The sequence below is a fragment of the Monodon monoceros genome, unplaced genomic scaffold (assembly GCF_005190385.1).
Source record: "Monodon monoceros isolate NGI ecotype Baffin Bay Population unplaced genomic scaffold, NGI_Narwhal_1 Super_Scaffold_3, whole genome shotgun sequence".
Classification (NCBI taxonomy): Eukaryota; Metazoa; Chordata; class Mammalia; order Artiodactyla; family Monodontidae; genus Monodon; species Monodon monoceros.
In genome coordinates, this window is record NW_021703780.1 from 23,891,384 (window position 1) to 23,961,315 (window position 69,932).

General features: G+C 48.6%; 5 protein-coding genes, 1 non-coding gene and 1 pseudogene across 7 annotated transcripts in view; 1 reads left to right on the plus strand and 6 right to left on the minus strand.

The window, feature by feature from the left end:
- Positions 1-3,538, minus strand: part of POU5F1 (POU class 5 homeobox 1) — a 5,050-nt gene extending 1,512 nt beyond the window's left edge. The window contains exons 1-2 of the mRNA XM_029242584.1: positions 3,068-3,538; positions 1-113 (exon numbers count right to left, since the gene is read on the minus strand). The exon at positions 1-113 is cut by the window's left edge and continues 8 nt beyond it. Of these exons, the coding sequence (XP_029098417.1) occupies positions 1-113; positions 3,068-3,472 (518 nt within the window). The 5' untranslated portion in view covers positions 3,473-3,538. The remainder of the gene's footprint in view (positions 114-3,067) is intronic.
- Positions 3,539-15,920: 12,382 nt separating this feature from the next.
- On the minus strand, positions 15,921-18,272 carry LOC114907533 (annotated as a pseudogene).
- Positions 18,273-32,645: 14,373 nt separating this feature from the next.
- On the minus strand, positions 32,646-36,097 carry LOC114907534 (MHC class I polypeptide-related sequence B-like; the record flags this gene model as incomplete). The annotated part of the gene is made up of 3 exons (XM_029243268.1): positions 32,646-34,059; positions 35,274-35,538; positions 35,788-36,097. Coding segments are annotated over 3 exons (699 nt in total), but the record flags the coding sequence as incomplete, so codon positions are not given.
- Positions 36,098-46,266: 10,169 nt separating this feature from the next.
- Positions 46,267-49,923, minus strand: LOC114907196 (BOLA class I histocompatibility antigen, alpha chain BL3-7-like). The gene is made up of 8 exons (XM_029242589.1): positions 49,711-49,923; positions 49,094-49,363; positions 48,617-48,892; positions 47,721-47,996; positions 47,492-47,602; positions 47,027-47,059; positions 46,839-46,886; positions 46,267-46,675 (listed from the first exon to the last, which is right to left on the minus strand). The coding sequence occupies exons 1-8, from the start codon at positions 49,772-49,774 to the stop codon at positions 46,671-46,673; spliced, it is 1,083 nt and encodes a 360-aa protein (XP_029098422.1). The 5' UTR covers positions 49,775-49,923; the 3' UTR covers positions 46,267-46,670.
- Positions 49,924-61,307: 11,384 nt separating this feature from the next.
- On the plus strand, positions 61,308-64,047 carry MCCD1 (mitochondrial coiled-coil domain 1). Its single transcript, XM_029241963.1, has 2 exons — positions 61,308-63,200; positions 63,744-64,047. Exons 1-2 carry the CDS (start codon positions 62,877-62,879, stop codon positions 63,930-63,932), a joined length of 513 nt encoding a protein of 170 aa, XP_029097796.1. The 5' UTR covers positions 61,308-62,876; the 3' UTR covers positions 63,933-64,047.
- Positions 64,048-64,248: 201 nt separating this feature from the next.
- DDX39B (DExD-box helicase 39B) overlaps positions 64,249-69,932 on the minus strand; it is a 10,744-nt gene continuing 5,060 nt past the window's right edge. For both annotated transcript variants that reach the window (XM_029241959.1, XM_029241960.1), the window contains exons 5-11: positions 69,686-69,869; positions 68,470-68,588; positions 66,266-66,397; positions 65,379-65,488; positions 65,136-65,280; positions 64,844-64,991; positions 64,249-64,489 (exon numbers count right to left, since the gene is read on the minus strand). In XM_029241959.1, the coding sequence (XP_029097792.1) occupies positions 64,473-64,489; positions 64,844-64,991; positions 65,136-65,280; positions 65,379-65,488; positions 66,266-66,397; positions 68,470-68,588; positions 69,686-69,869 (855 nt within the window). In that variant the 3' untranslated portion in view covers positions 64,249-64,472. The remainder of the gene's footprint in view (positions 64,490-64,843; positions 64,992-65,135; positions 65,281-65,378; positions 65,489-66,265; positions 66,398-68,469; positions 68,589-69,685; positions 69,870-69,932) is intronic.
- LOC114908180 lies at positions 69,558-69,634 on the minus strand. Its single transcript, XR_003796877.1, has one exon. It is a non-coding gene; the product is annotated as a small nucleolar RNA SNORD83 (small nucleolar RNA).

Here is a 69,932-nt window from a genome sequence, read left to right on the forward strand (position 1 = left end):
ACCCCCAGGGTGAGCCCCACATCGGCCTGGGTATATCCCAGGGTGATCCTCTTCTGCTTTAGGACCTTGGCAAATTGTTCGAGGTCTTTCTGAAGAGCTTTGATGTCCTGGGACTGCATTTTAAAAGGCAGAGGACATGTAAGAACATAAACATACCAGTTACCCACCCCACCCCCCCTTCAATTTGGGCCCCAAGGAATAAATAGTCTATGAGAGTATCTCTGCTTCCAGGCTGCCCACCTAACAAGTAGAAATAAACTATATACAAATGTCATTTACCCCAGAAAGTGACACATCCATCAGATGCAGAACATCATTTGATAATGGAAAGAAAAGCCCAGGCCTCAATGAGAACATCTATCGGGTTATGAAGGGGGCTCCTGCCCTTTAGTTCTTTAACACTCACAAAAGCTTTTTGACTCTAGTATTACCTCAGTTTGAGGAAGTTTTGAGTGTAGAGATACACAGCACCATGTCTCTGGTTCTCTTTCCAAATATACTCTCTCCAGCTTACTTTGAGGGTCCCACAAACTATGACAAAGCATGCACATTCACAAACACACTACAAAAGAGTCGTCATACGAGGTATGAATAACATGCTTTGTATATAGTTAGTGCCCAGTTTTTAAAAATCTGATTATCCCTTATTTTTAACTGTATCTTTTTGCAATATAAAAGCATCCTCATTGACTAATTCAACATATTTATTGAGCACCTTCTGCAAACCAGTGGCTACACAAAGTAGACCAAAAACCCTGGCCCCAGGGACTTCCCTGGTGGTCCAGCTGTTGAGACCCCACACTCCCAGTGCAGGGGGGGCCCGGGTCCCATTCCTGGTCAGGGAACTAGATCCCACACGCCACAGCTAAAAGCCTGCATGCCGCAACTAAAAGACTCCACGTGCCACAACTAAGACCTGGCGGCGCAGCCAAATAGTTAGATAAATTTTTTTTAATAAAAAAAAGAAAAGAAAGAAACCTAGCCCCAAGGGGCTTTCATGTGACGAAATAATTATTATCCAGTATGTTAGAAGTGCTATGGAAAAAAGTAAAGCAGAGTAAGGAATTATGGGGAAGGTGACAGTCTTAAATAAGACAGTCAGAGGTGATGTTTGAGCAAAAGGAAGGAGCAAAGTGGAAAGGCCCTGAGGTGTGTGGGCCCTGGTAGTAGCAAAGCCAGCAGCAAGGCCAGCAGCAAAGCTAGCATGGCCGGAGCAGGGTGAGAGGACTGAGGAAAGGGAAGAAGAGGAGCTGATGAGGTCACAGAGGTGAGCAGAGCAGATCCTGGAGCTGCCGCCGTAACTTTGGTTTACTCAGAGAAATGGAAAGCCGCCGAAGGGTTTTGTGCAGTGAAATGATCTGACTCTCACATTTTAAAATGTTCACTCCAGTTGATGTATTGACCATAGACTAAAGAGGCAACTGCAGTAATCCCAGCATAATGGTGGCTGGGACCAGGATGGCTCTAAGTGATTGATTCAGGATGTATATCCAAGGTAAAGATAGCAGCGTGTCCAAAGGATTGGATGTAAGGATGTGAAAGGAATGAGGATGACTGGTTTGGGCCTTGAGCTACTGGGAGATGGACAGGGTGGGGCAGTGCAGGGAGCCATCCCAGCAGGAGACAGAAAATGCGGTGGTCATGTCTAGAAGATATTTGAGTCTTGAGGGTGGATGAGAGGTGGATGAAAGGTAGACAGAGCAGAGGTTGATAGATGGAGCCCTGAAGCTCTCCAATGAAGGCCAGTGGCCAGAAGATGGAGAAGAGCAGCCAGGCCTCTATGCAGTCCTGAAAACCTAAGGGAAGTATTTCAAGGGTCATCAATCACATCAAACTCAAATAAGGTAACTTCCATTCCCAACTTCTGCTCAACCAATGTCGCAAACCTATAAACGTCAGCTGTCCCCATCTCGGCTTTTCCAAATCATATTTTGGGGATTTGAAATAAGGTAAACCCCAGTTCAAATCCGAGCTTTACCATTTAGCAGTTAAGACCCGTGAAATAGGCTAATAATACCTCCCTAGGAGATTCTGTGCAGGTTAATGAGATAATGATGTAGAAACTGAGCCCACAGCCAGGCATTTAGGAAATGGACCACAATTGGCAGCCATTATCATTCAAGGCTCAGCCGTCGCCTCGAGCAAAGAGTCTAGGGCTACTCGGTCAGCTGCAACCAATCACACCTCCTTCGAAGAGGTCTAAAGGTTTAGTACTTGATCTCTAATTGCTTGCACTTGTCTCTTCCTCGGACTAGAAGATATATCCTTAATAGTCCCCAGCAGGGCTGGATGCGGACGTCTTCAATTCCCTCAGCAAACCCTACGTTTGGGGAATGGCCTGGAGATGACTTCTTCCCCTTTTCTCCCCCTGTTCACTACTTATGGAATTACGGCCGAAATTGGTGTTTCCAGCTCTCTACAAGGGGGTGTCAGGGTGTGCACTCTGCCTGACGGTGACTCACTGGGCCCAAGGCAGAGGTCAAGGGAAGACAAGCCCTAAACTTGATGGAGGGTAAACCCAAACTCCACACATCCACGCAGCCCAAACAGTAGCTTCTATCAGAAACCAGTCACACCCTAGACTTTCAGGAACAATAACCCTGGGATAAGCACTGTTTTCACCCTCGGGCCACACTTAACCCTAAGGCGGAGATCCTGGATCTGATCAAGCTCAAATTTTCAAGAAGGGATCCGGGTAGAAGAAGGGGCTCCAACCCCAAGCTGGGTCTGGTGCTGGGCTGGTAATGAGTGACCCGACCCAGGTCAGATCTAGGAAGTGGAAGTACCTACTTGACAAGGGCCGAGGGGGGAAGCAAGGCCAACTTCCGACTGCCCCAGGCCGCCCTGCCCTCACCTGCGGTTCTCTCTAAATTCCAGCCCCTAGTTCCCACCTGGCCCCTGCTCAGGGCGGCCTGCAGCCGCCACAAACGCGTCCCGGGGCGCCGCCCTCGCCCGCTCCCCTCCTGGGTCGGCGACCCGGGCAGCTGCAGGCGACCACCTCCCTTCGCGTGGCCGCCCCCGGCCGGCGCGGTCGGCCCCCGCCGCCCGCCCCCAGCAGCTCACTCGCCTCCTCGGGGTTCGGCTCCAGCTTCTCCTTGTCCAGCTTCACGGCGCCCGCGGGGGCGGCGCAGGGCTCCGGGGAGGCCCCCCCGGAGCTGCTCTCCACCCCGGCTCCCGCCTCGCCCTCGGGCTGAGGGGTCTCCAGGCCGCCTTGGGGCACCAACCCCACTCCAACCTGAGGTGCACAGTAGGCCATCCCTCCGCACAAGTCGTAGGGCGGAGGGCACGCGGGAAGACCCCACACCTCGGCGCCGGGCCCAACCCCCGGCCCGATCCCTGACCCACCGGGAGGCCCCTGGAAGCTCATCCAGGTCCGAGGATCAACCCAGCCCGGCTCTGGCCCTCCCGGCCCATCGCCTCCACCGCCCGGCGGGGGGGAGAAGGCGAAGTCGGAAGCCAGGTGTCCCGCCATGGGGAAGGAAGGCGCCCCAAGCCGGGGGCCTAGGAAAACGAGGGCTCTCCAAGGGACTGCTCGACACCTCTCTCCCTCCCCAATCCCACCCACTAGCCTTGACCTCTGGCCCCGCCCCCTGGATGGGTGGGGGAGGGGACGGTGGGGGTGGGAGAAACTGAGGCGGAGGGTGTTTGCCGGCTGGTGGCGGTGGTGTCTGGAAGCCGAAACCCAGGCAGCTCCAGCCGGGCGCCTCTCCAGGCCCCAGATCCCGAGGCTCTTGGTGCAGGTCCCCCATGCGGGCCTTCACTCCCAGCTCCCAGCAGGCCGCCCGGCCCTCCCGACGCTCCGCACACATCAGAGCTGCCTGGGATCGCTTCCACACCTCCTGCCCGTTCTTCAGGAGCCCGGCTGCTGGACCCCTCTCCAAACACCCTGGCACCGTCCCCTCACCCGAGCCCAGCCACCCTCTCGGCTCCTCAAACATTAATTGTCTATGTGTCAAGTCCTGATGGGGCTACCCCTCAATTCCTTAGCAGCCTCCCTCCCCGTTGTCCTCCTGCACCCCCGATCCAGGAGCCTAGGTGTTCCCATTTAGACTACTGGCCAGATTCAGTTACCCCAAAGCTGCGATGCCCAGCAGCCATCTATCTGCCTAGCGTTCTAAGTTCCACCCCATCACCAGGGGCAGACTGCCAGACAGGCTTCCATTCCATCCCCGACTTTCCCGGCCTCAGAGCCCCCTCACCTACCGGAGTCAGGGATGGAACCCCTTTCTCTTCTAGGGGCCAGGCTCTGGACTGACTGGTCCTGAGTCTCCCAACCTTTGTCCAGACAGAAGAATCGGACGCCCCCTCATGGGTGCCCCACTGTGGGTCACGCACAGCAAGTTCCATGCCCCCCTCTTCAGAGACCCACATTATCTAGTCCGTAGTAGACTGTTCTCCCTCCCCCACCTCCCAGCCCAGGCCTCCGGCCCTAGGCCCTGGGTGGGGAAAGCCCAGGAGGGAGGGGGGAAGAAAAAAATATCTGACTTCAGGTTCAAAGAGGCTTGGGAGGGACGGGGGGAAGGGGGCCGGACAATGGCCTTGGCTGGACAATCCTGGTCCCCAGAGGGGGCAACTCTAACCCTAAACAAGTGCTCAACCCTTGAATGGGCCTGGATGGCTCCCCTGGGGACAGCTTCCTGCCCCACAACCCCCCAGCCCCAATCCCCTCACACGGAATCCCCCTCAGAGCAGCTAAAGAGCTCCAGCAATAACCCCCCCATCCCCTCAAAGACTGAGCCTCAGACAGGGACCCCCACTGGGACCTAGGTCTCCTGTCCCCCTCTAGAGGACTCAGGCGTCCAGCCTCATCATCTACCCCTCCCCCAGCCCCCCAGGCCTCTTTGTGGGGGGCTGGTGAAAAGATGAGGAGAGGGTGGAGAGCGGTTTGGGGGGGTGCGCAGGAAGCCTGCCCTGAGCTCTCCCACAGGGTCTGTTTTTCTGGGCCTGTCCTGAAGGCTCACACCGCAGGCATAGTGCTTGATTCTGTTTGCAAGAGAATAGCTTTCAGACTGCCTGTCTGCTTGGGATGAGGTTTGTCTGTCTGCTCCCCAAACTTGCCCTAAATGAAGGCCCCGAGGTGAACTGGGAAAGGCTGTAGGCCAGAGCTCCCTACAGCTCAGAAGGCCAGAATCCTGAGCCTGGGACATGGACCTCTGCCGACTTAGACATCTCTTCATCTCAGCCCCGTCTGAGGTTGTTTGCTCAGCATCTGCCTTCTGAGGGCTTGGGGGTCCTGCTGGGGGTCCTCTTGACTGTGGCCAACCGTCTTCAACTTGGTGGTATCTGGGAGTCCTCTGAGCCTGTTTTTTGGGGTTTTGTTTTTTTTTCCCTCTGAATCTATATCACACAGCCCCTGCTCCAGCCCATCGCTAAGTACTTTTTGGGCAACTAATTGTATGCATGCATTTCAATACTTCCCGTAGGTCTGTTGGAAGATCTACAGGGCAGCGAAACTGGAGCTGTATTCACCGCTAAACCACTAACTGCCCAAAAGGCAGATAGATTAAGGGGCCCGGTGGGGGTGGAGAGGTGTGCTTTGGACCAGGAGGGGCCCCTCCCCAGCCATCTCCCCAACCCCCAGGACAGAGCCATCACAGCCCCTTTGTCATGCATCTATCTGCTGTCTGCCAAGAAGACGGCCTCCCGGAGGAGGGGGATGGGCGGACCTGGGAAATCTCCTACAGCAGTGCTTCTTGGCTCGCCGCCCTCTAGGCTCCCAGAAACCCCTTCCCCCATGTGGTCCAGAGAGCCCCTGTACCCCTGTCTTCCCAGCGGCCCCTAAAACACCTTCCCCTTTCCCCGCACTCAACAGCATCCTCTGTTTTTTAGATTTCAATCAATAGTTGCTCTAGGTGGTATGTTTCTGGCCTGGGCAAGAGTCCCATTCCAGAGGGAGAGACAGAGGAGGGGAGGGTGCCCAGCTGCCTGGCTGGCTTGTAGCCAGAGATCTGAGCCAGATCAGTCAGGTGTTGCCTGGAGCCTGACCCAGAACCTTAATGGAAAGTTAAGTTTGTCTGCAGTCCTAGCCAGCCCCTGCCCAGGCCAGCTCTGTGCAGGCCCAGAGGAGACTGGAAGCGGGGTTAAGTCATCAGACCTGGCTCCTCCACTCTCCTGGGTCTTAGGGAGTCACTAAACAGCTTCAAGTCCCCGAAACCAATTTAGGACTGGTCTCACAAACTCTCCACATACACCTTTATTATAGGTCCTACATAAAGACAAACGCAAGTATCTGGTTGTAGAGCATGACCCAGGGAGGGCAGGTGAGGGCCACCACTCCCTGCCAGGTGTGGCTGGCCTGGCATGGTTGCTAGGAGGTGCGATGGTGGCCTTGCTGCTGTCGGCCCAGCCATCCCCTCGCTGTTCTGTTGGGAAAACCAGCTGAAATGGCTCATGGGAACCAACGGAGACTTGCTCTAGACCAGGGTAGCAAACCCCTTATTTTGGCTTCTGGCTGTTGTCAATCTGAAGGCAGAAGAAAGGGAAAGAATGCAAGGCTGAGGAGAGAAGGATTCAGGCTTTGCCCACTTTGGGAGAATATCTCCCTTAATCTCAATTTACACATTTTCCACTGCTCCCCGTAAACCACACCGCTTCTTCTCAACAACTGACCCTATGATCTCTCCTGCGAGGTCTGCAAACTGAAATCTTCTTTTCCCAAATCCAGGTACTGTTACCTCAAATCTAGGAGTCAGCTCTCTGCTTGTAGTCTGTAGGGGGATAGAGAGGTGAAAGCAAGAGGGAGGGCAAGCCAGGAGAAGAGGTCAGGAATAAACCAAGGGTCTGCAGACCAGGGTCCTGGGCCCTGGCTCTGACACCCCGGAGGACGGCGCCTCGCTTTCTGTGCCTTGGTTTCCTCATCTAATAAAGAGGAATTGGACCAAATGAGCCCTAAATTTCCTTCCAGCTCAGACATAAAAGTGCTGCCCCTCTCCCATACACCCTCCTCTCTATCCTCGCCATTTAGTTGTCATGGGACTAGCAATCTCTCTCTGCACGCCTGTGAAGAGAAATTGGGGTTGGAGGGGTGGGAGAGAAGGGACTCAGTGAGATGCTGGCACAGGCTTTCCCTCCCTGCACCCCCATCTCCCAGCAGCCTTCCTGGGAAATCTAGCAGAGTTTCCCCTCAAGTTTGATCAAGATTTGTTTGATGAGTTTGGGAGGCCAGTTTTGATTTGGTTTTGGTGTTTGGGAACTTATAAGAAACATACTTCAGGAAGTAAAACTTTGTGTGTGTGTGTGTACAAAGGCTAGAGAGGAAATGGAAATCCTAACCTACTCCTTCTTCTTTTCGTATTTTTCATATTCCCTCCTCAGTTGCTTTTCTCTAAATCACTGCTCTTGGACCTCAGCCTCCCAGAGAGAGGGAAACCAGATGATCCTTAAGGTCGCTTCCAGCTCTAAAATTCTAAAAAAAAAAAAAAGAAAAAGAAAAAGAAAGCAAAACCTGTCGGGACTTCCCTGGTTGTACAATGGGTAAGACTCTGCGCTCCCAATGCAGGGGGCCTGGGTTCAAGCCCTGGTCAGGGAACTAGATCCCACATGCATGCCGCAACTAAAAAAAGAAAAAGAAACACAGTTCTAAAATTCTGAGCATACCTGCTGCCCTGCCCTTCTGCCACTTCTTCCAGAGGAAGGTGCCTACAGCTCCCACAGTGACCACTCCAGAGGCCAGGAGCCCAAAGAAGATCCAGACAGGGGTGGGTGTGTGTTGCTTAGAACCAGGAGGCTCTGAAAGGTGTGGGCATGTGAGGCACTGACAGACGAGCCTGGCTCCCTGACCCTTTCCCTGGGCTACCCTGTCTGCTCATCTGAGGTCCTGCAGAGACCCAGCATTGGACTGGGATGCCACCAGACAGGAAACCTCTGCTGTGTCAAAGGGCATCTCAGTGGACTGCTGGCTCTAAGCAGTCCCATCCCACTGGGATCAGATGGCTTGAGGTCCCAAAGACCCAGGCTTCAGGGACAGCTGGACACCAGAGGACAGAAGCCACGGGCCCTGCATGTTGGGATGAGCTCTCTTCTAGGGGGCTTTGTAGAGAGGCACACGCACTGAGAGGGCCAGTGGGACAGGGAGGAGTGGTGGCAAAGGAGACCTAGAGACTCCTAGACCAGGGGGGACTTGCCACCTCTGGTCTTGCCACACTGCCATGCATCCTCCACAACAGGGCCTGGGCTGCCACCCAGGCACCATACACACCACATTCCATGGTGACTGTCGGTCACGCCCCGCCCTGAGTACCCTGGGGTGCTAAGCCCTGGGCCAGAACTTGAACACCAAGTGGAGAATGGATTGACCAAATATGTGTGAGAGAAGGCAAGGCCAGTGGCTAGGCTGGTTAGCAACAGAACTGTGCTCATGTAGGACAAAGATAATGCACGGACTTCCCCGCTGGTACAGCGGTTAAGACTCCACACTTCAAATGCAGGGGGCACGGGTTCGATCCCTGGTCTGGGAAGATCTTACATGCCACGTGGTGTGGCCAAACAAACAAACAAAAAACTGTGCTCACGAAGGACACATTTAATGCAATAGAGGTCTGCTCCCTCATCCCTCCCCGCCATGCCCTCAGCTCCTTCACCTTCCACACTGCTCAGTCCCCACCTATCATTCCTATCATAGGCTGCAGGCTGGGGCCCCACCCCAGCTTCCAGGTATTTCCTGAAATGGTGGAGGCAGCTCTTGGTCAAGAAGGATTACTCTTTTCACTTCTCTCCATCTGTAGTTCTGTTTTTTCCTAGCTTGCTTTTGCTGGAATTGAAAGACTCAAGTGTACTGAGAAGGGAGTCCTGGCCATCAGAGTTGTATTGCCAGTGTCCCCAGGTGCTCTGATTCCCAAGCAAGTCGTGTGACTCTGAAATGCCAAAGTCCCAGAACTCCAAAGGAGAAGAAAACATTAGTTTTCTCTACCTCCACTCCCACCACTTCCCAAAATGCCTGGAATTCCCTTCCTCGGCTGATAAACCTTCACTCATTCTCCAAGACATATCTTCCCGGTCATGCACATCCCCACCAAAGTCATGCTGCACCCCACCCTTCATGCCCTGCGGCAAGTGGCTCCCTCCTTTGCTCCCATCATGCCCTGCTCATGCCACAGTCATGGTACTGACCACACTGAGTCCTCCTGAATGCAGGGACCCATGCCCTGTGCCCAGCATCATGGGGTTTTGTTTGTTTCTTTGCTTTTGGCCGCACCTTGCCCATGCAGGACGTCCCTGACCAGGGATAGAACCCTCGCAGTGGAAGCGCAGAGTCTTAACTGCTGGACCACCAGGGGAGCCTCACCAAGCTTTTTTAATTGAAGTATAGTTCACATACAGTATTATATTAGTTTCAAGTGTACTACATGGTGATTTGACATTTGTGTACATTATGAAATGATCATCACGAAAAGTAGTATCCACCTGTCTCCAAAAGTGTTACTACTGGGGATTTCCCTGCTGGTCAAGTGGGTAAGACTCCACGCTCCCAGTGCAGGGGGCCCAGGTTCGATCCCTGGTCGGGGAACTAGATCTCGCATGCGTGATACAACTAAGAGTTCACATGCCACAACTAAGAAGTCCACGTGCCACAGCTATGAATGAGCCCGCATGCCGCAACGAAGATCCCCCATGCCGTAACTAAGATCCAGCACAGCCTAAAATAAATAAATATTTTTTAAAAAATGTTACTACCGGGGCTTCCCTGGTGGCGCAGTGGTTCAGAGTCCGCCTGCTGATGCAGGGCACACGGGTTCGTGACCCGGTCCGGGAAGATCCCACATGCCGCGGAGCGGCTGGGCCCGTGAGCCATGGTCGCCGGGCCTGCGCGTCCGGAGCCTGTGCTCCGCAACGGGAGAGGCCACAACAGTGAGAGGCCCGCGTACTGCAAAAAAAAAAAAAAAAAACTATGCAAAAAAAATGTTACTACCATATTATTAACCATATTAACCGTATGCCTTACACAGCAACATGTTTAAATCCCAGATCTAAATGCCACTATTAGATATATTGTCCATAGCAAATGTAACTGGACCTCTCTAAGCCTCAATTTCCTCATCTGGGAGTTGGAGATAACAATAGTGATCAAATGATATAATGCATGCCAGTGTTAATGTCATACCTGCCCATAAGAATTCAAGAAATTCAAGAACTAGTAGCTGCTATTTATTTTTTTAATATTTATTTACTTATTTGGCCACGCTGGGTCTTAGTTGTGGCACTCAGGATATTCTATCTTCATTGTGGCATGCAGATCTTTTTTAGTTGTGGCATGCAGGGTCTTTTACTTGTGGCATGTGGGATCAAGCTCCCTGATGAGGGATCGAACCTGGGCCCCCTGCATTGGGAGCTCCGAGTCTTAGCCATTGGACCACCAGGGAAGTCCCAGTAGCTGCTATTGTAATGTTTATTATTGGTAAAGCACCATGAACAGCATTTACTAGACCCTCAGATATTGCTAGATGAAAAAAAAAAAAAAATGATGTAGGTTAGAAATATACTTATCTTGGGACCCTGACCCAGTTTCCAGGGTTCCTATAAATACTGGTGGAGATGGGGAGGTGGCTACGTCAGAAAGGCCATTTATTTCCCAGACCCTGGATTTGAAAAAGTTGGATACAATTTTTTTTTTTCACCTGAAGGGAAGTCATGGGGTTCTTGAGACAATGGAGAACTCTCTAGCCCTGTTCCCTGACTGGAGAAAGGTAGGAGTCTTATACTTAAGTTCTACCCTTTCCAATACCCAATACTCAATATCCAATCTTTTGGGCACCATCAGGTACACACTAGGGTCTGGAGTCAGGGATGAAACCCCCCAGGAGGAGGCAGCATCAGTGAAGGGTGCTGTATCCAGGGTGCTCAGCAGGGTGCCTGGCTTCGAGTTTAATAAATATTAGTTTAACGATAATGAATGAACAACTCCATATCTTTAGGACTGCTTTGAGCTCTTCCCTTCACTCCCCATCACCTTGGCTCTGATTCTTCTGCTCCACGATGCTTCTTAGTTGATAACAGGGTACTGGGCTTTGGCCTTCATTTTGAGAATCAGCTTTTCCCAAACCCTTAGGTCCCTGGCTTCAGACCAGGATGCCTGGAACTCTGCCCACCTGCCCTCCTTGCAGCACCATTAGAAAGACTGGTCATCCAAGAGCTTGAGAATTCATAATGGGCTTGCTCAGGGCTAGGCTGGGAAGCAGTGATGAAGCTGTAGTGCAGAGAATAGGCTGCTGAGGGGAAAAGAAATGGTGGGAATGGGCTATCTCTAGTGGGCACTTTTTTGGGGAGATGATTCCACCTGTAAGAAGGTGAGGAAGTAGGACTATCATTAGGACAGCAAAAGAGTGAGTAAGGGGCATGGGGAGTGAACAATGGGAAGAGAAACTCTTGCTGCCCTGCAGGATCTCATCCAGGCTCATAGTTTTAGATAGTAATGACTCCACTGTCCAAATCCTTGCACTTCACACCAGTGTACCCAACCACCTATTGGCCGTCTTGACAGAATGTCCTACATCACCTTAAATTCAACATATCTAAACTAAGGATATCCTCTTAGCCCCCACCAGGGAATAATCTGGCCCTCATCCTACATTCCTGGTAGGTAGGTGGCATCACCATCCGACCTATCTGCTTGCTTAAGTCAGAACTGGGTTGTAGTGTGGGAAATTAACTTATGTCACAGTGGCCTCCTGGTACAGTACCATGAAGCTATCCAGAAGTCGTGGAACAAAAAGGCTCACAGACCAAACTAAGATGCTTGAACCACGTGGTTTATTAAATAAAGGTAAAACACACCATGAGGAGCAAGGGAAAGTGATGAGGGGAGGTTAACACATTTAAGATCAGGTTCCTATTGGGTGGAAGGCTCTTGCAGCCTGAATTCTGGGTTATGCATACTGATAGCCTCAGATGCTCTGTGGCATGTGGGATCTTCCTGGACCAGGGCTTGAACCTATGTCCCCTACATTGGCAGGCGGATTCTTAACCACCGCGCCACCAGGGAAGCCCTCTTTTTCTTTCTTTTTTTGGCCCCATGGCATGTGGGATCTTAGTTCCCCAGCGACTGAACCCACGGCCCCTGCACTGGAAGCACAGTCTTCACCACTAGACCTCCAGGGAAGTCCCCCTCCCTCTCTTTCTACCTCAGTTCACACATGCGTGTTCTATTGATACATACTTATGGACGTCTAACGTGTCTCACAGATTTCCAATGTGCTTACTTTTATAAATTCCATCTGTCCCATTTGTCTTCTTGTCTTCTATAGCAGAACTGGCTATTCCCAAACAATAGGCAGGTGTGCTTTACATGGGCACTTATACTGGACTGCTGCCTACCTCAACACCTTCCAGTTTCAAACCATTACCAAGCTCTGCCCATTTTTAACTTCCCATTCCTCAAATCTGGACATTCCTCTCTATCCTCATCAAACCAACCCATAGCATTGCTTGTTTGGTTTATAGCCAGAGTCTTTCCAATTGGCCTCCTTCCCTCCCGTCTTAACCATTTAAAATCCGTCTTCCTTGATATAATCAGGGTAATCAATCTGGAAATATGTGTCTGACTGCATAGCTCTCTGCTGCTCCGTCAAGGATTCCCTTTCATTCTCAGGATGACTTCCAAGCTCCTTAGCAGACTAAACAAGGCCCCTCAAAGGCTTACTTCACCCTCATCTCCCACCACTCCCTGCCTTCACTCTGGGACCAGGAATGCTTGAGCATCTCTACTCCTGCTGCTGTTCCACATCCCAGTGTCTTCCTGAGACTGTTCGCTCTCAAGGGAAGACTCGCAACCCTTCTGCTCCATACACCAGTGGCACTGAAGCCTTACCCTGGCCTCAAACCGTCTGCGCTCTACTGCACCCCTTTATTTCAGAGATGACCTCTGACTCTTACTCAGAGAATGGTGGGCTAATCCACAACGCACACACACACCCTGCACACTCATCTATGGGCTGTGCTGCCCTAACGGGGCCATCCCTTTTCTTCTTCAAAGCTTCTTCCTTGGCCTCCCTTTGACCCTCTGGTTATTCCCTTCTATCTAGCAGGGGAATAGAGAGGTAGGAGGTTTGAGGACAGTGCTCCTCAAGCTTGCCAGAGCCTAAGAATCGCCTGGGCTGTCTGTTTCCTAGGCCTTTCCTCTCTAGAGCCTGACTCAGGAGGTTTGGGTGGGACCCAATAATCTATTTTTAACAAGCACCTCATTGGTGATTCTTATGAGATATAATGCCTTGGTTTTAAGTCTCTGAGCTTTACTTTTCTCATGTATAAAATGAGGAAATAGTGCCTATCTTAGAGGACTAAAGGTAATACCTCTCCCCCTAAAAAAAAGAAAAGAAAAGAAAAGAAAACTGTAGATTTTTTAAAACACATTGCTAGTTAGACATAACTCCTGTTATCATTGGCTCCTTTTCCAGAAATTTCTCCCTTTAGACTCACTCCTTCTCTTCCCAAAATAGGCTCCGAGAATAAATTGTCCTTCTCTACTCCTTAGCCCCTCACTGTTTTCCTCTAATTTTTTTTATTGAAGTATAGTTGACTTATAATATTATATTAGTTTCAGGTGTAAAACATAGTGATTCAATATTTTATAGAATATATTCCATTTAAAGTTGTTATAAAATATTGGCTATATTCCCTGTGCTGTACAGTACATCCTTATATACTCCTTTTTTTTAGCCCTTGCCGCATGGTACCTGGGATCTTATTTCCCCCACCAGGGATCGAACTTCTGCCCCCTGCATAGGGAGCACGGAGTCTTAACCACTGGACCACCAGGGAAGTCCCTATATTATTTATTTTATACCTAGTAGTTTGTAGCTCTTAATCCTGTGCCCCTATCTTGCCCCTCCCTCTACTCCTCTCCCCACTGGTAACCACTAGTTTGTTCTCTGTATCTATGAGTCTCTTTCTGTTTTCTGTTGTTATAGTCATTTGTTTGTTTTATTTTTCAGGTTCCACATATAAGTTAAAAAAACAGTATTTGTCTTTCTTTGTCTGGTTTATTTATTTATTTATTTATTTTGTGGTTTGCAGCAGGCCTCTCACTGTTGTGGCCTCTCCCGTTGCAGAGCACAGGCTCCGGACGCACAGGCTCAACGGCCATGGCTCACGGACCCAGCCGCTCCACGGCATGTGGGATCTTCCCAGACCAGGGCACGAACCCGTGTCCCCTGCATCGGCAGGCGGACTCTCAACCACTGCGCCACCAGGGAAGCCCTGTCTGGTTTATTTCATTAAGCATAGTACCCTCCAGGTCCATCCATGTTGTTGCAAATGGCAAACTTTCATTCTTTTTATGGCTGAATAATATTCCATTGTAGATATACATCACATCTTCTTTATCCGTTCATCTGTTGATGGATACCTAGATTACTTCCATATCTTGGTTATTATAAATAATGCTGCTATGAACATTGGGGCACATATATCTTTTCAAATTAGTGTTTTTGTTTTCTTCAGATATATACCCAGGCGTGGAATTGCTGGATCATATAGTTGTTCTATTTTTAGTTTCTTTAGGAACCTCTACACTGTTTTCCACAGTAGCTGTACCAATTTACATTCCTACCAACGGTGCACGAGGGCTACCTTTTCTCCATATCTGCACCAATAAAATTTGTTGTTTGTTGTCTTATTCATGATAGCCATTCTGACAGTGTGAGGTGATATCTCATTGTGGTTTTGTTTGCACTTCCCTGATGATTAATGACATTGAGCATGTTCTCATGTGCCTGTTAGACATCTGTATGTCTTCTTTGGAAAAATGACTATTCGTGTCTTCTGTCCATTTTTAAAATCAGGATGTTTGATTTTTTGGATATTGAGTTACATGAGCTGTTTATATCTTTTGGATATCAACCCCTTATGAGACATATCATTTGCAAATATCTTCTCCCATCCAGGATGTTGTCTTTTTGTTTTGTTGATAATTTTCTTCGCCGTGCAAAAGCTTTTAAGTTTGATTACTTCTCATTTGTTTAGTTCTGCTTTTGTTTCCCTTGCCTAAGGAGACAGATCCAAAAGAATATTGCTAAGACTTATGTCAAAGTGTGTACTGCTTATATTTTCTCCTAGAATATTTATGGTTTCCAGTCTTACATTTAGGTCTTTAATCCATTTTAAGTTTATTTTTGTATAAGGTGTGAGAAAATGTTCTAATTTCATTCCTTTACATGTAGCTGTCCCGTTGTCCCAATGTCACTTACTGGAGAGACTGTCTTTTCCCCACTGTATATTTTTGCCTCCTTTGTCATAGATTAATTAACCGTATGTGCATGGGTTTATTTCAGGACTCTCCGTTCTGTTCCATTGATCTATATGTCTGTTTCTGTGCCAGTACCATACTGTTTTGATTACTGTAGCTTTGTAGTATAGTCTGAAGTTAGGGACCATGGTACCTCTGGCTTTGTTCTTTTTTCTCAATATTGTTTTGGCTATTTGGGGTCTTTTGCTGTTCCATACAAATTTTAGGATTATTTGTTCCAGGTCTGTGAAAAATATCATGGATATTTTCATAGAGATTGCATTAAATCTGTAGATTGCTTCGGGTCATTTGGACATTTTAACAATATTAATTCTTCCAATCTATGAGCACAGGATATCTTTCCGTTTACTTGTATTGTCTTCAATTTCATTCATTAATGTCTTAGAGTTTTCAGAGTATAAGTCTTTCATCTCCTTGTTTAAGTTTATTCCTAATTATTTTATTTTATTTTATTTTATTTTATTTTATTTTATTTTATTTTTTGTGGTACGCGGGCCTCTCATCACTGCAGCCTCTCCTGTTGCAGAGCACAGGCTCCGGACGCACAGGCTCAGCGGCCATGGCTCACTGGCCCAGCCGCTCCGCGGCACATGGGATCCTCCCAGACCAGGGCACGAACCCGTGTCCCCTGCATCAGCAGGCGGACTCTCAACCACTGTGCCACCAGGGAAGCCCTATTTTATTCTTTTTGATGCAATTGTAAACAGGATTGTTTTCTTGCTTTCTCTTTCTGAGAGTTCATTCCCACTCACGTCTAATTAACAAAATATTTTACTTGATTGCTTTTTTCTGATAATAAAGTAATATCAACTATCGCAGAATAACACCACAAAGAAAGCAAAAGGCCCTCCAACACCTTTCCTCCCAACATAACCAGTGTCATCAGCTTGGTGAATGCTCTAAAAGGTTACTTTTCATGAACCTGCTTTTTTAAACAAAAAATTAGTTTCTACTCTTATGTAACTTCTTTATTTTCTTTTTTTTCCCCAGCCAGTTTCTTTATTTTTCTTTTTTCTTTTTTTGATTTTAACATGTTCTTGCAACTTTACTGAAATCATGAATATCCCAGAGTCATTTATCATTTTAAAAAATCAAGTTAATGCTATCAAAAGGTGATATTCACATTAATCCTGTTTGCCTTCACACCACTGTCATGAGCCTTCATTCCAAGCGCCATAAACAAAGAGGGCCAGCACCATGTGGGCGGCGACCACTGCAACAATAACAGCATAAAAATAGCTGTCCCTATTGGACATCCCAAAGGCACCTTCAAAAACATAATATTTATCGTGAAATATAACCCAGCAGGTACAGTGATCTTTAAAGCTGTGAAGAACAGGAGCATCTCCAGAGTGAATGCTAATGAACTCTCATTTCTGAAGCCGGGTGGCTGCAGTGTGTTCAGTGACGCTTTATCAAGGCGCTCTGTGCCCGCAGCAGGTGCTCAGAAGCGGGCTGGCCTCAGTGGCTGTGCTCAGTCGGCTTGGGCGACAGGTCAGTCCAGGCGGGCTGCACTGGAAGTGCCTGTGAGCTCAGACTGACCAGCCTACTATCCACTTCCTAATTGCAAAATCCACCAACACTTTTCAGCCCTTATCTGATGTGCTCTCTCAGCCTCCTGTGACCCTGGATGTCACTTCCTCCTGTCACTCTCCTGTTTGGGAGCTGACTCCTCTCCCCTGCCTCCCAGACTGGCTCCAGTACCCCAGCCGTGACTATTGGGTTTTCTGAGTCACTTCTTCAAGCCCTACCCTGTGCTCATTCTCCAGGTGTTGCCTGGAAACACCCACTCATCTCTGGACTTCTCTCATTACCCTCCTAGCTCCCATCATCCGTCCTCCACACGGCTGCTTTTTCAACACAAGTCTGATCATTTTACTGCCCTGCGTGAGATTCCTTCAATGAGACCTTCCCCAATGCCTTCAAAAATAGTCCATTTCTCCACCTGGCTCCTGTGAGAAACGAACCTGACCAGGATTTGGAATCAGAAAAATCTGGATTGGCGTTTCTCACTCAACAACATATCAGCAGTGTAAATTTAGGGAAGCTGTGTAACTTCTAAGTCTCTCTCTCTCTCATCGGTAACACAGGAAAACAAGACTAAGGAATATGGCTGAGAGTCAAGAGTTTAATGTTAGTAAATACCCAGAATGCAAGGGCAGAGAGGAGCGCTTTAAAAATCGGTATGCTCTGATTCAGCCTATGCTTTCCTACCCTCAGTCAGATTTTCAGATCTCCCTGTGATTCCCAGAAGCCCACTCTTGCTGCCCAGTTGCCTGGAGTGCCCTTTTCCCCCTCTGGTTTGTCTACCCAAGACCTGCCTATCTTCCAACATTATTGAATTTCAGCCACTTCCTCTCAAGCCTTTCTGAACCTCTGAATGTAGAATTCACATCCTCCTCTGGGAAGTCCCTGACCCTACACATTCTGCTGTGATAGCATCTTTAATATTTTATTGCACTAATCTGCTCACTCAATCGTTTTTTTTTTCTTTTTTCTTAAACCAAACTGATACCCTTTAACATGAGATTTTATTCATCTTTTCAACCCTCGCACCAAGCACAAAATAGTTCATCAGTAGTGGGGGGGTTGCCAACACCAATTCGATATAAAACTCATTTCCCCCTCTGCTCAGTTCCTGCCATGATGTAGGACTAAGTGTAGGGATTAAGTTTCAGACTGAAGTGTGGTGGGAGAGGATTTGGGGCAATGTTACTTATGGCCTTATCTTCTCTCAGCTTTGGCAACCTTGTCTCCCCAGACCTCTGTTGCTGGGCTGCAGGAAGTGCTCACAAAGGGCTCACAGAAGCCACGGTTTGGGGGAGAGTGTGCTTGGGGTGAAGGGGAGAGGGTGGACACAATTGAGTGGCCCCAGAACTCAGCGCCCCCGTGATTGGGGCGGTGGGGGCGGGGCACCTGGCCTCAGTTTCCCCGGGGGGCAAGCCTCTAGCTGCAGGGTTGGGGATCGGGCATGGAGGGGGTATGTGCAGCAGCACAGCAGCAGCACAAGCAGGAACCGGCCAGGGCCCGGCATCTAGCCCCGAGGCAGGGCGAGCCCCACTGCCCGACCCGGCTCCCCGTGGCGAATCCCAGGGAGGCTCCCACTGGGCCATAGCTGCTTGAGAGACTGGACTTTTCCTTTCCCTTGAATCCCTTTGGATTAAATCTAGTCAGAGCCAGGCTTCTGCCCTACCCTGATGGACAGAGGTGCTTTGGTTCATCCTGACTGGATTAATGAATTTAAATTGTTCTTCCGGGGTTTCCCTGGTGGCGCAGTGGTTAAGCATCCGCCTGCTAAGGCAGGGGACACGGGTTCCAGCCCTGGTCCGGGAAGATCCCACATGCTGCGGAGCAACTAAGCCCGTGCACCACAGCTACTGAGCCCGTGTGACACAACAACTGAAGCCTGCGTCCCTGGAGCCTGTGCTCCACAAGCCACCGCAATTAGAAGACCCCCGCAACTAGAGAAAGCCCGCGCACAGCCACGGAAGACACAACGCAGCCAATAAATAAATAAAATCTATTTTTGGAAAAAAATTTTAAAAAAGAAATTGTTCTTCCTCGGTCACCATGGGATTATGACTGTTTTTATGCTCAGACTTCTCTTCATCAGTTAAATATTATGCTTTTAAAAATCTACTTTCGGGACTTCCCTGGTACTGCAGTGGTTAAGAATCTGCCTGCCAGTGCAGGGGCCACAGGTTCGATCCCTGGTCTGGGAAGATCCCACCTGCCTCGGAGCAACTAAGCCCGTGCGCCACAGCTACTGAGCCTGTGCTCTAGAGCCCGGGAGCAACAACTACTGAGCCCACACACCACAGCTACTGAAGCCCGGGCACTCTAGGGCCCGTGCTCCACAACAAGAGAAGCCACCACAATGAGAAGCCCGGCACCGCAACGAAGAGTAGCCCGCGCTTGCCACAGCTAGAGAAAGTCCACAGGCAGCAACGAAGACCCAATGCAGCCAAAAGTAAACAAAAAATTTTTTAAAAATTTAAAAATCTACTTTCATGTCTGATTTCCTAACCTCTGACTAGCCCCAGCTTCCATTCTCAGTTACTGGAGCATTTGAAGATGCATCGGTGTTTTTCTGGTTTTGTTTCAAATTGTGGTAAAATACACACAACATAAAATACACCATTTTAACCATTTATAAGTGTACCATTCAGTGGCATTAAGTACATTCACATTGTTGTGCAACCGTCGCAAAGAAACTTTTGTATGTATTCAATATAAAATTTAAAGTATAAAAGTAATATGTGCTTCCTGTTATAGGTAAACGCTCCAAAAATTTATAAACGAAAAGTTAACAAATGTATTCTGTTTCCACCACCAAGAGGTATAACCACATTAACAGTCTGCCGTGTAACCCGTCCAGATGTTTCATTAATGACCATACAAGCAGATGTCCACATATTTGAGGGTTTTACTTTTTGCTTTTACAGGGATGGGATAATGCTGTTCATAATAGTCTGCAACTCACAGACATCCCTCTGTACATATAGATTAAACGCCTTCTTTTTTTTTTTTTTTTGAGGTACGCGGGCCACTCACTGTTGTGGCCTCTCCTGTTGCAGAGCACAGGCTCCGCATGCGCAGGCACAGCGGCCATGGCTCACGGGCCCAGCCACTCTGCGGCATCTTCCCGGACCGGGGCATGAACCCGTGTCCCCTGCATCGGCAGGCGGACTCCCAACCACCGCGCCACCAGGGAAGCCCTAAACTCCTTCTTTTTAATAACTGCATAATAGTCCATGATATGGATGCATCACAATTTATCTAGTCTTTCACTGGATGGACATTTGAGTTGTTTCCAGTTCAGCATAACAAATAAAGCTACAATAAACATCCTTACATGTTCTTAAGCTGCTACCTCCATAGGAGATATTCCCCACCTTGGACTGTTGGGTCAGGGGGTGGCAGGTATTTTCCTTTACATTGTCAGATTATGTTCACAAACAATGGAAGCAGTTTCCAGTCCCCACAGTTTCCACTCTCAAGAATGCCCCTGTCCCTGTGCCTTCATCAGCTGTAGATGTTATGGCTTGTCAGTTGAGTGACCTTTCATGGGTTTGCAGACCATTTGGAATTGTAATTAAAGATTTTAATGAGGCTGGACTGCCAAGTTTATCTCTGCCTCAAAGAGACTTCAGCTTCCCTATTAATTCAGCCAGGATCAGTGCTGCTTGGTTTCTCAATAGTCAGGTTCTGAGGCTGGCTATGGCCGTGGTACTCATGCGGAACACCATGGAATGTAGTCAAGGGCTGTGAGAGGTTTGGAAGAAGGCTGGACCTAGGAGAAGTGTGGGTGGGCAGTGGTGACCAGTAGTACCCAAAGATCTTGGGCCTATGTCCTTGGGGAGTGGTCTCTTCACCCCACCCGTCTGCCTTGTTCTGGAATGAGCTTGCTCATCTTTCAGGAAGACTGAAAGGAATTCAGTCAGAAAGACATTATTTACCTGTGTGCAGATATGAATTCCAGTAAAGAGAGTTCTAGAACCTGTCATACCCTATGTGTCAGCTGCATCCAGGTCACCTTCCCTGAAGTACCCCTGTCCTCCCTCCAAGGATGGGGATGACACCTAATTTTAACACAGAAGGAGATTATTACAATCTTCTCTAGTGCCTGCGTGCCTCCCAGACAGTAAACTCTTTGAGAGCAGGAGCTGTCTTACTCATTTTCTTATCCCCAGAGACAAGGACAGCTCTTGGCACTCAATAGGCACTCAGTTGTGAAGCGAATGGGCTGGTGTGGGAAAAGGGAAAAGGTGGAAAGGCAGAGACCCCAGGAGAAGAAAGGTCCATGAAGGGCAAAAGCAATTTCTTCTTCCTTCCTCCCCAACTCTAGCCATTGTGGAGAGAGGGAGAGGAAGGGGTGCTGGGTAAATCAGAGGGGATGATTTCAATTGTTTGAGGAAGGCATGGGGGAGGGGAGGGAGGGATGCTTCCCCACTGTTTTAGTGCAGATCCAGCTGATGCATTATCCCGTCTCACCACCCATTCAAATTCTTTCCCCTGCTTTGGGGTCCTGAGATGAGATAATGGAAACAGGGCAGGCTTGGAGGCTGGAGTCCTGGGTATCCATCCAGCTTTGCTCCCAGGTGATGTTGTAGACTGATTAGATAAGCTCTGGACTCTCAGGTATAGATGTCTGAAATGGAAGGTTCCTCTTCACAGGAACATTGTGAAGATTAAAGGAGATTCTATCTAAAGTTCCTGGCAAAGAGTACATAGGCTACAAGGAAGCAAGCTACTTCCCCCCTCCATCCCAACCTCTGCCCCCCAAACCCTTAATGCTTCCTGTGGCCACACTGATCTCTCTTTCCTGAAGTCATACGAGTCACAAAATGTTGGCTTGCAGATATGTAGGATCTTATCTCATTATCCTGTGGTTGTGGTGTGTTTGTTTTACTCTCTTCTCTTAGACAAAGTGTGGAGGTGCCAGACCGCAGGGGTTTTGAGCTCTTTCTGTCCCTCTTCTCTCTGGCCTAGTTTGGGTGCTTGTCAGGTGTCTCACGTCATCAGTCATGAATCTGTCCTGAAAAGGCTGTTTGTGCAGCCTCCTTACTCTCTCTGGGGCTTCAGCCCCACGCAGATGGTATTTGGTAGATTGAAACAGGGTGTGGGAGGGGTCCGAAGAGCAGGAGCTCTTAATGAGCTCAGGAGAGAATTGTTTGATTAGATTATTCATATCTTTATAGGGATAACAGGGCAGAATATTTGACTTTCAGACTGTTAAAACTCGAAGTGGTCCCTACCTTCAAAGAGTCTACAGTTGAAGGAAGGTAGACAAATGTTTTAAAAGATACACAATAATACCAAGTCACCTTCTGAAGAAGCTAAAGAAGACACAAAAATGGAGAATTCCATTGTATTTGTATTGAATTAACCAGCCCCCTACTGATGGATTTTTTGTTGTTTCCAGTTTTTACAGTGCTGTGGTAGATGTCTTCATACATCTTGCCTTCAATTATCTTATTTTTATTATTAATATTAACAATTTTGGGGAATTCCCTGGCAGTCCAGTGGTTAGGACTCCTCGTGTCCACCGCCAGGGGCCGGGTTTGATCCCTGGTGAGGGAAGTAAGATCCCGCATACCATGCAAAGGAAACAAAACAAAAACATTAACATTTTTTTTGTTAGAAACATTTTTAAATTGAGGTATGATGTACATAATAGTGAAATGAATAGAACTTTAGTGAATCAATCAATGAAATTTAACAAAGACATGCAGCCATGTCACCCACACCCCTATCAAAATATAGAATGTTCCCTTCACCCTAGAACGTTCCCTTTACTCCCTTTCGTTTAGTCCCCCTTCCCCAACCAAAAGCATCCACTGATCTGGTGACTATCACCACAGATTAGTTTTGCCCGTTTTAAAACTTGATACAAATGCACTCACAGAGTATGGTCTTCTCTGTGTCTGGCTTTTTGCCTTTGGCATAATATCTATGTGATCCATCCATGTTGTTGTATGTATCAGTAGTTCTTCATTTTAATTGCTGAGCAGTATTCCATTGAAGATTGGGCCACAGTTTTTGGCTATTTGAGGGTATTCTCAGTTTTTGGCTACAACAAGTAAAGCAACTACTAACATTCTTGTACATGGTTTCTATAGACACATATCTTGATTTCTCTTTTTTTAAAAAAAAATTATTTATTTAATTTATTTTTTTTGGCTGCATTGGGTCTTCGTTGCTGTGCGCAGGCTTTCTCTAGTTGCGGCGAGCGGGGGCTACTCTTTGTTGAGGTACACAGGCTTCTCATTGCAGTGGCTTCTCTTGTTGCGGAGCACAGGCTCTAGGTGCACAGGCTTCAGTAGCTGTGGCACGTGGGTTCAGTAGTTGTGGCTTGTGGGCTCTAGAGCACAGGCTCAGTAGTTGTGGCGCACGGGCTTAGTTGCTCCGTGGCATACGGGATCTTCCTGGACCAGGGCTTGAGCCCGTGTCCCCTGCATTGGCAGGCGGATTCTTAACCACTGCGCCGCCAGGGAAGCCCTATCTTGATTTCTCTTGAGTAAATACCAAGGAATGTACATGCTGGTCATAGATTTCTTGATGTTTTACTTTATTTGAAGATCCAAAACTAATTTCCAAAATAATCATTTTATATTCCTATAGGCAATGGATAAGAGTTCGGGTTGTTCCACATCCTTGCCAACATTTATGGTTATTAATCTTTTTACTGTTAGCTTTTCTGATGGGTGTCGTGGTTTCTAACTGTGGTTTCAAAGCTTTGACTTTGTATTTTCCCGATTGATGCTGAGAACTTTTTCATATATGTGTTGTCCATTCATGTATCTTCCCTTTGTAAAGTGCCTATTTAAGTCTTTTACTCAGTTTTGTTGTTGTTTGTCTTTTTATTATCAAGTCATAGCAGTTGTTTATATACTCTGGATACAAATCCTTTGTCGGATACATGTATTGCAAACATTCTAACAAAGGAGTTTCTTTTTAAAAGAAAAAAAAATTCTTCTGGAAAGCAAAATCTACTGATTTTTCACACATTATTGAGAATAATGGCCCAGATTGTGAGGTTCTAGCCCACAGGAACTTCACATTATTGTCTTTGTATTCAGAAAGTAGGCCAAAGTACTTAATTTCTCTGAGGGACCCAGGAGCTTTTGGAGAATTCATTCTTCAGGTTGTGAAAGCTATTTCAGAAGATCCCTCTGAAGATTTTGGAAAGAGCTACATAAATGCTAATTCGCTTTCCCTAAACTTTGGATCCAAAGAATGCTCAGAATCCAGCCCCGCCACCCAGTCCGCCCCCGCCCCCCACCCCCACCCCCCCACCAAGAGTTTGACACCCAAGACCTATTTGTGCCTGTGGTCCTTCCTTCATCCTTCTTTCTTGGTTCTATTCACTTCCTTCTGGCTTCTGCTCACACTCCTCAAGGAAGTCTCTTCTGGTCAAGGTCACTAACATAGTACTGTTAATCCTAATGGAGATGTCTCTGTCCTCATCTTTCTTTACCTCTCAGCAGCTTTCCCCATACTTGACAACTCTTTCTTTTTATTTATTTTGCTCAGTTCTTTTGGATTTACTTCACAAAGCTTCTACAAAGTAGTTCTAGTTGGAAGAAAAGAATAGAGAATTATAAGAAAGCTTTATGGAGGCACCATGCAGGTTTGTCGATTTGTAACTTTTTAATATCATTTGCTATATGTGGTATACATAGTAAACAGTAGAAACATGCAGACAGTCTTCATTTTGCGTGGTTTTGATAGGCGTGTGTTTCAATTAACATTTTCCTGGCCAGGATGGCTTGGTGTGTGTGTGTGTGTGTGTGTGTGTGTGTGTGTGTGTGTGTGTCTTGAATTTGGTGCATGCTTTTCTTACTAAGGATTTTTAAAATCCTCTTGTTAGGTATATTTTAAGACTGTATAAATTGTTTCTTGCTAAATGTATCATTCTGTAGCACACTTTTTCATTTAACATTGTATATGAGATGAATCCACGTTTATACAAATAGTTCATTTGTTTTCATTGCTGGATAGTAGCCATGGTACGAATATGCTACAATTTCTCTCTCTTTTTCCTCTTCATTGACTTTTAGTTTGTTTTTATCACAGACATGGCTGCCTGCAGTGAACATTTTTGGGTATCTCTCCTTGGTCCCTTGTGTGTCCCGCTAGGATATGTTTGTAGGAGTGGAATTATTGCACTTCTTTACTACGAGATGCCAAATTGTTCTCCGAAGTGATTGTATTAATATATATATATGCTCTGCCCACCCACCCCCCATGCGCCCTGCGACACCTAGTTCTAGTTTTCTTCTTACCACCCCAGCTGCTCCTTCTCAATCTCCTTTGCCGCCTCCTTTTGCTGTAAATTTTGACATGTTTAAGAGCTTTAACTGGACTGCTTATTCTGTTCTTACTGCTTTCCTAATCGCTCTAGTTTCACCCAGTCACAGGATTTTAAATATCATCTATACACAGATGGCTCCCAAATATGTATCTCTACATATTTTCATAGTTTAAAAAATAATCGTGCCAAAATTGGTACTCAAATATATTGCAGATCGGATTGTAAATTGGTAATGTTTTTATGAAGGACAATATGGCAATCTCTGTGCAAATTTTTATTTTTTAATTAATTTTTTTTGATTAATTTATTTATTTGGCTGCATTGGGTCTTCGATGCTGTGCAGGGGACATATATACACTATTATGTATAAAATAACTAATAAGAACATGCTGTATAAAAAAATAAATAAAATAAAATTCAAACATTCAAAAAAAAGAAAAGCATTGCATATCTATACAATAAAGTACCATAAGAATTAAAAAAAAAAAAAGGGACTTCCCTGGGGGTCCAGTGGTTAAGACTCTGAGCTCCCACTGTAGGGGGCAGGAATTTGATCCCTGGTCAGGGAACTAAGATCCCACATCCTCATGGTGAGGTTAAAAAAAAAAAAAAAAAAAAGGACATAGGAAGATTTTTTTTTTTTTTTTTAATGAATTAATACTTGGCTGCGGTGGCTTCTCTTGTTGTGGAGCACAGGCTCTAGGCACGCGGGCTTCAGTAGTTGTGGCGTGAGGGCTCAGTAGTTGTGGCTCGCAGCCTCTAGAGAGCAGGCTCAGTAGTTGTGGCCCACGGCCTTAGTTGCTCCGCGGCATGTGGGATCATCCCGGACCAGGAATCGAACTCATCTCCCCTGCAGTTGCAGGCAGATTTGCACCACCACTGCACCACCAGGGAAGTCCCTGCATTTACTTTCTTTACATATCTTTCAATCATCAAAAGGTAAAATAAGGGCATGATTAGTTAACAAATGCAAGTTGTTTGGTCAAGAAACCGACTGTTTTATTATTGTTTTTTTGGCCGCGTCGCATGGCTTGCAGGATCTTAGTTCCCTGACCAGGGATCGAAACTGGGCCCACAGCAGTGAAAGCGCCAAGTCTTAACCACTGGACCGCCAGGGAATTCCCATTTTAAAATTTTATTTTATTATTATTATTATTACTGACCAAATCTTGATTTAAGCAGGGAAGCCCAATCTACAGGGCATTTTTTTTGGTGGTTGGACACGACACTTGTAGTTTCAGCAATCTCAGGACGCCCTCTAGTGTCCATGTGGGCTCAATGTCTCAATAATTAGAAGAAAATCACTTTGGAGTTTCACCTAGGACATCTGATTGAAGCCATTTACCAACACTTCAGGGCTCTCATTATTGGCCCATTCTGTTATCCTTCAAGTTTGCCCATGCCTGTCAGACTATGTCACCCTATCTTTGGATCAGAAAGTGTGATCAGAGCCCCTCTGTCACATCATAGGCCCAAACAGCCAAGGTATGGTGGAGGAAGGCCTGGAGGTCAACGTGCTGAGGGGTGAGGAAGGCCCTGAGGGTGTAGGAGCCAGTCTGGGGGGCTGCAGCAGCCCCAGGTGCTGAGCATAGAGCACTGCCTCTGGATCACCCTCTCTGACCTCCACGTCTGGTCCCTACCTGTCTGTCTGCCATTCCTGTGACCCCAAGGCAATCAAACACTGGATCACCGCGGTGGGAGTGGGGTTCCAGGGTCAGTCAGGTGAGGTCTGGTTTATCCGATATGGTCTCTCATAGACATAGGGAATTGAAACAGGAAACTACAAGCCAAGAATGGCTGGGAGATTTTCCAAATCCTTTAGTTGGAACACAGAGCTCACTGAGGTTTGCTTTTGGAATCTTCTCATCTGTCTTCTTCTCCTCTCACCAGGCATTTCCTTCCCCTCTCCAAAGACCATCTAGTAGAACATTACCTTTCAGGACTGCTTTCCAGATCAGCCAAGCCCAAATCTCCAGATAACTTGTGTCTTGGATCCACACGCTCAACGGCAACCCTGAGGGTAAGTTCAGTGAAATTTAGATTATCCAGTTGGGATCAGTCACTTGGGGGTGTGTGTGGGGGGAGCACTTGTTGGTCTTAACATTAGGGAAGTTATCTATACATCTGTAAATAGAAGCCTGCTTGATGTGGGAAGAAGGGAGGGAAAATATCGTTTTAGTATGTGTAGGAGTCCTCAGGAAAAAAACTACAGACAGCTCCAGAAATGCTAGGACCCACACTCAGTAACAGAGTGACCCACTCATCTGTCACCCAGGTGGTGCCCAGGTGGGCTTCCCAGGAGGTCCAGTGTCATTTAAGTTTCAAGGCCAACATTTTTTGGAGAATCCAGGCCACACATCAGTACATCGGGGACTCAGATTCTCAAGCTGTGAAAATGAAAGAATTCATGCTACTTTCTCAGGTGTGGTGAGATTAAAATTACGTAACTATCAGTAATCTATAATTGATGGTATTCTTAGTGTTGCCTTTATTGCTCAGCCAACTCCCAAACCCAAGAATGGATCAAGGATTGTGGAGGAAGAGTTCATTTCTTCCCTCTGAAGGACCATCAGTAGGGATTTCTGCCCTGTGGAGTCCAAAGGAGAGATGTTGCTTCAAGCTGAGTTGGGAAAGGAGACTTGGATTTTTTCATTAAAATTTCGTTTTGCACGTTTTAATACTTCATAATAAGTACTTTATCCTATTAAAAAAGTAAAGTTTGCTCAGTCACAGACAACATATAAAAATGTATAGAAGCAGTCACAGACAACATATAAAAATGTATAGGGCTTCCCTGGTGGCGCAGTGGTTGAGGGTCCGCCTGCCGATGCAGGGGACGCGGGTTCATACCCCAGTCCGGGAAGATCCCACATGCCACGGAGCGGCTAGGCCCGTGAGCCATGGCCGCTGAGCCTGCGCGTCCGGAGCCTGTGCTCTGCAACAGGAGAGGCTGCAGCGATGAGAGGTCTGCGTACCGCAAAAAAAAAAAAAATGTATAGAAGCAGAAAGATGGGAAACCATCTGGTGTCTCCACTGGGAGGATCATGGTGAGCCCTTTGACAGGCCCTTAGTTCCCACCAGCTGTTTCCCATGTATTCATGTGTCTGTCCATACAGGATTGCATAGCTGTAGTTAGCTGTAGTCATACATTATGAATTACTTTGAATCTTGTTTTTGAAAACATTATTATTATCAGTAAGCAACTTTATATATGATATTACAAACTCTCCTTAAACACTGCTTTTACCAGCTGTATACTATCTCCAAAAAAAAAAAAAAGGATATACCTGCTCTTCTGTATCATTTTTTACCATTATAAATAAAATCTGATTAATATTCTTTTTATTTTAGGCCACGCTGTGAGGCTTGTAAGGTCTTAGTTCCCTGACTAGGGATCGTACTCAGGCCACAGCAGTGAAAGCACCTAGTCTTTATTTATTTATTTATGGCTGCGTTGGGTCTTTGTTGCTGAGCGCGGGCTTTCTCTAGTTGTGGCAAGCAGGGGCTACTCTTTGTTGCAGTGCGCAGGCTTCTTGTTGTGGTGGCTTCTCTTGTTGCGGAGCACGGGCTCTGGCGCAAGGGCTTCAGTAGTTGTGGCTCATGGGCTCTAGAGCTCAGGCTCAGTAGTTGTGGTGCACAGGCTTAGCTGCTCCATGGCATGTGGGATCTTCCCGGACCAGGGATAGAACCCATGTCCCCTGAATTGGCAGGCAGATTCTTAACCACTGCGCCACCAAAGAAGTCCCTGATTCATATTCTTATGCTTAGGGAGTTCCCTAGTGGTCTGGTGGTTAGGATTTGGAGCTCTCACTGCAGAGGCCCAGGTTCAATCCCTGGTCAGGGAACCGTGATCCTGCAAGCCACCTGGCATGGCCAAAAATTAAAAAAAATAAAATTCTTACACCTAAATATCCTTCTATATTTTATTTTAAAATCATAGATTTGTTGAATAGAAATTACTGGGTCAAATGGTATGAAGATTTTTTTTTTTTTTTTTTTTTTTTGCGGTACGCGGGCCTCTCACTATTGTGGCCTCCCGCTGCGGAGCACAGGCTCCGGACCCACAGGCTCAGCGGCCATGGCCCATGGGCCCAGCCGCTCCGCGGGATGTGGAATCTTCCCGGACCGGGGCATGAACCTGTGTCCCCTGCATCGGCAGGCGGACTCTCAACCACTGCACCACCAGGGAAGCCCGGTATGAACATTTTTAAGGCTTGTCATACATGTTTTCAAATTGCTTTTCAAAACCACTATGCCAGCTTATATTCAACCCATATTTACTGAGCCCCTACTATGTACTGGGACTGTTCTACATGCTAGAGATACAAGTGGTGACAAGTAGACAAGGTTCCTGCTTTAAAGGACATATATTTCAGTGATACAGATGACAAAAGCAATTATTCTGCTATCAGTGATAATTGCCCTGGAGAAAAATATGGCTGGGCTAGAAGATTGGTGGTGGCAATGGCAGGGCAAATATCTCAGAGAGTTTGTTGGACATGATGTTTCTGAGGACTTGACCTTGGGACACTGGACCTGAATGGAGGAGGGAGCACCCATGTGAGTCTCTGGGGAGGAGGTACACTTGGGGAGTCACAGCAGGGACAGGAGCCCTGGGACAGAACTGGGCAGTGTCAGAGGCCCATGTGAGTAGATGAGTGAGCCGGGCTGCCAGTGGTGGGCTGAGGCCAGGGTGGCCAGAGGGTCCCTGTCATGAGGGGCTTGTAGTCAGTGGTGAGGGACTGGGATTTCATTCTGCCTACGAAAGGAAGACACTGCAGTGTTCTGTGGGATGTGGTGGTGAGCATGTAGTCTGACTCACAGTTTAAAAATTCATGTCATCTGTTACGTGGGTAACAGACAGCAGGGCATGAGAGCCAGCAGGGAGCCCACCTGGAAGGCTAGCCTGTTTACTATTGTGGGGAGGACAGTTCTAGGATGGAAGCAGTAGAGCTGTGAGAAGTGACTGGATTTAATGTTGATACATTTTAAAGATGGCGTGAGCAGTAAGTCAATGAAGAACCACACATTTATTTACTTATCTTAATTCCACACTTGATTCCACGTGGCTTACGGCAACAAACTCAGTGTAATATACACGAATTATTTAAAAAGCAATATAAAAATATAAATTTTAAATGTTGAGACTGGGTTCAAGTTAGAACATTACTAGGCAAGCTGGAATATCTGAAACATTTGTTGAAATGGAGAGTTTACTGTTTACCTAGCCATGGATTTCACTGGCTCAAAATCTCTTATGATTATTGCCTAAAAGAGCCACGGGTTGGGGCCATAGCTCAGGGTCAGTCCCTTGTTTCCTGCTTCCGGTTCTGTACTTAGAGTAAAGCAGATTAATTCCAAGATGTTCAAAGATTAAATCAACATCTACAAAGTCATTGAGTAAATGTAAGAACCTCAGGATTTCAAGGAGATTTTACAGTTTTTCTCAGAAATGACCTCACTGTGTGCTGCTGAAGAGATCGTGTCCTTTCTGGGGGCCCCAAGATGTAGGGGCTATTGAGCTATAGCCCTAAATAGAGTTGTTCTTTCTACCTAACGGGTCCCACAAAGCCTTACAGCCAACTTCAGTGATGTCATCTGAACTAGGATTTTGGTTTTCTGAAGTTGGTTCTATTTGAGCATTTGTGTGGGCTTAAAAGTGTGACAAAGGTTTCCTTGCAATGATATTTCTTTGAGGGAATTTGACATCCACCCTCAGTGGCTCTGACTTCCCTGACCAGTCCCTGGAGGGAATGGACTGTCCTGCACCGCTTTTCAGTATCCCTTTGTGTAGGAGTGACCTGTAGACTTGGAGTCACAGGGTCACCCCATCTCACCTTCCTCCCGAATGCAGAGTGCTTTAAGCCTTTTTTTTGGGGGGGGGTGTTTGCAGTCTGCTGATCTGATGAGTGCCATTGTCCCATATCCAGAAATAAAGGCACACGTGACCGTAACACCAAAGTCTTGAATGTAGTGCCAAGGTGGGAAGGTTTCCTAAATTTTGACTCTCCATTTACACCAGTGGTTCCCAACTTGGGTACCCGAGATTTACACAGAGAGAGAGCTGGAGGGGGTGGTATGGGATGTCTAGAGGCGGAGCCACAGGTGCCCTTCAGGGTTTCTCTCAGTGGTCTTTGCCTCTCTTTTTTCCTGCGGTTCAGAGGAGTTTGTACTCCAGAAGTCTTTTGAAAAGGGTGAGAGATATTCAGGGATGGCTCTGGGGAGGGAAAAGGATGAGGAGTAGAGACAAAGCCGAGTGCAGCTGGACGAGAGGCGGGGCCTGGCAGGAGAGGGGGCTGGCCTGAGGGCAGCAGGTCTGGAGCCCAGCAGTTCACTGTGTGGAGTCCTAAAGCAAGTGAGGAATGGGGAGAGTGCAGACCTTATACTGGCCAGAGAAATCAGAATTTGACTTAGTTTTGTTCTTGTGTTTCATCAGGTTCCTTCCTTCCTTCCTCCCTCCCTCCCTCCTCCCTTCCTTCCTTCCTTCCTTCCTTCCTTCCTCCCTTCCTCCCTTCCTCCCTTCCTCCCATTTTTGGCCGCACCGCGCTTCTTGCAGGATCTTACTTCCCCCACCGGGATTGAACCCAGGCCCTCGGCAGTGAGAGGTTGTAGTCCTAACCACTGGACCGCCAGGGAATTCTCAGTTTCTCTGCGTCCTCTCCTTGAGCCACTGCAAACCCGCGAGCCAGAGCGAGCATCGCCCACATGGGCTGGATGCTCTGACCGAGACACTGCCATTGACCAGCATTCTTGAAACTTTACATCAGAAAGTCAGTGTCAAAAAAAAAAAAAAAAAAAAAAAAAAAAGAAAGTCAGTGTCTTGTTCCTCAGACTCGCTCTGAAAGCCTTTATCTTTTCTCAAGGACAAATCGAGGCTCAAGGAATAAGGTTTGCCCCGACCTTTTCTCAGCTGGAGGACGCTATGGCACCGCGGGTTTGGAACGTGGGTTGAGGATAAATGTGACGGGATCCCTTGTGTCCCCACTGATTTGCGCTTCTTTTTATTAGAGTCCGAGCCTCTCATAAATGTTTGTTTATATTCCGTGTACTCCACTAAAAACATCCCTTTGCAAAGCACTTTGAAAGATTCAGGGCTACGAAAATGTGAAGGATTATCCCAAAATACAGTTTCTGGTGTTGGATTTTAGTTAACATTTTGGTGTTTAAAAATCTGCAACTTATTGACTTTGGGGCTTAGTGTCATGATATTTTTAAGTGGAAATATTCACTCCCTGACCCCCTACACAATATAAATCCCAATTTACACTAAAAGAAGATTCCAACATTTCAGATAAATTTTAAGCCATGAATTATCTCACTCCTTGGAGATACCACTGTCAGAACTTCTGTGAGCAATCTTCCAGGGTTTCATCTATTTAAAATATATATTTTGGGGACTTCCCTGGTGGTCCAGTGGGTAAGACTCCGAACTCCCAATGCAGGAGGCCCGAGTTCCAACCCTGGTCAGGGAACCAGATTCAACATGTCACAACTAAGAGTTCGCATGCTGCAACTAAGACCTGGTGCAACCAAGTAAATAAAAATAAATTTTAAAATAAATAAGATATATATTTTGTAAGTGGTGTTAGTGGCATTATAATTCAGTACGTTCTCTAGCTTTTACAGAAGCTTAAAAGTGTGTTGGGCACATCTTTTCATAGCAATACATTAAAATCTATCTTACTCCTTATATTGGCTGCATGGAACTATGTCGCAAGGCTTTTCTTTGGGGACAGTGGAAATGTTCTACATCTTTACTGTGGTAATGGTGACATGGGCACGTAAATTGCCAAAACTCAAGCCAGCTGTGCATTTCAAATAGATGCATTAAATTGTATATAAAGTATGCCCCTTCAAAGTTGATTTTTAAAATATTATCCTTTTTGGAATTTGTACTTTGGTTAGGTAAGCAAAATAAACAAAACACCTTGTTCTTGCTGCTAAGAGCTACACCCTGCACATCTGGAGGTGAAGAGTCCTGCTGTGTGCAACTTACTCTCCAGCAGTTCGGCAGTAACAGTAATAGCCGTCTATTTATGCATTCAGAGAGAGATCAAACAGCTATAGCAAACCTTGAATAAATGACAGAACTAGATAAAGAATAAAAATAAACGTTAGAAATCATAAAATTACATCGTTAAAAGTTTATTTCCCCGTAACTTTTTTCTCCCTTTTTCTTCTCTTTTCCTTTCTTCAACCCTTTCCCCCTTCCCTTCCTCCCTGCTTTCTCCACTCTCTCCTTTAGGGCTTATCCCCTGCATATTCAAACACACGAACACACGTGACTCACCTCGGACAGGTCTGGTACCGACGCCCAAGTCGATGCTCACCCGGGCGTTTTGTAAACGATGAAGCGTTGCCCAGCTCCACTGTTATCGTATCATTTCAGGCAGTCACCCCAGTCTTTGAAGGAAGTCACACTGAGTCTAAAGTAGTTTCCTCCCTGAACGTGGCAGAACCTCGGTGGTTTTTTGTTTTTGTTTTCTGGATCTCTGCTTTTCATTCGGGCAGGAAGGACCGGATTCAAAGGCCAGTTCCGCAGCGGGCGCTTTCCTTCCCGGGGGCGACGCGAGGCTGTAGGAAGTGTACTTAGAACGTAGAATCTAAGGGTGGGCCCCGCAGCGGGGTGGGCTGGAAGAAGCAGCTCCGAACTCAGGATCAATCCAGGGGCGGTTTAAAATAAGTCGAATTCCAGATCTCTCGTCAGACCTACCGACTCGGAATTTCCGCGGACCCAGGCAGGTCTGCATTTTCGCAGCCTGCAGATGTGGTTGCCAAGCAGTGTGAGGACCAGAAGCCTGAATGCAGCTCACTCCTGTCCCAACCTGCCCATAAGAGCCTTTATTCTGCTTTTATATCCACGAACAACTTCTATTTCCTTTAAACCAGAGTTAGGGGTTGGTTGATCTTCTGAGGGTGCAGTGGGGCCGCGCCTTGGGTTATGGAAGCATCCGCGCTGGCTGCTTTCGGTTTCCTTTCGGGACCCAGCAGCGGTGCGAGAGGTCTGCGCAGAGAAAGATGCCAGTGTGCCGGTGAGCCCAGGGGTACAAAAGGGAGAGTGGAGGGAGAACAGGTAGTTTATAGGGCAGAGCAGGGGAGGCTGGAGGCAGCGTGGAGTGGAGGGAAAATACTTTGTACAAGAGACTAGCTGCGACGCTTGATGAGGGAGGGGCAGCCACGCCCAAATCCGGGAGAGCACCCCAAATCTGGAGTCGTACCTCTCACGAAGAGTAGTTGGCTTTATCTCTCATTGCAGTCATCTCTAAATGCTGTGAGACAAACCTAACATATTAGTATTAGTATTAAAAGTCTTTTTGGGGGGAGAGGGGTTGCGACTCGAATGAGAGTTTGCTGGAGCTGCCACACCTAGCAAGTCTTCGAAAGACGATGGTCTTGGAGGAAAGGGCTTGTCCAGGAGAGCTGGGTTCCATCTGCCTCTATACTTTCACTACCCTTGTGACCTTTCGCAATGAAAAGAAGCTCTCTGAGATGGGACAGGACCCAATCCCTGACCTGCCAAATAAATTATGATGGTCAAAGTAATTAATTAATAAAAATGATGTGAAATCTAAGAAATTGTTAAAACTTCCTGAGGCATGACATTTCCATCCACAGGAAAAGTATTGGAAAAGGATCTTAGTGGAATGGTTACTAATGTGAGGCAGAGTACAACTTTAAAAAAAGCATTTGCAGGGAGACAAAGATGAAATGAACACAGTTCCTGATCCTAAAGTGGCTCATTTTCTAATGTGGGGAGTATAAAATGGTCAGATGGGGTTCAAGGCAGGGCACACTTGGTTCCATCAGGGAAGTTTCAACCAGGGCTAGACCAATGATTCTAAAACTTGCCTACATATTTGGAATCGCTGAGGGGGCTTTAAAAGATATGAAGCCCTAGGTTCAACCCAAGGGATACTGATTCAGTTGGTTTTGGCCATGGCCTAGACATATGGATAGTAAAAACTCCCCAGGTGGTTCTGTAAGCAATCAGGTTTAAGGACCATGGCGTAGGTATTCCAAAGACCAAGAGATGTGGGTTGGGGATAAGGCACAGCTTTCAGTAGAAGGAGGCTTTCAGGATGGCATTAAATTGCAGGACACCACGCCAGCAGAGCATATATGTACCCAGAGGACAGGGAGGGTCTCCGTGTGCAGAGTCACGGCGGGGAGGCTCTAGGGGTCTGGGGGAGAGGAAGGGCCCTGGCCCAGGAGCAGTACCTGTTCTCTCCCTGAAGCCTGTCCAGGATTCCAGGTAGCCCCGCAGTCTTCCACAAAGCTCTCCCTGCACATGGGCCTGGTAATACTTGCTTTGAAAGCCATCTGTGTCCCAGGACTTCTCCATTTCCATGGCCAAGTTCTGAGCCAAGGACTGGGGCGCTGTAGTGGGTCTCTGGGTGACAGGAGAGGAGGAGCTCCCCATCATAGTAGCGAAACCTGAAGCCCCAGGCATGGTTGTCTTCTCGGATTTCACAGCCCAGATCTCCTGGAGGGAATTCACACCTGCAACCCACCCCACCAGCAGTGACTCCTCCAGTCCCTGCTGTCCCTCTGTCCTCACACCCAAGTGAGAAACTCCAGCCAGAGGGCACCCTCCCTGCTCCCCTCCATGTCTTCCCAGGGCTGCTGAGTCATGGCCACCCCCCTGCTGAACTCACAGACCCCTATCCTCTGGCCCCTGCCCCCAAATCCAGTGAAAGGCCTCACAGCACTCTTGGACTCTCCCCACTCTCACCTCCTTTCTCCTCCTGCAGGGCCAGGATTTCTGCTAGAAGCTCTCTGAGGTCCTTCCACGTCTCTGTCAAGTCCTTGGACTCTGTGTCCCACGTCTCAGCTCCCAGCTCTTCTGCCCACAGCCCCCGGGGTTCTACCCTGCCTGTCTCACAGTCATAGCGCAGGAGGGCCTGGCCATCCAAGTGTCCCCCAGCGAAAAAGCTGGACTGCACAGATCCATCCCGGGTCAGCGCCGCGAGGTTGTAATGAAGACTGTGATCCTGGGGAAGGGGGAGCCGCAGATGAAAGAGCTTTCCGGAAACAAGCGCACATCAGATGTTTAGCAGACAAGCTCTGCTGTCCTGACCCGCTCCAGGACTGAGGGTGCAGGGCACGCACATGCACAAGGGGCCACAGTGAGGGCTTTTCCAACGCAGGGGAAGAAGAAGAAGAGAAGGGAAGCAGAGGGGAACGCAGGAGTGCAGGGAGGGGTGGAGATGGGCAAACACGCAGGACAAGTGCCAGGACAGGAGGCACCGGCTCCCTAAGGGTCCAGGCAGGAGGCCAAGGGGAGAGGCTGGCCTGCAGGGGGCAAGGGAGAGGCAGGAAGACCAGGGTGAGGGGAGGTGGAGTCAGAGGGGAGGGAGGGGCAGTGTCAGGCCCAGGATCAGAGGCATCCCTGGTCAGAGGCGGGTCAGGTGAGATGGAGAGCGAGGGCTGCTGCCCGTGGGGCAGGCTCATCATGGACAAGGTGGGCTCAAGGGAGGGTGAGGCATGAGGCGGAGGGGCCTGAGGGGCTGGGCTGTGGCCCTAAGGGAGTGGAAGGTGGGCCAGTACCCCTGGTGGAGGTGAAGCAGTGGGTCTGGGCCCAGAGTGCAAGAGGCATGGGGAGGCCCCAGGTGGGGAGGTGGCTGGACCTGCCAGTGTCCCCTGGGAGAGGTGGGTGTTGGGGGCCTGAGTCAGTGCCATGTGCCCAAGGGTCATGGAGAATTAGAAGGAGTGGTGGCAAGAGAAAATAGAACTGGAAAGCCAAGGTGCACATTGGGAGGGACCTGCATGGTGGGAGTGGTTGGGGGCAGGTCACACCTCCACAGAGGGTGTGGGTCAGGCAGGCAGCACAGAAGGGCAGGGCTAGGGGAAGACCCCCTGTAGGGAAAGGCCAACTGACCAAGTGGCATCAACAAGGATTTTGGATACATGGTTGAGGTAGTGAGAGCCCACTGGGGTCAGTGAACCCAAGAGAGGGTGATGAAGGCCAAGGAGGTGGGCAGTTGGACCAAGGGTAGTATTCCTACTGGGGAGGGAGGAAGGGCAAGGGGCTGCAGAGGAGACAGTGGTGAGGGTGGATTGGGGGGCAGGGGATGAGCATGCCTCAGGGGTGACTCTGGGGGACCTTGGGTTAGGGTGAAGACAGGAGAGGAGGGGTGCTCTGGTTGAGGGAGGGTGAGGATGGCGTGGTGATTCCTGGGAGGAAGCTTGTGATTGATGAGAACGTGGTGATGGCCCCAGGCACTCAGGCAAGGAGTGGAAGCTAGGCAACGTGCCATGGGGGTAGGTGCAGAGGAACCAGGGCAAGTGGAGTCCAGCACCTGAGGCCTGGAGAGTGGAGGTCTCAAGAGGGTGAGGTTTAGGATGCAGGAGTGGGGAAGGGGCAGTGCTGGGGGAAAGGCCCACACTGAACGAGGGCCAAGAGCAGGTGCCTGCACTGGGGCAGAGGTAGGAGGATGGGTGCCAAGACCAGGGGACATGTCCTCCCACAGGGGCTGTGCACTGTGCTCAAGGCCCAGTTATCATTAGCAGCAGAGCTCCCCCTGGTGATGAAAATAGGGTAGTGATGAGGGAGGGAAGTCCCCCTGGGCAAAAGTCATCCCCAGAAATGTAAGGTTAGTGAAAGCTGGGGGGTGGTAGGAGCCATGTGGGTGTCTGGTCCTTGCAGGTCAAGACCCATGAGGGGAAGAGAGGGACCTGTGGTGGGAAAGGGGATGAGGGTGAGGACGCCCTAGGAAGGGATCAGAGAACTGTAGAGAGGAGGGGACAGCAGGAAGGGGCAGGACAAATCCTGAGGGGGCGCAAGAGATGGCAGGGGAGGAGGCAAGGAGAGAACCAGGGGTGGGTACACGGGCACAGCAGAAAATAAGAGTGAACATGAGTGGGGGAGGGGGGAAGTAAGGGAGGAGGGAGGGAGTAGAGACCATAGAAACCACAGGAAGAATCTAGGCCCCAAAGCCATCAGATTCACTCTGTCAATGAAATTAATCAATAAACAATCTATAATAAGAATAGAAAAGAGTTTTATTTGAGCCAAACTAAGGACTAGCCCTGAACCCAGCAGGGTTTTCAGCACAGCACAGGCTTTTATATCTTGTCAGAACAAAGAACATTAAACAAGTCAGGGCTACAGCACGTACACGTGCAGCACATACAGTACGGCCTTGGCACCTGGGAAGGGAGTCTTATCATCAAAGGTGAACCAGCGTTGGAGTCCCAGGAAGAGGGGCATTTAGTCTTTTTTTTTTTTTTTTTTTTTGCGGTATGCGGGCCTCTCACTGTTGTGGCCTCTCCTGCTGCGGAGCACAGGCTCCAGACGCGCAGGCCCAGTGGCCATGGCTCACGGGCCCAGCCGCTCCGCGGCATGTGGGATCTTCCCGGACCGGGGCACGAACCCGTGTCCCCTGCATCGGCAGGCAGACTCTCAACCACTGCGCCACCAGGGAAGCCCTAGTCTTTATTTTTAACATGGAGATTCTTTACTTCTGGCCAATGTGCCCTTTTCCTTTAATAATTAAAGCAGATGTACAATGTATGTCTGACAGGCCACAAAGAGGCAAGTTACTTAGCCCAAAGTTCAACTTAGTTCATGTATAAGACAGAATGACTTCCCTGTATCTGAATATGGGAAAACATTTTTTGTCGCTTCTCTCATTGAAAGCCAGGATCGGCCACGGTGCCCACAGCGGTAGGAAGTGTGGTTCAGGGCCCTTGGGCCCTTCCTAGAGCTCCAGTCACTAGAAAGAGACCCTCAACTCCAAGGCCTGGGGCCCTTGAGCGCTGCCTGCCTGGAAGCCCCCTGATTCCCGAGGCCAGAAACGGGAAAAGGGCAGAGCTGAGAACAGGAGGAGAGGACAGCGCTCAGGGGCCTAAGAGGGCACCCCACACACCGGTGGCAAGTGGCCGCCTGAGCGTCGGACCTCCAAGAGCCCTTGATCGCCTCTGACGGGAGCAACCCGGGCTTGGGGGCAGCCTTCCCACCCAGGGCAGTCAGAGGACGCGGATGTGTGAGGAAGAGGAAAGCAGGGAGGGCGGGTGCAGCAGGGGGAGCAGAGGGTGGGAGTTGGAAAGAGACTGAAAAGCGGGAACATGCTGTGGTGGCCACGGGCCGCGAGCCGCTCCCGGCCCCTCCCCGACCTCACCCCGCCCCCTACTGCCCCCACTCCCCACCCCGCTGCACCGCAAGTGAGACGGTCCCCGCGACGCTCACCGAATCCCACCCGGACCCTGAAACCGCCCCAGGCTCCCGGCTGAGGACCTCAATGAACGCCACTCACCAGCGGCGGTAGCCGGGAGCACAGAAAGGGCAGCGCCGGCTAGAAACGGCAGGACAAGGAGTAGCGCCATGGCCCAGACCTTGTCAACCTCCCAGAGGCCCCGGGACAGCAGCCGAGCGGGCGGCACTGAGCTGGGCAGCGGCGGCGCACTGGCAGTGGAGACGGCCCGCACGGAGCTTTAAAAACTTGGCCCCGCCCCGCCCCTGCCCCGTCCCCGCCCCGCCCCTGCCCCGTCCCCGCCCCGTCCCCGTCCCTGTCCTCCCTCCCCCGAGCAGGGACCGCCGTCCGGCCGCTTCCGCTGCCTAGAAAAGCCTGGAGGCTAGAAAAGCCTTAGGATCCCCAGGAAGGTGAGACGGAGGGTGAGTGCAGACAAATGCCGAAGGGACAGGCTCTGAGCAGCAGAAAGTTAGGGCGGCCCCCACCAGAAGCGCCCAGATCACCGCCTCCCTCCTCTGCAAAGAAGACTCCCCGCCCGCACCAGGGAAGGTCTCACAAGGCTGCTTCAGAGACACCCCACGTTTCCGGCCTTTCGGGGCTTCTTCCTTCAGGCACAACTTCTCTACCATAACCCCCTCCCTCCACCTTGCACAGCAGAGGTACTGGCAACAGTCCGCTGAGACCAGATTTGCAGATTTCAGCAGCTCTGCCTCTCAGAAGCCACTTGCCCAGATGAAGGACTCTTCCCCAGAGTTCAAACTCTTCTAGATGTTTCCACCATTATAATCTTCTCCTCCCACTGACTCCAAGACGGAGCCATGTGTCTTTTCCTGTGGCCTCTGCCTATAGGTATCCACACTCTCCCAAAGCAGCCTCTTGATTCAGGCCCAATGAGGTGGCTCCCCATGATCTACCCCAACACCAACCTCTCCCAACTCCCTTTCCAACCTGCCTCAGGACAACTGCGCCTCTGGGCCCATCTGCCCCTCAAACCCAACAGATGTACAGGCAAACTCTACCCCTCTCCCTGCACACCAGCCTCTCTCCCTCCCCAAGTTCTCTTTAAGCATCACCAGCTTGGTCCCTTCTGATCCCCTTTCCCCTGCCTCTCATGGGCTCACAGTCAGCTCCTCCAACCCCTTTTCAGTCCCACTGCAGCTACCTTAGTCCAGGCTTTCATCTACCTCAGCCTAGAGAACTGCAAAGCCTTCCTAAACACCTGCCTGTCGCCAGTTATAACCATAAGGCCCCAGCCATCCACAGCTGCCCCATCTGCAGAATTAACACATAAGGTCTCTACTCCACCATCAAAGCCTGCAGTTGCCACAACCAGCTGTCTGGCATCATCTTCCACTTCTCTGGTGACATCTCCCCTGGGTTGCAGTAAAAGTGGGCTCGCCCCATTTCCTTACCCTGTCCCATCAGGATGCCACTCCCCTCTCATGGATTGCTCTCCTCTGCCTTCCAGCCCATCAGAACTGCACATCCTAAAAGATCTCTTTTACATAGTGGGATTGGTGGCACAACCTCTGGATTATACTAAACACCACTTAACTGTAACTTTAAAAGGGTGAATTATGTGATATATGAATTATACTTCAATAATACTGTAATAACAATAATGCCGTCCTGAAGGCCTCCTTCTCCTGAAAGCTGTGACTTAACCCCAGCACTCATCTCTTAGTCTCTGGAATACCTACACCATGGTCCTCAAACTCAGCTGCTTATTAAAACCAGCTGGAGAGTTTTCACTGTCTGTATGTTCAGGCAGTGGCCAAAACCAATTGAATTAGTATCCCTTGGGTTGGACTTAGACCTTCATATCTTTTAAAGCTCCCTTGGTGATTCCAATGTATTGGCAAATTTTAGAACCACTGGTCTAGGCCATGGTTTGAACCTCCTTGATGGTACCAGGTGTGCTCTCCCTTGAACCCTATCTTACCATCTTATACTCCTCCCATTAGACAATGAGCCACTCCAGTAGCAGGAACTGTGTTCATTTCATCTTTGTCTCCCCTGCAAATGCTTTCTCACATTGAACTCTGCCTGTCACTACTAGCCATTCCACTAAGACCCCTACCCTACACTTTTTCTGTGGATGGAAATCTCATGCATCACAAAGTTTTAACCATTTCTTAGATTTCACATCCATTTTTATTAATTACTTTGAGCATCATAATTTATTTAGCCATTCAGGGATTGGGTCCTGCTCATTCTCAGAGAGAATCTTTTCACTTCTAAAGATAGCAAGAATAGTGAGATGTAGAGAGGCAGATGGAACCCAGCTCTCCTGACAGCTGGGCCTAAGCCCTTTCCTCCATGATGTCAACACTCCTTAGAGGACTTCTTAGGTGTGCAAATCCAGCAAACCGTCTCATTCAGCTCACCCCCACCCTCCCAAAAAAGACTTTCAATACTTTAACGCTAATATGCTAGGTTTGTTGCACAGCATTTAGAGACGATTGTAACTAGAGATAAAGCCAATCCTACTCATTCTGGGGGTGGAAGAGGCCCTGATGGTATAGGGCTCAGGGTTAGGGTTGCTCCCTGGATCTAGATTTGGCTGCCTCGCCCCCCAACACACACCGGCCCCCCGCCCAAGCTTCCCAGGTTGTCTTTTGTACAAAGTGTGTTCCCTCCACCCCACCCTGCTTCCAGCCACCTCTGCTCTGCCCCATGAAAGACATTTTCTCCCTCCACTCTCACCTTTGTACCCCTGGACTCACCCGCACAGCGGCATCTTTCTCTCTGCAGACCTCTGGTGCCACTGCTGGGTCCGGAAAAGGAACCTAAACCACCCAGCACGGATGCTCGCAGAACCCAAGGCGCGGCTCGCAGGAAGGCCCTGAAGTTTTCTCTGCTGGGCCAGAGTTTACAGTGAGGACTGGAAATCACCCGTCCCCCAAACCCTGGGCTGAAGGAAATAAAAGTCGTCCACGGATTTAAAAGCAGAATAAAGGAACTTATGTGCAGGCTGGGAGGGGAGAGAGCTGCATTTAGGTTTCTGGTTCTCAAACTGCCGCTTGAGAAAATGAAGACCTATGTGGTCCTCGGAAATTCCGAGTTGGTAGATCCGGAGGGGGATCTAGAATCTGACTTATTTCAAACAAGGTCTTGGTTGATTCTGAGGCGTGTGAATAGGGAAATGCTTCTTCCAGCTCCGCCCCGCCCCGGGCCCCGCTGTTAGATTCTAAGAACCAAAAACTCTTCCTCCAGCCTTGCTTCCGCCCCAGGAAGCAGAGGGCCCACTAAGGATCTAGGAAATACCCGCCGAGAATGTTCCTTCTTCTGTGGGGAACATAATTTAGAGCTGGTGTGACTTCCTTCAAAGACTGGAGTGACTTCACTAAAGGACACAGTAACAGCGGGTCCAGGCACAGCTTACAAACTGCTCGGGCGAGCATCCACTCCCCTGTCTGCCCGCATCTGGCCTGAGGTGGACAGAGTCACCTGTGTTCACTGTGGGGCTCGAATGTGCAGGGGACAAGATGTAAAGAAGAGACCAGGAAAAGGAGGGCGGGAAGGGAGAAAGGGTTGAAGAAAGGAAGAGAGAAGATGAAAAAGGGTGGGAAAATCTACAGGGGAAATAAATTTTAAAATATATTTTTATTATTTCTAACTTATATTTAGTTCTGTCATTTATTAAAATTTTACCATAACTGTTTGATCTCCCTCTGAATACATAAAAGATGGCTATCATCGTTATTGCTGGACTACCTGAGAGCAAGTTGCAAACCTTAGGACTCCTTACCTCCAGATGTGCAGGGTGTCGCTCTTAGCAACAAGAACAAGGTGTTTTGTTTGTTTTGTTTACCTAACCAAAGTACAGATTCCAAAGAGAATAATAGTTTTAAAACCAACTTGGTTGGGGCATACTTTACATACAACCTATATTTCTTTTTCCTCTTGAATATTTTATATGGATCATTAGGTTTCCTTGAAGGTTTGGTAGGACTTAACCTCTAAAACATTCTGGATAAGGTTGAAGGGAAACAATTTTTATAACTGCTTTAACTTATTGACTTGTACTAAGTCTTTTCCATTGACATAAATTTCTTCAGTTTTAAGATTGTTTAAATCTCTTCTTTGTCTGCAGTGACATATCTCAGACAACTATGTTTTGTTCTTAATTTTGCCTATTTTCTCTTTTTAAAATAACTATTTCAATTCAGTATTTTACTTGGTTTTCTTCTTATAAATCCTCAACTGATACTATTTATTTATTTACTTATTTTTGGCTGCGTTGGGTCTTCGTTGCTGCACGCGATCTTTCTCTAGTTGCTGAAAGCGGGAGCTACTCTTCCTTGAGGTGCGCAGGCTTCTCGTGGTGGCTTCTCTTGTTGCGGAGCATGGGCTCTAGGGGCGCGGGCTCAGTAGTTGTGACACACGGGCTTAGTTGCTCCACGGCATGTGGGATCCCCCAAGACCGGGACACGAACCCGTGTCCCCCGCATCGGCAGGTGGACTCCCAACCACTGCGCCACCAGGGAAGCCCCAAAGTGATGCTTTTAAAGGTGAAGTCCAATGGAATATACTCAGCCATAAAAAAGAATAAAGTAATGTCATTTTCAGCAGCATGGATGGCCCTAGAGATTATCATACTAAGTGAAGTAAGGACAGAGAAAGACAAATACCATATGATATCACTAATATGTGGAATCTAATTTTAAAAAAAGATACAAATGAACTTATTTACAAAACAGAAACAGACTTACAGATATCAAAACAAACTTACAGGGCTTCCCTGGTGGTGCAGTGGTTGAGAATCTGCCTGCTAATGCAGGGGACACAGGTTTGAGCCCTGGTCTGGGAGGATCCCACATGCTGCGGAGCAACTAGGTCCGTGAGCCACAACTACTGAGCCTGCACGTGTGGAGCCTGTGCTCCGCAACAAGAGAGGCTGCGATAGTGAGAGGCCCGCGCACCGCGATGAAGAGTGGCCCCCGCTTGCCACAACTAGAGAAAGCCCTCGCACAGAAACGAAGACCCAACACAGCAAAAATAAATAAATTAATTAATAAACTCCTACCCCCAACATCTTCTTTAAAAAAAAAAAAACAAAAAAAAAACAGTTACCAAAAGGGAAACGTGGGGGGGAGGGATAAATCAGGAGGTTGGGATGAACACACACACACTACTATGTATGAGACAGATAACCAACAAGGACCTACTGTATAGCACAGGGAACTCTGCTCAATATTCTGTGATAACCTATATGAGAAAAGAATCTAAAAAAGAACAAATATATGTATATGTATAACTGAATCACTCTGCTGTACACCTGAAACTAACACAACATTGTAAATCAACTATACTCCAATAAAATAAAAATATTAAAAAAAATCAAGAAGTCATACCATGTCCCTCTTCTGCTCAAAACTATCTTATAACTCCCATCTCCCTCAGAGCAAACGTCAAAACCCTTCCAGCATCCTCCAGGCCTTACATGGTCTGGCTGTACCTCTGATCTCATCTCAATTAATCTCTGCTCCTGCCATACTGGCCTCCTCACTTTAACTGGGACACACAGACATGCCTCTGCCCTGGTGCATTTGCCTGAAGGTTCCCTCTGCCTGGAAAGAACCTCCTCCAGACATCCTCAGCGATAATTCCTCCATGTCCTTCAAATCTCTCCTCAAAGGTCACCTTCCCAGTGAGGCCCTCCCTGACCGCCCTAGTAAAACACCCATTTTCCCTGTTCCCGTACTCACACTCTGGATCACCTTCTCCACTGCATCTTTTCCATTGTACGTATCCCCTAGTAACAGAACACTTTCCTTATTTACTATGCTGATAGCACATAGTCTGTCTCTTCCCACTAGAATACATGCTCCACAAGGCCAGCAATTTTTCTGTTTTTACTTCAATGATGTTTCCCAGATGCAAAATACTGTGTCATATATCTGGCACACAACTGTATCAGTTGAGTGAATGTTCAATGTAAAGCACCTCCCTATTCTAGAGACAGTATCTTTATTACTGTGACCTCAGGCCAAAAGCTGTTTTGTGGCAGCTACAGAACAACATCTACTCACATTGACGTCAGTGCTGCCGGTGTTTGTCTCACAAGTGCTGTTCTCCCCTTCCCACCAACCAACCTTCCTCCGCACTGCCTCACACAAGTATATTTTTCTTTTCAGAAAACAATGATCCTTGACTTATGGGTCCTATTTTCCAACCAAATATAAACCTAAATTAGACTCTGCTTTACTTTTTTTTTTTTTTTTCTTTTTTTGGCCACACAGGGTGTGGAACTTCCCTGACCAGGGATCAAACACAAGCCCCCTGCAGGGAAGAGCAGCATCTTAACCAACGGACCACCAGGGAAGTCCTAGACTCTGCTTTATAAGTCCATGAGTTTGTACTGGGGCCAGCACTGGGATTACCAGAGCTAAGGGCAGGGAGAGTGGGTAGGCGAGCAGAGCAGAATTCCGACAGGAACTTACCTAAGACGAGACATTATGGTTTCCCGCCTTTCTGCTAATTCCAGAATCTGGATCCTTTGAGAAGGTTGGGGGAAATATGGAAAGAACAATCAAACCCTAGACAAAGGGCAAGAGCTGGATGAATCTGAAAATCCACCTCTGGACACCACAGACTCTCCTGTGTGCAGGGGCAGGCTTGGGCCTTGTGGGGACCACGACAGGCCAAACGACTCCTCCAGCTGTCAGAGGTGGGGGACACCCAGAGGAGAATAAAACACAAACTCAGGCAAGAACCTCTAAAGAAAGAAAGAAACAACAAATAACACCCAAAAGATAGGGGCTGAGGACTGGACACAGGCCTGAGCCGAGGCTGACCTGGTGACTTCTTCTGAGATCACAGCTGCTGGTGGGACAAAGTTCTGAAGAGACAAGGACAAAGGAGCTGAGAAGATGTGACCAGGAGTGACCACCTCAAAGCCCACGATGCAGTGAGCACGGAGTGGGCACAGGCCACGTCCATGCTCAGCTCCTCATCACCTCCTCCTGTCCCACCGGCAGCAGACAGAGCACAGCAAGCACACAGATTCTGGAAGGTTCTCAGCGCTTCCATTTATTTTCTCTCTCAAACTTTAAGAAGCCTTTCCTTTATTATCCCATCAACGCCTCATGGCAGGAATTAGAAAAAACAAAATTCATATACAGATTTTATTTCCAACTGGCAAGTAAGAGATTATTATTCAGCGCACCACGAAGTTAAGACAGGGATGGAGGTGGCCCAGCCCTGCCTCTGCTGGAACAGGCAAGTGGATCAGGGAAGAGAACACAGGTCAGGGTGGGGAGGGGTCGTGGTGGGCAGGGGTGGGCCAGTCTCCCCACCTCCTCACATTAGGCTACGAGGAACACAGACACATTCAGATGCAGCTGCAGAAAGAGGAGTCACGGGACCTGAAGCCACAAAGTGGGACCGTGCATCACCCAGTTCCCACGAGGCTGTTGCCTCACACTGTGAAAGAAAATAATCATGAACAAATTCAGGTCAGTCATGTAAGTGCTGACCTTCCCAGCAGCCCCCCACATGCTCAAATGTCCCATTCAAGGATCCCCACCACCCGGGGCATCCCCTCCGCCCCAACACCTCTCCCAACCTAGGCCCTCCAGGGTCTCACCTTTAGGATCCGTGAGAGACACATCAGAGCCCTGGGCACTGTTACTGCCTGGGGGAGAACAAAACCAGGACGTGGTCAGAACCCACAGGAGAGAAACTAGAGAAGGAACTTTAGGACGGTGAGGCCCCCATGCCCTCCTGTCTGCACCCTCACAAGGGTCTCAGGAATCACAGCCCCTCCACACTTACTTGCAGCCTGAGCGTAGCTCCCTCCTTTCTCACCTGTAAGAAGAAAAGCTCACGTGAGAGGCCAGGGAGAAGACTGAGTTGTGAGATCCTAGAGGAAGCCCCTAGTCCTGGACCGCAGAGAACTTTCCAGAACTGTAACCAAAAATCCAGGACAGGATCAGGAACATGAAGAAAGGAGATATGGGGGGAGTGGACCAGCTGCCCTCCTGGGAGTCTGTCCTTAGCGGGACCTTCCCCCTCTGACCTTCAAGTGCTGAGAAACAGGCCCTCAACTGGAATTATGAAGGTGAAAAATCTGTCTTTCATTTTCATATGTACTTTATGAAAGGGTAAGTGTTAGCACTCAGCTCCATATTCCACATGTGTGTGTAGGGTACTTTCCAGTAACGAGGCAGGCAAACGTCTACCTGGGCTTGAACCCCCCAGTGAGACAAGAAAACTCAGATCCCTCCCCACCTTCCCTACCTGAGTGCTTCTTCCTCCAGATCACAGCTCCAGCCACCACGGCTCCAGTGACCACCAAGAGAACCAGGCCAACAATGAGGCCCATGATGGGGACGGTGGGCTGAGTAGGTTCTGTGGAGGAAAGGGAAGGGGCCCTGACCTCAGGCCTGAATCCCGACCTTGCTGAATGTGTCCAGAAGGGCTCCTGCTTTATCTGAGAGGAAGCTCCACCCCACATGTACCTCCTTACCCCATCTCAGGGTGAGGGGCTCCTGGAACCCCTCGTGCTGCACATGGCATGTGTATCTCTGCTCCTCTCCAGAAGGCACCACCAGGGCCACCCACTTCTGGAAGGTTCCATCCCCTGAAGGCCTGGTCTCCACAAGCTCCATGTCCTGGGTCTGATCCTCCCCATCACGCTGCCAGGTCAGTGAGATCTCCTTAGGGTAGAAGCCCAGGGCCCAGCACCTCAGGGTGACCTCATGGTCAGAGATGGGGTGGTGGGTCACGTGTGTCTTTGGAGGGTCTGAGGAGGAAGAATCAGAAAATTCACACTTAGTGTTACCTTCATGGGCCACTGAAGCAGCATCACGTGACCATCCTGAGAATGAACAGCACAATGGGTTTGAAAATAACAAGCACAAACACCAGACACCAGCCTGGACTCCGGGGTCTGGGAAGATCTCCCAGTCCTTGGCAAGTTCTATGATAAGGATGAAAGCCAAGGTAGGAGGCTCCATGTAAAGGGGAGAATACAGAGCAATGGTCCTGACTTTGGTGGAGGCTGAATGACTCAGAAAAGCTGGAGTCAGGCCTCCTAAGATGTTCTCAGGCTGAGAAGAGGCTTGAGAGAGAAAGTCATGGTTCACAAGATGGGGGTCAGGGTCAAAGGGCGCCGCTGGTCAGTTATTTCAGGGATGGTTTCCTGTTTCTTCCCCAAAGAGACTGGATTCCTTCACTGTCTTTCAGAGAAGTGAGGCCACCGGCGAGTCACTGTCTCGTACAGAATACGAAAACCTGGGCGGATTCCTCCCTCTCCCAACAAGAAGTTGGGGCAGTGTTCCCACAGGGACCCCATTTCCTCCCCTTGTGGGAAGCCAGCTCCAGCCCGAGGGGACACCAGGGAGGCCCCGTGGCCCCTCGTACCTGCGCGCTGCAGCGTGTCCTTCCCGTTCTCCAGGTATCTGCGGAGCGCCTCTACGCATGCCCCATCCAGGTAGGCTCTGTGGTGCTCCGCAGCACCGGCCTTCTCAAACTTGCGCTTGGAGATCTGAGCCACCGCGTCGGCCGCGGTCCAGGAGCTCAGGTCCTCGTCCAGGGCGATGTAATCGGCGCCGTCGTAGGCTAACTGTCTGTACCCGCGGAGGAGGCGACCGTCCGGCCCCACGTCGCAGCCGTACATCTCCTGGAGGGTGTGAGACCCTGACCCCGTCCCGACCAGCCACAGCGATTAAACCCAAACTGAAAATGAAACCGTGTAAAGTCCCGCCGTTTCCTCCCGAGTCGCGGGGCCAGGCGGGTCCCGCAATGTTGGGGTTGCCCTCGGACCCGGAGACTCGGGGCGACGCCGGCCCGTCCCTGGGGATGAGGGTCGTGACCTGGACCCGGGCCCACGTCGCTCACCGGCCTCGCTCTGGTTGTAGTAGCCGCGCAGTATGTTCAGGTTCACTCGGTAAAACTGTGCGTTTTCCTTGGAGATCCGCGTCTCCTCTTCCCAGTACTTCGGCCCCTCCTGCTCCATCCACGGCGCCCGCGGCTCCTTCCTCGGATTCGGGGCGTCGCTGTCAAACCGCACGAACTGCGTGTCGTCCACGTAGCCGACGGAGATGAAGCGGGGCTCCCAGCGGCCAGGCCGGGACACGCCGGTGTGGAAATACCTCAGGGAGTGGGAGCCTGGGGGCGGGGAGGGGTGAGATCCGGTCCGACCCTCCTCCCTCCTCCCGGTGCGGGTCCCCGGGTCCGGGTCCGAGGTGACGGGGCCGGCAGGGGGGAGGGGGCGAGGGGCTCGTGAGACGGAAAAGGTGTGGAGGTCGGAGAAGGGCCGGCACCTGGGGGGGGTGGGGAGAGAAAAGGGGGCGGGAAGCAAGGGAGGGGGGAGGGAGAGGCGGGGACCGGGGTGAGGGGGCGGGTCTGGACCGGGGGCGGTGGCGTGGCTCCTTCCCTGGGAGTCCTGACCCCCGAGCCCCGGGGTCTCCTCGCTCCTCCCCGCAGAGGCCGTTCCCTCCCGACCCCGCACTCACCCGCCCAGGTCTCGGTCAGAGCCAGGGCCCCGGAGAGGAGCAGGAGGAGGGTTCGCGGTCCCATGACCTGTATCCTCGGCGTCTGAGGAGAAACTGCGTGAGACGGGTCGGTGGAGATTTTACAACCGGGAACCGCGGGGACGCTGATTGGCTTCTAGAAACCGGACACGCAATGGGAGTGAGGACTGGGGCGTCGTCATGAGTATCCAGTCAGGAGGGTTCGACACAGGCTGTGAGAGAGAAAGTGAAACTCAGGGGAGATGAAGAATCCCCAACACTGAGCGTCCCCGCCCCAGACACCGCCCTGAGAGAGACCCAGTGAGCCACACTCGAGTTCTGGGATGTTGCCCTGATCCCGCTCCTCCTGCACCGAATGCTCTTCGTCATATTGTCTCTCTGAGTCCTGGCCCAGGGGCTGTCTGAGGAAACCAAGAAGCCATGCCCAGATTGGGCTCAGCCAGTTTTTCCTCCAGTGTTCTTTCGAAACCATCGTGGCTGAACAGGACCATTTGCCTCTCACCCCTTATCTCTCACCCCTTGGACTCTTCTAGAAGAAAACTCACCCGCCAGGGACCTTGATGCCAGAGAGTGAGGTCTCTCTGGGAATGGAGGTGGAGGAACAGGGGTTTTGTGCTTTAAACCTGGAGAAGTTGTGCCTGAAAACACCAGATAGAGATTCCCATATGGATCGGATAGTTTGTGTTTGTTAACTATAGCGGGGAGCACAGTCTTTATGATCCGCAAACATCAGGAATCTAATGTGTAAAACTGATTTTGGCCCTTACCAATACAGAAATGTGCCTGAATGGCACTGCCAATCATACTCACAAAGCTCCTAGATTTTACTTTCCCAAACCATGTGTCAGTGTCTCCTGTGTTGCTGTGTTTTAAAATTGTCTTCATTCCATATCCCTGAGTTTGTGTGAGTTGAAGAGGAGCAGAAAAATACCACCCCAAAATATACCATTCTGGCATACTGATTATTTTGAACTGAAGTTATGATGAAATAAAATTTATATTTTGAAAAAAAAAATTTATATTTTGGGGGCTTCCCTGGTGGCACAGTGGTTGAGAGTCCTCCTGCTGATGCAGGGGACATGGGTTCGTGCCCCGGTCCGGGAAGATCCCACATGCCGCGGAGCGGCTGTGCCCGTGAGCCATGGCTGCTGAGCCTGCGCGTCCGGAGCCTGTGCTCCGCAACGGGAGAGACCACAACAGTGAGAGGCCCGCGTACCGCAAAAAAAAAAGAAAACCAAATGACATGTTTAATATCTTATAATTAATTTAGAGCAAACAAAAATTAAAGTACAAGAATTTATTTTCCTCCTGAGACACTATATTAGTTACCTGCTGCTGCAAAATAAATTATTCAAAACTTAGCTGTTATTCAAAACAACAAACATTTATTATCTCCCAGAGTGTTTCTGGCTCTGGGCCTCTCTAAAGGAGACAATCAAGTTGTCAGCCAGGGCTGCATCATCTGATGGCTTGACTAGGGCTGCAGGATTCACATGAAACATGGCTCACTTGTACGGCTCTTGGAAGAGGGCCTCAATTTGCAGCCACATGGACCTTTCCATAGGGCTGCTTATGACATGGTAGCTGGCTTCCCCCAGAGCAAGTGATCTGAGCAAGAGAGCAACAAAGATGGAAGCTTAAGTGAGTTTTATGTCCTAGACCCAGCGTCATACACCATCACATCAGCCTTACTCTATCAGGTAGAAGTGAGTCATTAAATGCAGCCCACACTCAGGAGGAGAAAATTAAGCTCCACCTTTGGAAGGGAGGAGCATCAAAGCATTCCTGTATGTGCTAAAACCAAAATTAAAATTAAATATTCTTGGGCTTACCTGGTGGTTCAGTGGTTGGGAGTCCGCCTGCCAATGCAGGGGACGCAGGTTCGTGCCCCGGTCCGGGAGGATCCCACATGCTGCGGGGCGGCTGGGCCCGTGGGCCATGGCCGCTGGGCCTGCGTGTCCGGAGCCTGTGCTCCGCGATGGGAGGGGCCACAGCAGTGAGAGGCCCGTGTACAGCAAAAAAAAAAATTAAATATTCTTTCAGGATTTTAAAAATCAAATACTGGAGTATATGGTATATACACTTTAACCATACTAGATAATGCTATTTTGAGTTCCAAAGTGCTAGTACCCAACAAAACATTGTAAACCAACTATACTTCAGTAAAAACATAAATTTTTTAAAAAGTGCTAGTACCAACTTAAGCTTTTACCAGAAATGTGTAAGAGTTCATGGAGCTGATGTGTTTACTCTGAAAATGAAACAAACTCAGCTTGGGACTTCCCTGGTGGTCCAGTGGTTAAGCATCCACCTTCCAATGCAGGGGACACCTGTTCAATCCCTGGCTGAGAACTAGGATCCCACGTGCCACAGGGCAACTGAGCGTGCTACAACTACTGAGCCTGCGCCACAACTAGAGAGCCCACACACTGCAACTACTGAGCCCTCACGCTCTGGAGCCCACGTGCCACAACTAGTGAGAAGGCTACGTGCCGCAACAAAGAGCCCGCATGCCACAACTAAGACACGACGCAGCCAGATAAATAAATAAATATTTTTTTAAAAGAAACAAACAAACAAACAAAAAAGAAACAAACAAACTCAGCTTAAGGAAAGGAAATAGGAGTTGAAAGTCACTTACTTGTTTGCAGAATCACCCAGGCACTTTATTTTCTTCCTTTATTTTACTTTTATTCCATATACCTTGGCATTATAATTTTAGCATATATAGATAATGCTTCCTTTCAGTTTTCAGTATAACCACATAGTATTATTTTATATGTTTGAAACATCCGATAATAAGAACAAAGGAAGGAGAGGAGAGAAGGAAGAAAGCAAGGGGGAAGGAGAAAAGACAAAAGAAAACAAAAATAAAAGAATGAAGAGGGAAAAAAGGGAAAAAAAAGAAGAGGAAGAGAGGAATTGGAAGCGAGTATAAATAACATTTTCAAGGTGAAAGGAGATAAAACAGATTTAGGCAATAACTATAGAGTAATAGAGACTTAAGAGAGCTTTGTTAGTTATCTACTGCTGTGTATCAAACTACTTCTAAACCTTAGCAGCTTAAAACAACAAACATCTATAGTTAGTCAGACAGAGAAAGACAAATATCATATGATATCACTTATATGTGGAATCTTAAGAAAACGATACAAATGAGCTTATTTACAAAACAGAAATAGACTCATGACATAGAAAACAAACTTCCGGTTATCAAAGGCAAAAGTGGGTGGGGGGAGATATAAATAAGGAGTTTGGGATTAACATATACACACTACTATATATAAAATAGGTAAACAATGATCTAATAGCACAAGGAATTATATTCAATATCTTGTAATAACCTGTAACAGAAAAGAATCTGAAAATATATATCAATATATATGTATTTACTGAATCACTTTGCTGTACACTTGAAACTAACACAGCATTGTAACTTAACTACACTTCAATTTTTAAAAAACCAAACATCTATCACCTCAAAGAGATAATACGAAACAAGCGAAATGGAACAGATGCTGGTAGAAGTTGGATAAAGAGAAGGATTTTACAAGATGGAATAAGTAAATAGGTTGTTGGTATACAGATGGAAATTATTTTGTTAGTCCCAGTCCTCCAAGAAACAAATGCCAAAATAGGATTAAACTCAGCAGAATTTTATTAAACATCTGTGAGAGAATATGGAGAGGGAACCAGAAAAGATGAGAGAGCCAGCAGACCAAGATGCAACTCTGATCGCAAGTGATCAACAGAAGGAGAGCTTTCCTGGACTCTCCAAGACCATCAAAAACAATCTAAGCGAAGTTAAGCAAGGCCAGAGGGAGTCCTCAAGTCACAGTTGGTCATCAGAGGAGTCCCATGTCTCCCAGGAATGAGTCTCCCATAGTGTCCCTGCTGTGACCAGTTACTGTCTGGGAACAGCCCACGGGAAGCAGGGCCTCTGCACAAACGCTGTCATAGATTTCAGAGCACAGGAGCGTGGGTCCTGTGCCTTACCTGGGAGTGTGACCCAAACCTTCACACCTGATGGGTCTGGGCCTCTGGAAATCAAACACTTCTGTTATTGGACTTAATTACATCCCTCCCAACCAAATTCTTATGTTGAAGACCTAAAGACCAATGAGACTCTATTTGAAGATAGAGCCTTTAAGGAGGTAATTAAGGCTAAACAAGATCATAAGGATGGAGCCCTAATATGATAGAACTGGTGTCTTTATAAGAAGAGCAAGAGGGCTTCCCTGGTGGCGCGATGGTTGAGAATCCGCCTGCCAGTGCAGGGCACGTGGGTTCGAGCCCTGGTCCGGGAGGATCCCACGTGCCGCGGAGCAGCTGGGCCCGTGCCCCACAACTGCTGAGCCTGCGCTCTGGAGCCCGTGAGCCACAACTACTGAGCCCACACGCTACAATTACTGAGGCCCACTTGCCTAGAGCCCGTGCTCTGCAGCAAGGGAGGCCACCGCGATGAGAAGCCCGCACACTGCAATGAGGAGTAGCCCCCGCATGCTGCAACTAGAGAAAGCCCGCGTGCAGCAACAAAGACCCAACGCAGCCAAAAATAAATTAATTAATTAAAAAAAAAAAAAGAAGAGCAAGAGACACCAGAGATAGCCTTTTTGTTGTTTCTTTTCTTCTTTTTTTTTTGGTGGGGGTGCTGCTTTGGCCATGCCAAGTGGCTTGTGGGATCTTAGTTCCCCGACCAGGGATCAAACCCGGGCCCTCGGCAGTGAAAGTATGGAGTCCTAATCACTGGACCACCAGGGAATTCCGTCTCTCCCTTTTTCAATTCCCCTGTGCTCACAGAGGAAAGGCTGTGAGGTCACTGTCTGCAAGCCAGGAAGAGAGGCCCCACCAGACACTAACCCTGCTGGCATCTTGATCTTGGACTTCCAGCCTCCAGAACTGTGAGCAAATTAATTTCTGTTTTTAAGTATCCCAGCCGATGGTATTCTGTCATGGCAGCTTGAGCAGCCTTTCTCAGGCTGGGTTGCTGCATTTGTCTGTTCAAATTACAGGGAACGTGAGAGAACCAGGAAGCGCCCAGTCTACCACCACTTCTGAATGGATTCCTCCTGCCCTCATTGTGTGATAGTAGCTCCACCCCTTTCTGCAGATTAGGGTAAATTACTCCTTCCTCGAGAAGAGGGAACTCCTCTTCTTACCTGCTGGTCTCTGGGCACATGGAGTCCAAACTTCTCTGGAGGCAACAGTAATGTGTAGAGGTGTAGTTCCATGGTATCCTTGTGGTACACCTTATAAAAGTGCCCCTTTTGAGAAGCAGGACCCCCAACCCTGTGGAGATGTGAAGGCAGGAAGTGTAAAATCCCCCCCGTGGGTGATTGAAAGTAATGGTAAATGGGGTGACACCTGTTTCCAAACCTTGGTCCTGGACCCACCTTATTTTCCTATTGAGAACATGGCACTATATAAAGGTCTCTGATTTAATAATACACTGCGTCCAGAAAGATGTATCCCCATCCCTTCAAGATGTTTCCTCAAAGATGGAGCTTTAGTTGCATCTTCAGAAGGCCTGTCCAGCATTCTGTGTGGCTGGCAGCCCCTGGGTGATGCAAACTGTGATATGACCAGTGGATCTCATGGTCATGGCCCAGCCTGCACCTCCTTCACTGTGAAGTTGGCCCCGGTCAGATACTCTGCTAAGAGCAATTCCAAGTCTGTGCATCAGGAATTTCGATGGCCACCAGGTAGCGGTGCTGGCTAAAGTTCTGAGGACCGGAAAAGAAGATCCGTATATGGAATAGGTGTCTGCCCCAATGAAGATGAACCTCTGGCCCTCCAAGGATGGAGGGGGCAGAAAGCAAGTCAATTTGTCAATTAGCAGCTAGTTGGTCACTCAAGAGACAGCGCTATATCAGGGCCCAGTATTGGTCTCTAATGCTGACAAGTTGAACATTCAGGGGCAGGTGTCGGAATTCTAAAGTCAATGTTCACCCGCTCGATGTCCATGCCTCGGCCACAAGAATTCCCTGTTGAAAATCTTTAAACTGTTGATACTGAGAAAGCCTTTGTGAGAAAGGAAAGCAGAAAAATGTTGAAAGTCTCTTCTTTTAATGGCCTCTTTTCCTCGCAAGGACACAAAACATCTTCCTCATCTCTGACTCACCTCTCCTCCTGGGGCATCCCACAGAGGATGGCAATGGCTGGGAAGTTTTGCTCCACTAGGAGGCGGGCCAGGGCAATGCAACGCTGCACAGACCTCAAAAGGATCATTACGTGTTGGGGGAGGGGTGTGGCGGTGAGAATGAGGGGATGTGGGCTCCCAGGCAGGCTGCCTTAAACTCCTTGAGCTCAAAGCCACCCTCAGACATGGCCCTGTCCACCAAAGGGCCCAGGAGCCAGCCCCACACACAAGTGCACAGGCACTAGACTTAAGATTCCCAGGGCCCTGGACCCAGCTTCCCGAAACCCCTGGACCTAGCTCCACCCATCAGTGGGCAGGCATCAGCCCCAGGACACTCTGGGCCCCAGCACCATCCACCAGCAAGTCGATACCAGCCTCGGGACCAGCCTCACATACCAATCAGCAGGCTCCAACACCAGAATCCACTAAACCTCAACTCCCCCCACCAGTGAACGGATACTACCCCCAGGACCACCACAGCCCTGAGTCTGACAGGGCAGGACCCAGCCCACCTACCAGAAGGGCGATGCCAGCCCCAGGTCCTGCTGGGCCTCAGTGCCATCCACCAGCAATACAACACCAGTTCTGGGATACCTGGGCCCAGCAGCCAGAGAACCCAGGTCCTGGCTCTGCCTGCCAATGGGCCAGCACTAGCCCCAGGGCCCAGTTTCACCCACTGGTGAGTGGGCACCAGCCCTGGGATCATCTGGACCCCAACCCCACCCACCAACAGGTGGACACTGGCCCAGGGACCAACACAGCCCCGCAGCCTGCATTGTCAGGACCCAACCAACACACCAGCAGGCTGGCACCAGTCCTGGGACTTCCTAAGCCCCAGCCCTGCCCACCAGCAGGTCAACTCCTGCTCTGGGACACCTTGGGCCCATCAGCCTGCTGCCCTGAGATCCAGCCTCATCCACCAGCAAGTTCACACCAGCTTTGGGACCCCCAGGGTCCCGCAATCAGAGACCCCAGGACCCAGCTCCACCTCCCAGTGAGTGGGCACAAGTCCTGGGATCCCCCATGCCCCGGCCCCACCCACCAGCAGGCCAACACCAGCTTTGGGATACCTTAGACTCCTCAGCCAGCCACCCCAAGATTCAGCCCCACTCACCAGCAGACCAACACTAGATCCGGGAACCCGAACCCACAACCATACCCCCCCGAACCTGGATCTGCCCACCAGTGAGCCAGCTTAGCCCCAGGACCCCCTGGGATCCCACACAAGCTACCTCATGACCCAGCCCTGCCAAACAGCAGCCATCAGCTTCTGCACAAGGCAAGGCCTGGCAATCAACCAGACCAGGGTCCAGCCATGCCTACTAGATGGTCCACAGTAGTAAGCCCACCACAACAGAAGGACTCACACAGCCCACATAGGGGGCACCCCTAGAGCATGTAGCTCTGGTAACCAGAGAGGAGTGTACAGCTGGGATGCATAATGTCTCCTACAAAAGGCCACTTTTCCAAGATCAGGAAATGTAACCAATCTATCAGATACATAGAAACAAAAACAGCAAGTTAGCCAAAATGAGGCAACAAAGGAGACTAGAAATCAACTATAAGAAAAAATCTACAAGAAACACAAACACATGGAAGCTAAACAACATGCTAATGGATCACTGAAGAAATCAAAGGAGAAATTTAAAAATACCTAGAGACTATTGAAACAAAAACACAATGATCCAAAATCTATGGGACACACAGAACTGGAACAAATAATCCTAAAATTTATATGGACCACAAAAGACCCGAAACTGCCAAAGCAATCTTGAGAAAAAAGATCAAAGCTGGAAGTATCATGCTCCCTCATTTCAGATTATTCTGCAAAGCTACAGTAATCAAAACAGCATAGTACTGGCACAAAAACAGACACATAATAAACTCACACATCTAGTCAGTTAATCTACAACTAAGGAGGCAAGAATATACAATGGAAAAAAGACAGTCTCTTCAACAAGTGGTGATGGGAAAACTGACAGCTACATGTAAAAGAATGAGATTAGAAAATTTCCTCATACCATACATAAAAATAAACTCAAAATGGATTTAAGACCTAAATGTAAGACCTGAAACCATAAAACTCCTAGAAGACAGGCAGAACACCCTCCGACATAAATAGCAGCAATATTTTTTCAGATCTGTCTCCTAAGGCAAAGGAAACAAAACAAAAGCAAAAGTAACCATGTGGGACCTAACTAAACTCTCATAAGCTCTTTTTTTTTTTTTTTTTGGTCACGCCGAGTGGTGGCAGTGAAAGCAACGAGTCCTAACCACTGGACTGCCAGGTCCCAAAACTCACAAGCTTTTTTTTTTTTTAATGTTTATTTATCTATTTAGCTGTGCCATGTCTTAGTTGCGGCACGCCAGATCTTCAGTCTTCATTGTGGCATGCGGGATCTTTAGCTGCAGCATGCGGGATCTTTAGCTGCAGCATGTGAACACTTAGTTGCAGCATGTGGGATCTAGTTCCCCGACCAGGGATCGAACTCAGGCCCCCTGCATTGGGAACACAGAGTCTTAGCCACTGGACCACCAGGGAAGTCCCAAAACTCATAAGCTTTTTAAAAAAATATTTATTTATTTATTTTTGGCTGCATTGGGTCTTCATTGCTATGTGAGGGCATTCTCTAGTTGTGGCGAGTGGGGGCTACTCTTCGTTGTGGTGCACGGGCTTCTCTTTGAGGTGGCTTCTCCTGTTGTGGAGCACGGACTCTAGGTGTGTGGGCTTCAGTAGTTGTGGCACATAGGCTCAGTAGTTGTAGTTCACGGGCTCTAGAGCCCAGGCTCAGTAGTAGTGGCACACGGGCTTAGTTCCTCTGCAGCATGTGGGATCTTCCCAGACCAGGGCTCGAACCCATGTCCCCTGCATTGGCAGGCAGATTCTTAACCACTGCGCCACCAGGGAAGTCCAAAATTCATAAGCTTTTGCAGAGGAAATGAAACCATCAACAAAATAAAAAGACAAACTAACGAATGGGAGAAAATATTGATATGACCGATAAGGGGTTAATATATAAAACATAAACAGCTCATACAACTCAACATCAAAAAAACAAACAACCCAATTAAAAAATGGTCAGAAGACCTGAATAGACATTTTTCTAAAGAAGACATACAGATGGCCAACAGGCACATGAAAAGATGCTCAACACTGCTAATCATAAGAGAAATGCAAATCAAAACCACCATCAGCTATCACCTCATACCTGTCAAAATAACTATTATCAAAAAGTCAAGGGGGTCCTTCCCTGGTGGCGCAGTGGTTGAGAGTCCGCCTGCCGATGCAGGGGACACGGGTTCGTGCCCCGGTCCGGGAAGATCCCACATGCCGCAGAGCGGCTGCGCCTGTGAGCCATGGCCGCTGAGCCTCCGCGTCCGGAGCCTGTGCTCCGCAACAGGAGAGGCCACAACGGTGAGAGGCCCGCGTACCGCAAAAAAAAAAAAAAAAAAAAAAAAAGTCAAGGTCTTCCCTGGTGGCGCAGTGGTTGAGAATCTGCCTGCCAATGTAGGGGACATGTGTTCGAGCCCTGGTCTGGGAAAATCCCACATGCCGCAGAGCAACTAGGCCCGTGAGCCACAACTACTGAGCCTGCGTGTTTGGAGCCTGTGCTCCGCAACAAGAGAGGCCACGATAATGAGAGGCCCGCGCACCACGATGAAGAGTGACCCCGCTTGCCGCAACTGGAGAAAGCCCTTGCACAGAAACGAAGACCCAACACAGCCAAAAATAAATAATTAAATAAGTAATTAAAAAAAAAAGTCAACAGGGCTTCCCTGGTGGCGCAGGGGCTAAGAATCCGCCTGCCAAGGCAGGAGACACAGGTTCGTGCCCTGGTCAGGGAAGATTCCACATGCCGTGAAGCAACAAAGCCCATGCGCCACAACTACTGAGCCTGTGCTCTATAGCCCGTGCTCCGCAACAAGAGAAGCCACCGCAATGAGAAGCCCGCGCACTGCAATGAAGAGTAGCCCCCCGCTCGCCACAACCAGAGAAAGCCCGCACGCAGCAACGAAGACCCAACGCAACCAAAAGTAAATAAACAAATAAATAAATGTTTTTTAAAAAGTCAATAGCTAATGTTAGTGAGGATGTGGAGAGAAGGGAACACTTGTATGCTGTTGATGGGAATGTAAATTGGTACAGCCACTGTGGAAAAGAGTATGGAGTTTCCTCAAAAAGCTAAAAATAGAACTACCATATGGGGACTTCCCTGGTGGCACAGTGGATAAGACTCCGAGCTCCCAATGCAGGGGGTCTGGGTTTGATCCCTGGTCAGGGAACTAGATTCCACATGCATGCCACAACTGGGGAACCCGTGTGCCACAACTAAGGAGCCTGTGAGCCGAAACTAAGGAGCCTGCCTGCCGCAACTAAGACCCAGTGCAACCAAATTAATTATGTTTTTTAAAAAAGAAGATGAAAACACTCAATGCTCTGTGGTGACCTAAATGGGAAGGAAATCCAAGGAATAGGGGATATATATATACATGTGGCTGATTCACTTTGCTGTACAGCAGAAACTAACACAACATTGTAAAGCAACTATACTCCAATTTTAAAAAAAAAGAAAATGAAAACACTAATTCAAAAAGATACATGCACCCCAATGTTCATAGCATCACTTTTTACAATTGCCAAGATATGGAAGCAAGCTAAGTGTTCATCAACAGATGAATGGAATACTATTCAGTCATTAAAAAGAATGAAAATTTGCCATTTACAACAACATGGATGACCCTGGAGAGTATTATGTTTAGTGAAATAAGTCAGAGAAAGACAAATACTGTATGTTATCACTTATATGTAGAATTTAAAAAATAAAACAAATGAATATAGCAAAACAGAAACAGCAGGTATAGAAACAAACTAGTGGCTACCAACGCAGAGAGGGAAACGGGGAGGGGCAAGATAGGGGTAAGGGAATAAGAGGTACAAACTACTATATATAAAATAAATAAGCTACGAGGATGTATTATACAGCAAAGGAAAAATAGCCGTTACTTTGTAACAACTTTAAATTGAGTATAATCTATAAAAATTATGGATCACTATGTTGTACACCTGAAACTAACATAATATTGTAAATCAACTATACCTCAATAAAATTTTTTTCATTTAAAATAAATGCAGGGCTTCCCTGGTGGTGCAGTGGTTAAGAATCCTCCTGCCAATGCAGGCGACACAGTTTCAAGCCCTGGTCCGGGAAGATCCCATATGCCACAGAGCAACTAAGCCCATGCATTACAACTACTGAGCCTGCGCTCTAGAGCCCAAGAGCCACAACTACTGAGCCCACGTGCCACAACTACTGAAGCTCACGCGCCTAGAGCCCATGCTCCGCAAAAGAGAAGCCACTGCAATGAGAAGCCTACACACAGCAACAAAGAGTAGCCCCTGCTCGCTGCAACTAGAAAAAAGCCCACTCACAGCAACGAAGACTCAATGCAGCCAAAAATAAATAAATAAAAATAATTTAAAAACTACTACTAGACATAAATAAAACTTATTATATAAAGAAAGACTATTAGATACAGGAATAACAAAAATAAATATACACAGTAACAATCCAGGTTTACATTTATCTATCTTCATCCCTTCATTTCCATGACTATGAGATCCACAGCTCATCCAATAGATTTGAACTGGTCCAAACACCAGCTTTTTCTTTAGTTCTCACAGACGAACAAAGCCAAATCCACAGACTCTATTATAATTCACGACTTAGGACTGCACACTGCAAGTTATTGGATGTTAGTCCATTTTGGAGTTCATAACCTGAAATAGAAACTCAGATGGTTGGGACCTCCCTGGTGGTCCAGTGGTTAAGACTCCATGCTCCCAATGCAAGGCGCCCAGGTTCAATCCCTGGTCGGGGAACTAAATCCTGCATGCCGCAACTAAGATCCCACATGCCTCAAGTAAGACCCAGCACAGCCAAATGAATAAATAAAAAAACAAATAAATAAATTTAAAAACCCTCAGATGGTTGAAATGTCTAATTTTCAGGAGGGATACTTCATTACTCGTGCATCATTTAGATTGTCTTACACAAGTTTTATTTTCTTAACAGCTGCTAATCTTGCTTTTAATTTATAAATGTGGTTAGTTTCACTTCAATGTTGAATGTTGTGGGCTGTTTAATCGTATACTAGTTTCCCTTAACTGTAACAACAGTAGTTTGGGCCTCTTATGTCCCAATAGGTAGGACTTTAGCCTGTGCATACATCGCAGTTCAAAAATGAACCATGTATAACCCTATCACCGAGAGACAAGAAGGAAAGCTTCTCTCCTCCAAAATTTTACAGGGATTCTTTTTCTACTGAAAAATGGGAACCTGCCAGCTAATGGGGAACATGAGGTCTCTGACCTCATCTAAAGGTGCTTCAGCCCTTCAAGTTCAAAAACGATTGACCTGCAGGAAGGTCTTCCTCTCTGGTTCCTGGACCCCCACACCATGGAAGAGGCCATCTTCCCTCCGAATTCAGTGTGATGTCCTCCATGGTTTGATGGGAGGGCTCACCAGTTCAACAAAGCTTGAAACCGGTACCAGTGTATAGTGCCCAGACTTACCAGAGAAGGCAAACACTGAAGATGTGCAATGTACAACAGGGACAAGGAAAAAGGTCCCTCTGGGCCAGCAAGAAGAGGAAAGGGAAACAGAGGGAGAAGCAATACTTGACCCAGGTCAATGGGTATGAGCTTTCAAGTCAGGTAGACCTGGGAGTGAATCTTCCTGGCTTTTCCACCAACCAGCTGTGGAGCCTTGAGCACATCCGGCCCAGAGCAGGCCCCAGCCCATACTTACTGAATTGAGTGCTGAACGAAATTCTCTGACCATTTCCTCATCTGCCAACCAGTAATGCAATTCCTACCTTGCAGATTCGAGAGGAGTGAGAAAACACACAGTGCTAAGAAAAACAGACACAAGACATGCAGTAGGCTGGGGACCAGGGTTCTAAAGCAAGTTCTGCCTAACCTGGCAGGAGCATTCTCACACCAGGGAACATGAGTTCCTGGACTCTGTCTGGGGCCAGGTTAGGAGGCGGGCAGGTGCAGCAGAGCAGGGCAGGGGCAGGGCCAGGCACTGAAGCGAGGCCACAGCCCGGAGGGAGCCAGTTCCTGGTGGCTGTTGGGTGGCTCAGACAGCTCCTTGCCTCCCCAGCCATGGTTCTCCCTTTGCCCTGGCTTTCCCGAAGTTGCTGCCGTCACCTCCTCCTGCCACCCTGGCCACCGGCACTCCAGGGCTCCCGGAGGTGCTGCTCCCAGGGTCCCAAGGCAAGCACAGAAAAGACTAGCTCCACAGGCGCTGGGCAGATGTCACCTTCCACGGTAAGTGGCACCAAGAGTGAGGGTGGAGGGCAAATGTGTACTGGGGGCAGGGAATCCCCTCCCATCTCACCCTGTACCACAGGCCAGCTGAGTGCAGACACTACCCCCACCCCTAGAGCATGCTGCCTAGTTCCTCAATTCCCCAGCACCCTCCCTGCCCCCACCCCACTCCAGACCTCACGGCACCCTCTACCTACACCCCTCCCTCCCTGCACAGTCCACGAAGTCCTTGAACAGGAATTTCCCCTCATCCAATAGTTAATTATTTCTCAGGGCAGGTTGGGACAGCCAGTTCTCCCCTTCCCATAGGTCACACAGAAGTCCAGTTATAGCCCCTGGGCTGTGATCTCTAACTTCCCCCTCCCCCCAGGCCTATGCCTAAGACAGGAAGCAATACAGGTGTACTGCTGTTAAGATCGTGTGTACTGCAGGCATCGCAATACAGATGAGCTTAAACTAATGGTGCTGAAAAAGAGGAAGGAGGCGGTGAACCTCAGCCCCCTGCCCTGGCTGATGCTCTTTCCTAACACCCCCCTCTCCCAGGACCCCTGGCCCCGCCCCACAGCTGAGCTGGCCCAAGCTGAAGAGCTGCTGGAGCAGCAGTTGGAGCTGTACCAGGCCCTGCTCGAAGGGCAAGAGGGGGCCTGGGAAGCCCAGGCCCTGGTGCTCAAGATCCAGAAGCTGAAGGAACAGATGAGGAGACACAGAGAGAGCCTGGGAGAGGACACCTAAGCTTTCCACCCGTTGCCACTTCACCCTCCTACACTGGAAATACTGCACACTACCCTCCCTCCCCAGCCCTTTGATCAGAAACATCCCAGCCTCTCCCAGGCCACTAAGGAAACGGAAGAAACCACCACAAAGGGCCAGAAATTGCAAAGTAGTGAGAAGCCACGGCCTCTGCAGTCTTTTCAGTAACATCCCCCAGTCTGACACCTCCTACTGACCTCCGCCCCACAGCAGTGTACACAGTCCCCACGGGAATTTACTCCAGATTATGCCCTAAAATAGCCTCACCCCAAAACCAATAAAGGGACGGAGCCCTTACAGACACCACAGACGCATGTGTTTTTTAGTTTTGTTAAAAAAAAAATTCTGACAAATCAGGGAAATGGGGGTTTAGGAGTGGTGGCGATGCAAAAGAAGAAAGCCATGGGGTGGGGGATGGGGTCGTCAAGGGTAGGCGGCAGCAGTGTCTCCTTCACCCCCACGCCTGGCGGCATCTCCTGAAGAGGAGCAGACTGTCACACTCCAGAATGGGTGGGGAGTTCTCTACCGCGTCTGTTCAACTGAAGAAAAACATGGCAGTTAGAATAAGGTATGGAAAAGAAAAGGCTAGGTTGGTAGAAAAGGCCCCCCAGCCCCGAAACACATGCAGATGTTCGTGCAGTGTGTAGGTCAGAGGATACATTTGGGGGTAAAGAAAGAAATACTTCGATGAGAAGTAATCTGATGAGAAGAGACCCCATAAAGAGGTCAACTAAACATCCCAACAGGGCATCAAGATGGGGGTGCAGGGGAAAAAACAGATGACAAATTTGTCAAGTGCCCACTATGCACCAGGGGCTTTAAGAAAAAACCCTCTAAGGAACAAGGAGAACCTAAAGGACTGGGGAAGCCAGTTTCATGAGATCATTACTCACTGTAGGAGGAGATGTCTATCTCATCAGGCAGCTCACTAATATTGACTTCAAAGCGATCCTGCACATCATTGAGAATCTTGGCATCATTCTCATCTGACACAAACGTGATGGCCAAGCCCTTGGTGCCAAACCGGCCTGCTCTGGCCACCTGGAAGGAGACAGATGATAGAATTGGTAGACCCCAAAGAAGGAAGACACCCAAGAGGAGGGCTGAAGATGTATGGTATGAAAAGATAAAGAAACTAAGGGGGTGGGAGAGGACACTAGGATACCTTCCGGGTGTTGGGCTTACCCGATGCAGGTATGTGTCAGAATCCTCAGGCATGTCGTAGTTAAAGGCGATGTTCACCCGCTCGATGTCCATGCCTCGGCCAAACAGGTTGGTAGCCACAAGAATTCGTCGTTGAAAATCTTTAAACTGCTGATACCGAGAAAGCCTTTGTGAGAAAGGAAAGCAGAAAAATGTTGAGATTCCTTGCTCTCAAGGGTCTCTTCCTCGCAAGGACACAAAGCACCTTCCCCATCTCTGACTCACCTCTCCTCCTGAGGCATCCCACGGTGGATGGCAATAGCTGGGAAGTTCTGCTCCACCAGGAGCTGGGCCAGGGCAATGCAACGCTGCACAGACTTCACAAATATCACCACCTGTGTGTGTGTGTGTGTACATATAAGATTGGAGGGGATGTGCGTCCATGTGGGTGTGTGTGAGAGAGATTACGTGCAAGAGTTTTCAGTAATTACACTCTTCTAAAAGAACTCCTCTTAGTCCCCATCACGTATTTCCTCTTCTGCTCTAAATATTACTTAGCCTTTCCCTCTTGGCTCTGATTTTTCCTGAGCAGACAGACATGCTGCAGAGAAGGTATGGAAAACAGTAACTAAAATTACCAGACATATTAGGAGACAAGGATGAAGCCACCTCACGAGTGGTAAAAATTTGAACTAAAGTCTGGAAAGACCACGACCAATATTCCGACTCACCAAAACGTCAAATATGAGAACTTACCCTAATTCTAGAAAGTAGTTTTTAGTGCAAGCAAATCACACCACAGGTAAAGTGATGGAACACTTCTCCCTCAGTTAAGTAGTACAAGAAACAAAACTTAAGAATCGAACAGGCCTAATGTATTTCTAGACTTTCACCACCTTATTAAAACTCTTCAAGGATTTTATAATTTGAGCTTTATTTTGTTGAATATCTATGCCAGCCATGGAACAGAAAAGCAGTTCCCACCTTGCTCACGCTCAGTGCCACCAAAAGACATTTTTCTCTCATTTAACAGAATTTTCATTTAAGAGAATTTCTCCACCATTCTCTTTCACATGACACACATGGTTTCCTCAATAAAAGGATATATTATAGAGGTTCCTGCAACAGTTGGAGACGTGCTCATTCTCCCTACTGGACCTTGAACAACTGACCTGGTTGAATTCAAGGACATCCAGAAGGTCAAAGAGCTTCCGGTTCTTCTCGTTGTCCTTCAGTTTCACGTAGTACTGCTGCAACCCATGCAGCGTCAGCTTCGTCTCATCATCCACGAAGATCTCCATTGGCTGGGGGGGAGGGGGGAGGGAAGGGGTGGGGAACGGGAGGAGGGCAGAGTGGGGGGGTTAAACCTGGGGGGGTGGAGGAAGTTGATCTCCAATACACCCCATGGCGGGATGGGGAGAAGAGAGGAGATTGGAAACCCAACCCCACCCCCAAAAATACCCACATATTAATGTGGTCTTTTCCACAGTTGATCTAATTTCCTTCCTATCAGTTGAGTTTTAAGATTTTCCAACTGAAAATTTTCACGGGAAAGAAACTTTGCAGGGAGGAAAAGACACAGTACAACCACCCAATGGCAAGATGCCATTACCTCAAATGGAGGTGGTGGAGGAAAGAAAACAATGGGAGGTGATTCTCCAAGAGAGAACATGATCCAAACACCTGGGAAATGATGGGAAACAGTGACTCGAGGTCAGAATAACTCCATCAGAGCTGGTTTAATATCGGGGAGAGGAGAAGGACTACTCCATTTTATGCTCTCAACTACGAGAATCATATCCCCATTACAAAGGTGGATGTCTTCCATATCCCCATTAGGACGGTGGAAGATCAGAATGCTTCAGTGGACATAAGTCAAAATGCCATGAAAAGAGAAGCAAAAATTACTCAAGATGAGCAACAACTTGCCCTCGGACCACAAGGAAACAGTTTTAAATAAGACTGGTCTCAACTAAAAATCAAACCACCTGTACTGTTACGTGGAAGGTATCAATAAGTAGTGCTAAGAAGCAGATTCAGAGCAGCAGTTATTCACTCATCTTTAAAAACAAAACAAATCATATACACACACAACCCTTGAAGGGAAGGAAGGCAGCATTAAAAAAAAAAAGGCGGAAATTGACACAAGACTCAACTCCAAAGCCCAACTTTCCTAGCACTCTTCACTAACTTGAAGACATAGCTAACATAAAACCCCAGGGTCCAAGATTTCGGGAAAGGATGTGTGTGTCATGGGAGAAAACCAGAAGCCCAATCTCAGAAGTCAGACTAGCAAAGGTAGGCTTTCTAAAGAGAAGTTCCATGGCTTCTTTCAGATCTAATCTGAGCCCCAAGTACAGCTGAAGAGTTTTGGTCCCATGGGAAGGAGTAGAGCAGGGAGGGAAAGAACACACTCCACTGCTTATACAATGGCCCCGACTAGCCCCAGACCCTAGCACCCACCTGGTTACATCCAAGTGGAGCTCCTCACTTTACCTTTCCCATATCCCTCTAAGTATTAAAAAAAAAAAAGTGTTTAAAAAATGAAAAAAAATCTACCACCCCATTCAGAACACCCCTCCCCACCAACACAAATGGAGGGAAACAGGGAACACGGCACGCCTTGGGTTCAGGAAAAAAACCGGGAACGGAAAAAGAGGCTGGTTTGGTCCTCGGCTTCCTGGTCAGGTTCCCCGCGGCCTCCGCTGCCGCCATCCACCGCCGGGTGCCGTCCGCATTCCCCCGCCGCGCCACGGTGCTTCTCTGCTGCCGGCTCACATCAACCAAGGTTCCGGATGGGTGCGAGGAGGTACGGGTGGGAAGGAGTATGGACTCGGGGATTGAGGTGCCAAAGGCCCCCACCCCTGGAGGTGGGGAGGAAGCGGATTCATCTGTGCTGTTTGCTCTTCTTTTGGACATGCCCTGCCATCTGTCTGTCCCTCTCTTGCTCTCCTGCCACCGGGACATTATGAGTTTGGGGAGCAGAAGGCTCCGGTTGTATGCTCGATGCCACCTTGAGGGTGCGTGGCTGTAGGGAGTATGTAGGAGACGATGGGTGGGTGGTAGGGCAGAAAATCCTGCCCTCCCCCAAAAGGGAGAAGAGGTTCAAAAATGCTGTGATTAAAAAAAAAAAGTCGAACACTTCCCGCTCTCACGTTAACCCGACCAAGTCTTCCGGAGTTTCCCTGGCGCCCGCGCAGACCCTAACACTAACTGTCTCTGCCTCTGTGTGTCTCTTCAAGGAGTCATCACTCCCAAATGGGCATGTGCCTCCTTCTTGGCGCTTGAAGGACAAGGGAGTCTGGAGGAAGAGGGCGCGGAGGGGGAGGAGGCAGCGGGCGGGGAGTGGAGGGAGAGAAGGTAGAAGGGTATTTACGTCTTGCATGAACTTGCGGCAGACTGGGCGAATCTCTTTGCTCAAGGTAGCACTGAACATCATGACCTGCTTCTCATGGGGGGTCATGCGAAAAATTTCCTGGACATCCCGACGCATGTCTACAAGAAAAAGGAACTATAGTAGAAGAGAAGCATATATCGTAAACAAAGACCAGAAACAGGCGTACCAGTGAGGTAAAGACTGTTGGTAAGCAAGAGTCTCGGTTCAGGGGAAGATTTGCCTCAGGCCTCTCTCTACTCTATTTTCTCCAACCACCATATAATCATATCCATAGTAATAACACAGTGGAAAGAACAATGGATTTGGGACCAGGTTCCAGCTGTGTATTTTAACCACACAAGAAATTAGATGAAACCCCAAAGCCCACAACTAAAACATGGGGATAAAGCCCACTGCAGAGGCTCACAGAGATAAGTCCTCTGAAAAATGCTTTACAAGGAAGGCCCTTCTCCCTAATCCTCTCTCCCCAAGCTCCAACTGTCTACAAATATCGCGCACCTATTACATTCCAGCTGTCAGAGTCCATTCCATGCTTCCTCTGGATCACACTGTCCTATCCAGTCAGGCAAATATGACATCTCTACTTGGAGCCCACCTTATAGCTCGCCATCTAGAATAGCCAAAGATCATTTGGAATGACTTATCCCTGGGGCTATGTCGATCCCTACTCTCTCATTCACCAAATTTGAGTTCTTACAAAACATTTTCCTTACTTAACCCCACTTAGCACACCGGAATACCTACCACACCACACAAACTCCCACAAACACCCTCCACATTAATTCCAGAACTTAAGTCTAGAGATCTATTCAGCTATAAATTCTGACAATATATGCTGAGCTGAGGATGCCAAAAGAGTAGACTGTCTCCTCGTCCAGCTCAAGTTTCTCCCCTATGACACCCACTATAGGGTTTTACAAAGGAGAATGGTGGTGTGACTAATATCCAACATCAGCAAAGTCCCTTCTCTCAAAGATAAACATCACCAAAAGAAAGAACGTAACACCCTCCTCCTTGATCACTAAGGATGCTTAAAAAGCCTAACGAAGACTGACCAGGGAAGCCAGAGCCATCAGTCATGGGTGATAGATTAAGAGTCGTCCTGGCACTGAAGTGCTCCAGTATCAAATAAACATCATTTGGCTCCAAAAGGCAACTCCCAGATCACTAGCCCAGTCCCAGCACTGCTACTCACCGAGCTGTTCAAGCATCTTATCGCATTCATCCAAGATAAAGTGTTTAATGTGTTTGAGATTGAGGCTCTTATTTCGAGCCAGGGCTAGGATGCGGCCAGGGGTCCCCACGACGATATGCGGGCAGTTCTTCTTCAGCACCTCTTCATCTTTCTTGATAGACAGACCACCAAAAAACACTGCGACCTGCCAATCCAGGAGAAAAGAGTATCTCACGAGGAAGGAAAGAATTCAACCTCCCCAAGGTTC

Coding starts and splice junctions, on each gene's coding strand:
- LOC114907196 (XM_029242589.1), bottom strand. CDS start 49,774: ATGGGACCGCGAACCCTCCTCCTGCTCCTCTCCGGGGCCCTGGCTCTG. Junction 49,364..49,710: donor TCTGACCGAGACCTGGGCGG/GTGAGTGCGGGG, acceptor CCCCGCCCCCAG/GCTCCCACTCCCTGAGGTAT. Junction 47,603..47,720: donor GCCCCTCACCCTGAGATGGG/GTAAGGAGGTAC, acceptor TTTCCTCCACAG/AACCTACTCAGCCCACCGTC.
- MCCD1 (XM_029241963.1), top strand. CDS start 62,877: ATGAGTTCCTGGACTCTGTCTGGGGCCAGGTTAGGAGGCGGGCAGGTG. Junction 63,201..63,743: donor GGCAGATGTCACCTTCCACG/GTAAGTGGCACC, acceptor CCCCTCTCCCAG/GACCCCTGGCCCCGCCCCAC.